Source organism: Camellia sinensis, chromosome 4 (assembly GCF_055761805.1).
Source record: "Camellia sinensis isolate YWXY chromosome 4, ASM5576180v1, whole genome shotgun sequence".
In the NCBI taxonomy this organism is placed as follows: Eukaryota; Viridiplantae; Streptophyta; class Magnoliopsida; order Ericales; family Theaceae; genus Camellia; species Camellia sinensis.
This window is the reverse complement of record NC_138964.1, coordinates 115839884-115911972: the sequence shown is the minus strand read 5'-3', so window position 1 is coordinate 115911972 and position 72089 is coordinate 115839884. Positions and strand designations below refer to the sequence as shown.

At 34.3% G+C, this 72089-nt stretch overlaps 2 protein-coding genes across 2 annotated transcripts; one reads left to right on the top strand and one right to left on the bottom strand.

Moving 5' to 3' along the window:
• Positions 1–19246: 19246 nt before the first annotated feature.
• On the top strand, positions 19247–30278 carry LOC114309197 (uncharacterized). Its single transcript, XM_082866025.1, has 10 exons — positions 19247–19714; positions 21219–21347; positions 23920–24004; positions 24208–24293; positions 24382–24600; positions 26836–27017; positions 28017–28175; positions 28313–28393; positions 28477–28531; positions 29852–30278. The coding sequence occupies exons 1-10, from the start codon at positions 19604–19606 to the stop codon at positions 30065–30067; spliced, it is 1323 nt and encodes a 440-aa protein (XP_082722151.1). The 5' UTR covers positions 19247–19603; the 3' UTR covers positions 30068–30278.
• Positions 30279–34649: 4371 nt separating this feature from the next.
• Positions 34650–39522, bottom strand: LOC114309182 (uncharacterized). The gene is made up of 4 exons (XM_028254874.2): positions 39451–39522; positions 39196–39364; positions 35794–35880; positions 34650–35190 (listed from the first exon to the last, which is right to left on the bottom strand). The coding sequence occupies exons 2-4, from the start codon at positions 39301–39303 to the stop codon at positions 34981–34983; spliced, it is 405 nt and encodes a 134-aa protein (XP_028110675.2). The 5' UTR covers positions 39304–39364; positions 39451–39522; the 3' UTR covers positions 34650–34980.
• Between the last annotated feature and the right edge of the window lie 32567 nt (positions 39523–72089).

The following is a 72089-nucleotide window of genomic DNA, read 5'->3' as shown; positions in this document are numbered from 1 at the left end:
TCACTTGTAACACGTATGTCTCCAACAACTATAGGTCGGTTCTCAACAGTGTTCTTGGTTAGATCAATTTGTTGATAGCCCACAAAAGGTCTTTCACGTAAGTTAAGTGCTCCAACGGATTCAAGTTGTGGGTCTATTAATTTTCCTGCCAAGAATAATCTGGCTATTTATTCATATATAATCCGTACTTCCCTTTAACAAGGTCAAATCAAATAGAGGGTCTCATTAAATTAATCCCGTCAAAGGTCTTGCCAAACCAAATCGAGCAAAGGTCCCATCAAATTATATCAAATGAGGGTTCTAACAGGTCCAATCAAACAAAAGTTCTATCAGATTGAATCAGATAAAAGTTTTCTCAATGGGGTATTTTTGGTTTTGTAAGGCACATTTCGTTGCTTAGGTACCTAGTTGATAGTTTTACGACTGTTCTAAGTTCGTCAGTTCTCAAAATCATATCGGAGTCATTTATCACAACTGTTCATGTCAAAGTATTTCAAATCATGTACAATATGGCACTATTCACATAAGTTTAGGTGTAGTTGCATATGCAGGCGTTCATATCAGGAGGCATATATCATAATCAGTATAGAAATTCTCAAATAGGTCTTATATGCAAGCATATGGTACACAGTAACACATTAAACAAAGTTCTTCGGTTACACATAATATAGGATTTGTCACGCAGAGGTTCCAAATCAGTCACAAAACATAGGTTGACGAGTCAAGCTTAATATAGTCACATAGTCCGGTCAATTTTCTACCAATCAGAATACATGATCTCGAAATTTATAGAGTTCATTATTTGGGGTGCTCAACCCGGTCACACAATCACAGAGTCATAATTCCAATGGTTCAGTCTTTGAAGACAGTAATGTAATAAATTACCCCGAGCATGGGTCCAGATGTACATGTGCATGTACAAAGTCAATCGATATCCCAATACATTCAATGAACACGGTCTCAATCTTGTGGGTCTAACCAATCTAGTTACACGTGTAGCAGATACGAAAAAAAAAAGATGCCAATCCGAATCAATTAATATCCCGAGCAAAGATGTGTACATGTACTAATTCAGAATCAATCATCACATAAGCATTAGTTTATAAACAGTATAGATACCTGGGATAACAGTCGCAGTATTCTGAGTGCTTTCTAGGATGAGTGCAATTACTCTATCCTGATTAGCAATTCCTACCATTGGTACGAATCTAGCTGAGGTAGAAGATTTATTCATATTTTGTCCAGTTCAGGGACAGTTCCTTACCATATGGTCCATTTTACCACACCTATAACGAGCCCAGAAGTCCGATAACAAACCCCTCGGCATTTCTTACACTGATGGTGGCAAAAGTTCTCACCGTAGTGGCAACTAACGTTGTTGTCTCAAAATCTCTGCCATTTCTTGTACTATTCTTTCCAGTCTATCAAGTCGGGCTATAGAAGAGTCTGCCAACTCGTATGCCCTTACTTTATCCGTGTTCTACACAAATTCTTATTAAGCCTTGCCAAATACCGGGATGCCCAATACAAGGATAAACATAGATACACATGCGTACATTCGCACATAGGCACATCATTATTTTCTCATTTTATGTATCGACAAGACACAATTAATCACATACGTAACAGATGATTGCATACTTATCAGATATCGCATGTTGAACATTTACTAAGTAGTTGTATACTCAAATGATGTTCATATTTCACATAGACACCCATTTGCAGAATCGAATGCACATAAACAACTTCTCATGACTCATGTGTTCATGTATGTGCATTATAACAAAACAAACTTGTTATACACATCAGTGTAACAATTCGTATCTCATATAATCACATGTTCTCACCACCTGGTTAAACTTGCATTATACTTTATACAGAAGATTCACAAGTATGCATATACTAAAGAGCATATGCAAGTAATTCACAAACTTATAGCACATAATCGTTCATATCAAAACAGTTAGGCATATTCTCGATGCTTTCAAATTCATACTTATCACATGAATGCATCCTAGATCTTTTCTAGACGCTTATTGCTTTTTTGGACAAGTGTGTGAGTTATTAACTCGTGCTCTGATACCACTCTATCACGACCCGAAACCGCCCCTATGGGTTAAGGCCATAACTGGCTAGTAATCACGAGATTACCTACGGCCTCAAACCAAATAAGACAAAACTCATCAGAGTAAAGGGGCCAAACGGAAGCAAATTTAAAACTTTGTCCATAGAGCCGTGCTTATATGCACATCATAACATTCTATACATATATATGTTAATAACTCACAACAGAAAGTATAGTAACATAAAGTTCTATACAGACAAGATCATTCAAATCTAAGTCAGCCAAAACAAAGCTATATACAGACATATACCGAAGTTCTCGCCAACATGACAAAATACACAGAAAGGCAAAAGGGCGAAGACGTGTCTCGTGCGTGAGACGCAAGGGCTGACTCTTCAAAACTTTGGTTGTTCCATACAGACTTCACTGAGGCTGGGTCTGGACCTCTCTTGGCTCACCTACAAACACATGAATGAGCATGAGCGAAAGCCCAGTGAATAATATCAAATAAAGAATATACATTGGAACAATATACATTAAACGGCCTTGGGCCCAGTTTATATTCCTACTAATACATACATACATAGATATATGTAAGTTAAGTAACTGTGGTTCCAAACATATCATACAGCCTCGGGCCCAATTCATTAGTATCATTCAGGTCAAACTGGCATTTAGCCCATTCATACTTTCGTTCTCGTCGAACTGGCCCTTGGCCCATTCAAATGACAAACTGGCCTTCGGTCCATCCTTTCCTTTATATCAAATTGGCCTCTGACCCATTCAAATGACAAACTATTATTTGTGTCAAATTGTTATTCGTGTCAAAACGGCCTTCGGCCCATTCATTCACGTCAAAACGGCCTTCGGCCCATTCATTCAGTATAACAAACATTGTCCACCAATCGAATCAATGAACTTATAAAACTTACATAGAAGTAAGCAATTTGGACAACAACATATTTCAGATATCTTTGTTAAGATATTACTCACAGTGATCGGTTGAATGATTTGCCCTGGAGCTTGACCCTACACGTCATATAACACATATGGGTCACAAACGATTCAATCTGTTCTTTAATTCACATATTCCTCTTTAGGCTTCATTCTTATCTCTTTAACTCAATTACAATGTTCAATGCATGCCTAAGAGTGCTTGCAAGTGAAAGAGAACGGAAAACGAAACACAGAACGATCACACAAAATTTTCAGAAATAGGGTCCCCGCTCGAGCGTGGACTTCCTCGCTCGAGCGAACCCTTGAGGCCTGCAAAAGTACTAGTTAGATCGAATTTACACTCGATCATCCACTTCGGCGCTCGAGCGGAATGCCTCTCTACATGGCTCCCCGCTCAAGTGTTAACTTCCCTGCTCGAGTGGACACCATGTCTGCAGAAAATACTGGGAGCTCGAAATCCCAGCTCAAGCGGCGGTTCCCCCGCTTGAGCGGACATCAAAAATTTTGGGTTTTCCAGAATGGTTCTTGAGCTCAAATCCGGCATTCAAACCAATCCAACTTACATTTTATGGCTCAAACTTCAAATATATTTATGCTAATATGATACAAACACCCACTTACATCAATATGGAGCTCAATTTCATAAATCAAACACATGCATGCCCCAATTAACACCAAACTCATTTTCAACATGCACATTCATGCATTCAAAGCTCCTATTCTTATAATTTGTACATGCATGTGATGTATTACCCTTATTCACACCCTAGATGATGCAAATGGTGTTCACTCTCATGAAACTCAACAAAAACATACTTGCATGTATGATTTAACACCCATTTTTCCATATTCAACTTAATACATGCTAGATTATGCAAATTCATGGTGATCTTATACATGCATGTGCATTTTAACTTCAAATTCATCAATTAAAGCACAACTCTTGTTCTTGATCACCAATCAAACTTGAATTCACAATTTACAACATTAAACTCATGAATTCACTTACCTAGAGGCTCAATTCTTCCAATCTATGGTCAAATCTAGAGAAATCTTCAAGATTTCCAAGCTTTTAAGATCAAACTCCAATTTTGAGCTCCCTCTCTCCCTATGGCCGACCCTCTCTCTCTCTTAGAGTTATAATCAGCCAATTTGAATAACAAAAGGAGTATTGAACATATATGGCCCCTTATAAGCCCCTACTTAACCCATTAGTTTATTATAAAACATTTGGGCACTTAATTCATTAATTTAATCTAATTAATTTGATCCAAATCAATTTCCAATTAAATTTCACCGTAGGCTCTAAAAATTACGCTAATCACAATGGCATAATCAATTTCGGTTTCTACGGCCGATAAGGCCTTCAATTTAATTTCCAAAGCGGATAATCAAACAAATATTCCTATGGTGAACAGATAGAAATTCAAAACCACATATATTCACATAATTGGTACACAAAATCATATTAGACACATAATCAAATTCATAATAAAGACCCATTAGCATAATACGGAACAGGGTTATCACATAACCACTGGTGGAATTAATTTTATAATTATCTGAAACCCAATTAGCATCACAAAATCCTTCTAATAAAATGGTGTATCCTGTATAGTGAAGACCTAGGTTCATAGTACCTCTTAAATATATTAATAGTTTAGTTAAGGTTGTCTAATGTTCACGGTTGGGATTGTGTGTGTATCTACTAAGTCTGCTCACAACATATGCAATGTCTAGACAAGTACAATTCATTAAATACATAATAGTACTAATGATTTTGGCATATTCAGATTGTGAAACGCTATCTCCCTTATTCTTTTTAAGATGATGGCTAGGATCATATGGGTTTTAACAGGGTCAATATCAAAATGATTAAATTTTTTGAGGAGTTTTTCAACATTATGTGATTGTGACAACACTAAGCCAGCTGATTCGCGGATCACTTTGATACCTAAGATAATGTCTACCTCTCCTAAGTCTTTCATGTCAAAATTCAAAGATAGGAAAGCCTTGGTTTCGTTTACAATGCATAAATCAGTACCCATAATCAACATATCATCTACATATAAGCATATAATCACACCAGAAGTACCAAAGCATTTGTTATAAACACAACTATCAGACTCATTTACTACAAATCCATTTGATATTAATGTTTTGTCAAAAATTTTATGCCATTATTTAGGAGTTTATTTTAAACCATACAAAGATTTCACAAGTCTACATGCATTTTGTTCTTGAATTACAAAATCCTCTGGTTGATTTATATAGATTTCTTATTCTAAATCTTTTTTTAAAATGAAAGGGGTAGTGTGGATAAGACTTTATTTGTGAAACATTCTAAGTCTCATATTCTTGTTGCTCAAATTTATGTTGATGACATGTGTTTGGATCCACTGCTGATCATCTTGTGAAATATTTTTCGGAATGCATGACACATGAGTTTGAGATGAGCATGATGTGAGAGTTGTCTTATCTTTTGGGTCTTCACATTAAACAGTCTCCTTTGGGCATATTTGTTTCTCAGACTAAGTATGCCAAAAATCTTGTGTCAAAGTTTGGTCTTGAGTCTGCCAAACATGCATGCACTCCCATGAGCACCAGTCTTCACCTTTCCAAAGATTCCTCTGGTATTGATGTTGATCCTACCATTTATAGGAGTATGATAGGGAGTCTTCTTTACCTCACAGCCAGTCGTCCTGATATTGCTTTCAGTGTAGGTGTTTGTGCTCGTTACCAAGCCAGTCCTAAAGAGTCTCATCTTCTTGCAGTTAAATGCATCATTAAATATGTTAATGGGACATTGGGGTATGGGGTTTGGTTTTCTACCAATACTACAGTTGAAATTACTGTTTTTTCTGATGCCAACTGGGCAGGGTGTGCTGATGATAGGAAGAGTACATTCGGGGGGTGTTTTTACCTTAGGAATAATTTGGTTTCCTAGCATAGTAAAAAGCAAAATGCTATCTCTCTTTCAACTGCTGAGACTGAGTACATTACTGCAGGGAGTTGTTGTGCACAAATGCTGTGGATGAAGCAAATGTTTCATGATTATGGGATAGATCAGAACACTCTCACTCTTTTCTGTGATAACACAAGTGCCATAAACATTTCAAAAAATCCTAACCAACACTCTCGCACCAAACATATTGACATTTGTCATCATTTTATTCGAGAGTTAGTGGAAGAAGGCCTTGTTGTTCTTGAACATGTACCTACTGAGCATCAAAAAGTTGATATTTTTACAAAACCCCTTGATCTTCTTCGGTTTGAGTTCCTTAGAAAGACCTTGGGTGTCGTGCTCAGTCACTAGGGTGTTACCTGTTACTTGAGGGGGAGTGAGTGATTGCTTTTATGTGTACTTGGGTGCTATAATCTCATTGTTATTGATTCCTGTCATCTTTGCATCTAAAGGGATATGAACACTGATCATACTGCTTACAAGATCTCATTCTTCTTTGTTCATAGCTCATTCTGAATGCCCATGCTCATTGACTTCATGATCTCATTCTGTACACATCCTTGAGATAAACTATTACAGGGGTTTCCACACAAGTGATCAAAATTCTCTATGGACCACTAACAGTGTTTCTTGTATTTTTTCAGAGGAATTGACCTATTCTAGTATATCATGGGTGATGTTGAGTCTCTTAACCATCTACCATCATTTTTCACTTCCACGGTTTCTTCCTCAGTTCATTGAAGTCCGGGCATTAGGAAAAAGCTACCTCAGAGGCATCAACCAGGCCATTTTTTTTTATTTCATTCTTCTCTAGTTTGGTCTCCATACTCTTGAGCGTGTATGCCACCAGTGAGTGCCCACAAGAAACAAAAGTTGAAAAAAGAAAAGAAAAAAAGAGGACTCATTGATTGAGGGGGAGCCTCTACATTTACTCAACAAATACCCGGTGATTCCTAGTGGTTTGACTTTTCTCTGTGATGTTTAGTTACTCTTGCCGGTGGTCCAGCCATCCGATCACTACGAGGATTAACTCTAGCTCTGTGGCCTCTCAAGGACTGCACACACACACATTCATTTTGTGAGCTCTCATGTTGGGTTTTGAGTTGTATATTCTCATGTAGCTTATGATCACTGATTATATTTTATCTGATTTGCTCATGATTATATGCTTCATATTGTCAAAATTGTAAGTTTGCGGGCTTCATGATTTGTAGATTATTTCATCTTAGTATCACCTTCATGCTCTTGTACTCACTTACTTTTGTTTCAGGTTTCACGTCATAGTGTGAGTATTTGATTTTTGCTCAAAAATTTTTTTTTTTATTATTTCTTTTGTTTCTTCTTCGCTCGAGCGAGGGAGTGTTCGCTCGAGCGTGCTTCTGCTGATGGCTTTGATCTGAAAGTGTGCTTTTTAGGCTTGAGCGATAAGATCTTGGCTCGAGCGACCCGGTGCGCATAAGTGTTTTAGCTTGAACGAAAGAGTCTACACTCGAGCGACCTGTTTAGGTTTAAATAGCACCGTTCGTCCTTTCAGTTTTTAGTTTTTTCCCTTTTTGCTTCGATTGTTGTCTCTATCACTCTCATTGGGCGATTTCACTTCCATTGTTGTTCATCCCTTGGGTTTCACTCGTTTTTGGGGGCATATCTCTTCATCTATCTAGCATTATCATTATTTTTTCTCTATTTTTTTCTTCTCGTCCTCAGTAATAGTGTTGTCTGCTTTGCTTCGTCTTTAGTACCTAGGGTTCCTAGTTGTTGGTTTTGGTTCTTTCATTATGCTTTTTATGCCTCTCGATTGCATCTTGGTTTAGTAATTTGGTACATTCTTTTGCTAGGGTTTAATGTAAGGGATTTGATTAGGATTTTTTTTTTTTTGTCTATGCTTGTCCTGTGTTTCATATACTAATATATGTGGTCTTAGTAAATTGAATTAATGTTCCTTCTCTTATTGGTACATTTGTGTCTGTTGGACTTTAACCTGGTTCTGTTTTTTATATGACATTGATATTCTACTAAAGTTTTGTGTTTAATTTTTCTAACAATATTGGACTAATGGTGTTTTAATGGTTACTTTTGTGGGGGGGGGGGGGTTCTCATATTGTCATTGGGTACCTTGTGTTATGGTTGGTTGTGTGGTTTCTTGTGGGTGTTAGGGGTGTACAAGGAATCGAATTACCCGACACACCTGACCTAACCCGTCCGATCCGAACATAGTGCAGACGGTTTCGACAGTTTCACGGTCAGCCACGGTTTGTTTTATGCAAATATTTTGAGATTTCGGTCGAATTTCAAATTTAATAATTAAAAACTCGTTTAAACCGAACCGACCGAATTATATATATAATATAATATAAACTTGTATCAGAACTTTTTACTTCCCAAGACAGCCTCGTCTATTTCCTAGATGATCTTGACCAAATATATTAGTTATATATTGTATAAATTTGATTCTTTTATCTCCCCAAGACAACCTCCTCTGTTTGTATTTTCATCTGTCTCACACTTTTAATTTGTCATCATTAGCTCGCATTCTAGTGAGAGAAAATAATTAAAAAAATCTGTCATCCTTTCTACTTCCACTTTCAAATCTGTGAGACTTTTTCCATCATTAACTCTCTCTCTCTCTCTCCCCTTTTCTCTCCAGTGAAAGAAAAATAATAAAAAAATCTCTCTCTCATCCTTTCATCTTCTCACTCTCACATATCTCTCTTCTCTCTCAACCTCTCGTCTCCACCTCCTCCCTTCTCTCTTTGAACCCCCTCAGTTCGAAAATTAACCTAAACATCTCTCTATCTTTGATATACTCATCAAATCCAAAATTCCTAATCTCAGCAAAGTGATGATGATGACGATTCGCAAAGTTCAGATCCCAAGCTTCAACTCTCTCTCTCTCAATTTCAGAAGCCCTAGCTTAATCTCTTAGATCAGATGTGAAAGAGTTGTGGTTGAATCACTGTGTGAGTTGTTTCTATATTTGATTTTGAGATTATATATACATATTAGGGTTCGGAAATTAATGTAAAGTTTGTGCTATTGCTACAAAATGGTTCTTTTTCATTTTTTCCCCCCTCTCTCCATTCTCTCATATATCTATGTATATAGATATATGTATATATAATATATAGATTAGGGTTCAAAGAAAGCGAAAAGGTTACCAGTTGTTCCCGACCGAAACTCGACCGAATAAATCGATTTCGAATAGCATGGTTTCGAACTACCATACGGTCGAAATCGGTTGAAAAAATGCCCAAACCGCTGTAGTCGGTTCGAGTGACGAATCGATGACAAATCCGATCCGATCCAATCCAACCCGTGAACAGCCCTAGTGGGTGTCATCACTTCTTCAGTGGTCAATTATGGGTGAGCCTTCAAAACGTCGTAAGACTACTGTTTCCTGTCCCAATTTCAACACTGAAAAGTTTGCATCCAAAGAAAAATCCAACCTGTTTAGGGAATCTTATGCCTCTAGAAAAGTCCATCTTGAAAGAAATGTCTTTCCTAGTGTAGTTGAATTACTACTTATTCGTCTGTTGTTTGATTCCTTAGGGAGTGATTAGGTGTTGATTTTCTCAGGGCCTCAAAATCTTAGTCTTATTCGTGAGTTTTATTTTAATATGCATTCTATCCATAAGGAACTTGCTCCTTCTTTTAGCACCTGGGTTAGGAAGAAAAACTTTGGTCATCACTGAAGTTGTTTTTCGGTTGTTTCTTGGTCTACCGGAAGTCCATGATTTTCATTATCCTTTTTTTACTCGCAGTGGTGTTAACTTTGATCGAGTTGCCACTGAATTTTGTGGCCTTCCCCGGACTTGGATTGCCAACGTGCTCATTTAACAAAATGAGCTTCTTCCTCGTTTTCGTCTTCTCAACCCCATTGTCTGTGCTAATATTCATGTGACCACTCATTCCTCTCACATTACCCAAGATCAGGGGTATGTGTTATATTACATTGATCACCGTTTATCCATAGACTTGCCCGCAATGATTGTCACCAAAATGATCTCTGTTTTTGAAGGACGTAAGTCCTTAGGTCTTCCTTATGGGTGTTTTCTCACTCGTTTTCTTACTTCTCTTGGAGCTCCTACCTATGATGATGATGAGTTTGCTTCTCCTGTTAAACTCATTACTAAGTTGACGGTCTCACAGAGTCAAGCTCATGTCCGAGGGGGTGTGTCGGGAGTTGGGGTGTCTGGAGTGTCTGTATAGGTGATGATCCCCTTGCTAAGGAAGCGGAGTTTGATGCAGCCCCGGCATTTATTTCGTGGCCAGGTGTAGCAGTTTGAGCAGTCAGTCACACACTGGCTTGATCAGTTGGATGCTCAAATGGATAAACTTGATGGTCGTCTAATGAACAGAGCACGATGCTTGCTCAGATTCTTTCCTTGCTCTAGATGCTGTAGCCACCTCCATTAGTCTCCTAGTTCTTGACAATATTTGGCCTATGTGGTTTTTGGACAGTTTTTTTTATTTACTTGGACAATTTTTTTTGGTCTGTATATAACTGTTTCTTTTGTCACTCTCGGACAAAAAGATGGAGTATTGGTTAATTTTTGGGGGGTATATATGGGGATATCTGATATGTGGGATATATGTTGTTTTTGCATACTCATGTGGCTTTTGCAAGCGGCATTGGACTAGTTTTGTATGGGATATTCTTTTGGAGTACTAGTTTATTATGTCTTGATGGTTTCTAATATTGAATATCAATTCTCTCTATTTTCAGTTTTGCAGATTTCCATCAAGATTGCTTTGGTAGTTGTTTTTCATTGAGTTGGTGTGTTTAGTTAGTACATTTGTTTTCTAGGAAATTGTGTTAGAAAGTTTTGTCCGGGAATTGACAAATGGAGAGATTGTTAGGTCCCTTAGTCTTGTCAATCCCACGAACAAACTTGAGTTATTGAGTTGTAAGTTTCCTTTCTGTTTTGTATTGCTCACTCGAGCGAAGGAGTCCTCGCTCGAACGAAGGCTGCGTCTGTAAAAAACCTGAGAATGATGAATGTACGCTCGAGCACAGGTAGCATGGCTCGAGCGAAACCATTTATGGAAAACACGCGAGATAAGTTCCTCGCTCGAGCGAGAGAGTCATCGCTCGAGCGAGCTTCGGTGTCCCAGATTTCTATAAGTACTAGTTTTAGTCCAAAACTAGGATTACGTTTTGAGATCTACTTTAAGGTTTTCTTTTGTAGTTTTTTATGAGTTTTCCTTGATGATTTGAGTGAGTATTAAACTCATGTATTGATAAGCTCATATCAAGGAGGTTGATTGATTATATTCAAGAGTATTCTTCTTCAGTGGATTCCGGAGATTCAAACGTAGAGTTTCAAAGGAGTTTGATACTGTGCGTAGTCGTTGATTCGACAAGTGAAGTTGTGGATTCAATTTCAGATTAATCAATTCCGAGACGAAGGTTGTGGTGAAAGATATACAGAAGATTTGAAGACAAATTGGAAGCGTTTGGGTAATTTATTTGTTATCTTTGTAATCTTTCTTTCTTCAGTAGTGGATTGATTAGTGGCGTTCCGCCCATGGTTTTTTTTATCACAATTGAAGGTGCTTCAATTTTGATTTTTTCACGTAAAAATCGTTTGTGTCGATTTATTGTTTTTCGAAAACAACAATCTAAATCACTTTCGTAAGTGCTTGATGATTTAGATTGTGTGTTTTGAATAATTGGGAGTTAGAATAATTAAATCTTGATCTAATCACGAATCACTTAGAATTTTCACTAATCACTACCACAAATGTCATAATTAAATCATTTTCAATCATAACTAAAGAAAAAAAAAAGAATGAATTATAACCAAACAACATAATGATAATCACAATGAGTCATAACTAATACCATAATGAGTGATAACCAAGTTATAACTAATAATATTACAATAGATCATAACCAAAGACTACAAATGTATAAAATTTCTTTTTAAAGAAAACTCAAACATATCTTAGTAGTTTCAATAGAGAGAATAAAAAAGAAAAAAGCATCAATTAACATTTGTCTTAAGTGTTTAGGGTAATTTTAATAGGCTATTTATATTGTGCTTGTTAAGTGTTTTATTTAGGTAAATCATAATTTCAATACGTTAGTAAACCAGGTAATACATTAGGTATTATGCCTTGTTTACAAGAGAGTTACCTACAATTAGGGAGTCAACCAAGGTTAGGAAAATGCTTTCTCTCTTTAAATGCTGACTAATTATAAAGAGCGTTATTAGAATATGTGGTGATGAAAAATTGAATCACTTTAACTGAGGCGGTGCTTTGGTGTGAACACCGTTAAATCTCACCTGAAACATTTAAGAATATGTGAAGAACTCGACTGGTAGGCATCCAGGGGACTCTTCAATGCTTAAATTAGTAAACTTCAAAGCTTTGGAGCAAAAAATATAATAGCAAAGCCCAAAGTGGTGGTAATTGACTGTCTACCATTTTCCTTACTTGGTATGGCTTTATATAGCCTTCAAAGTCACTGTTGAAGTTGGTTTCACTTCCCCTGCCACTCTTCATGTTTAGCCCACTTTTTGTAGGATCATGTTCCACTAGCGCAGATTTCTAGAAATGGCTCGCCCATAAAGTAAAAACCAACCAAGTCTGCCCCTTAGGGCTATGCCTTCTGGACTTGGCTTTCTAGGTCTAGTCCCCGGGACCTGGACCTGGCCCTCTAGTCTTAGATCCGCATGTTTGGACTTGTACCTCTGGTACTGGTCCCTTAGTTTTCTCTAATCGTGGACCTCTGGATCTAGTCCTTCTAGTCCTGAACTTGCATATCTAGACCTGGACCTCTGGTCCTAGTCCAGGTCTTGGTCCTAGTCCCCTAGTGTTATAGACCTACTATTCTGTTTGGCAAAGTGTATCTTGCTTGATTTAATGCTACTATATGCAAATCTTGCTTAGATTTTGCACATTTTCTGTGCGGAGTGAAACTATTTATTTTGCCTGCCACAATTGCCCCTAAACTCTGACTTTTCCGAGTCCAACTGTAAGGGCAAGTTGAAGTTCATCCAAGGCAAAACTATTTATGCTGGAGTGGAAAAATTTAGCTGTTGACTAGCAAACTTTCTTATACTCAACAATTTAAGTGAAATGATATAACTACAATTTGAGCTGGATTGTCTAACTTTCTTGTACTTAGGGAATTGCTATAAATTGCGCCCAAGTGAAAGAACGTGACTACAGTCCAGCTAAATTTTCTAACTTTCTTGTACTTGAGAAATTTCTAGAAATTACATGTAAGTGAAAGAACATAACTACAATCCCAGTTGGATTGACTTTCTTGTACTTAGGGAATTGCTGGAATTTGTGCCTAAGTGAATGAACATAACTACAATCCGAGTTGGATTGTCTAACTTTCTTATACTTGGGGAATTGCTAGAAATTATGCCTAAGTGAGAGAACATGACAACAATCCAGCTGGATTGTCTAACTTTCTTGTATTTAGGAAATTACTGGAAATTGCACCTAAGTGAAAGAACATAACTATAATTCGAGCTGGATTGTCCAACTTTCTTGTGCTTAGGGAATTGTTAGAAATTGCACCTAAGTGAAAGAATATAACCACAATCCGAGCTGGAATGTCCAACTTTCTTGTATTTAGGGAATCGCTAGAAATTGCACCTAAGTGAAATAATATAACTACAATCCGAGCTGGATTGTCTAACTCTCTTTCCTTTGAACCAACAGCTATTAAGAAATCTTTATGATCTTCTTCCAGCGTGTTGTACTGGTCAATCCTGATTAATAAATCAGTAACTCCTCTTGCCGGTTTCTTGGAAAGGGATTACCATAACTTATCTTTTGGTGACAGGCCATGCTTGAATATGGTGACTGCTACTTGGTTTGAACAGTCCTCCTTAACTTCATAAAAGGTCTCCTAATAAAGTTGAGAGTACTACTTGAGGGTCTAGTCAGGAGTTTTTTGGAGGGCGAGCTAAGCGTTCACCTTCTTAGCACACTTGACGCTGGTCACAAAGTGTTTTACATAACTCTCTGACAACTATTGCTAACTGTCAATAGACCCTTCATGAAGTTTGTCAAACGATTGGTTGGCTACTTTCCCTAGGCTATATAAGAAGACCTTTCACATGGCTTTTCATTCCTGTTCCAAAGAGACATTGCATGGTGATAGTAACGAAGATGGTCCAAGGGATTTGACCGACCATAGTAGAGCTCAAACTCTGGGATGTTGAAATTTTTTGGAGGCTCCATGTTGTTAATCCTCCCACTAAAATGAGAAGTGATTAGAGCAGGCCTCGGTTTTGTTTTCCAAACCACAATTCCTTCATATGCTCTTCGTACAGGTGCTGAACTCCACTATTCTATTTGGATAGGTGTTGGAGCATGCTATTCTATTTGAACAGGTATTGGAGCACGTCGTTCTACTTGGATAGGTGCAAGTAAGGATGTGCGCCGTGCGGTTCGGGCGGTTTTAGAGTGAAATTACAAACCAAATGGTGGATTGATGGATTGGCAAATTGCAGTTTGAGCAATTTTGGGTGGATTGGCGGATTGAAAAATATTCTAACCATTTATCAAGCCTTTGCATAATATATAACACTAATTTGCATAATATTTTCATATATATATAACACAAATTAATTTTACATAATATTTTTCATATATATAGCTACTAATTTGTAATAATTTTCACATATTAAATCTCCTTCACGCTCATTTTTACTTTGATATTTCAGTATAGATTAAAAATATATATGTATTAACTATAACAGAGCAGAGCGGTTTCGAAGGCGGATTACAAATTTTAAAATTTTAACCACAGTTAGCAGATAAAGCGGTACAGATTGATGCGGATTGGTGCGGTATTAGCAGATTAGGCGATATTTTGCACAACCCTAGGTGCATGAGCAGAATGTTCTGCTTGAATAGGTGTAGAAGTAGGATGTTTTGCTCGGATAGTTGAAAGAGCAAGATGTTCTGCTTGGATATGTGCAAGAGGCGAATGTTCTGCTTGGATAGGTATAAGAGCAGGATGTTTTGTTCGAACTAGTGCAAGAGCCTATTGTTCTGTTTGGATAACTGTAGGAGCAAGATGTTCTGCTCAAATAGGTGCAAGAGCATGATGTTCTAGTCGGATAGGTCTAGGAGCTGGATGTTCTGCTCAGAAATTGCTCGATTTGAGTTGACGCATGCTACTTATTCCGAGTTGATTCTGGTTGCTTGATCCATGCTGATTTTAGCTGCTCAGACCAAGCTAAATTCCAGTCCTAAGTTGCCCTTTATGTTGGCAAGAAGGCCTTCTTTTAGGGCAGCGTGTTGCGCTCCTAGTCTGTGATTGAAGTGGACTCTGCTTCAAAGTTCTGACCTGTTTGGATAATTCTTTGAGCCGTTTTTCCATTACATTGATGACTTTGTCTCTCTAAACTAACTCATGCAGCCAGATGCTGCATTCTACTTAGTTTTTCATGGGCTGGTCGTGAACTTCATGCTCACGCCGTTCATATAGAGCTTCTATGTCTAATGAGCCTCCTTTGAATCGGAAAGCTTAAAATGTCATGTTCTTCACCGGTTGGTAGGATGACATTTTTTGCTGCCATTGATGATTGAAAAATGAATGAACCTGAAACTAACAAAGAGTAGAAAAAAAGCTTTTTGTTTTAAGTTTTCCACAGCAATGTTTTCAAAACCGGACCGGTGAGTGAACCGGAAAAGGTATCGGGTGGATGGGTCACTGGTTCAACCGTCGGGTCAAAGCGGTCGAACCGTGACGTCATAATTAATATTATATAATTAAAAAATAAAAATAAATAAAAATATATATAAATACTCAAATAAAAATAAAAATTGTTGTATAATATTTATTAATAATATTTAATAAAGTCATAATTGATAAAAAGAAGTCACTTGTTTTAAAGAAATTAAATTTTTTAAACATTCCCTCCAAACAAATTGATTAAATGTTAGGTTTGATTTTGGAGGGAAATGAAATTTTCAACTCTCCCTCCAATCAATATGTTTCAAATAATTTGATTGAATCCCACATAGAATTTTGTAGGTTCTTTTTGAAAAATCTTTTCCTATAAATAGGAATAGGCTTTCATAATTTTCTCCAACTTCCAATGAGACTCTTCCTTATGAGAGGAGACTCTTGAAGTAATAATTTTTAGTCAAAATTTTAAAATATGTTTATAATATATATATATATATATATATAAGAAAGAAAGAGAAAAAAAAAAAAATCACCGGTCCAACCCGCCAAACCCGATCCGGGTCATTGGTTTTCCCGGTTCGACCGTCGGGTCCGGCGGTTTTTCATTTTCAGGCTGGTTTTGCTCTTAGTCCGGTTCTAGGGGGTTGACCGGACCGGAACAAGGCCCGGTTCCCGGTTCGACCGGTCGGTCCGGTCTGGGTTTCACAACATTGTTCCACAGATGGCGCCAAATTGTGGTAGCAAAATATTGAATCACCTTAACTGCGGCGGCGCTCCAGTGTAAACACAATTGAATCTCACTTGAAACAATCAAGAAAATATAAAGAACCAGGCTAATGGGCAGCCAGGGGATTCTCCGATGTTTAAGTTAGTAAATTTGAAAGTTATAGAGCAAGAAAATATAATAATGAAAGTAGCCCAAAGGGTGGTAATTGATTGTCTACCTTTTTCCTCACTTGGTATGGCTTTATATGGCTTTCAACGTGACTGTTAGAGTTGGTTGCACTTCCCCTACCACTTCTCACATTCAATCCACTTTTTGTGGGATCATGTTCTACTAGCATGGATTTCTAAGAGTGGTTAACCCATAAAATAAGGACCAAGTTTTAACCAAATATGCTTCTTAGGGTCACGCCTTCTGGACTTGGCTTTCTGGGCCTAGTCCCCTAGACCTCTAGTCTTGGTCCCCTGGTCTTCTCAGGTCATGGACCTCTAGATTTAGTCCTTTTAGTTTTGAACCTGCATATTTGGACCTGGATCTTTGGTCCTGGTCCCTGGTCTTATGGACCTACTATTATGCTCGTCAGAGTATATCTTGCTCAGTTTAATGCTATTATGTGCAAATCTCGCTCAGATTTTATGCATTTTTTTGCTCAAAATGAAGTTCTTTATTTTTGCCTCCTACACAATACATATTAAACTAAATAAAGTGATTAGGCAAAGTAAATTATATAATTTATTTAAAGTAAATGTGCGTAAATAATCTAATATGTCATGCACAATGTGCTTTTGCAATAGTGGAAAGATAAATGAATATTATCTCTTATATTTTTAAATTATTAAGTGAGCATAGATCACATTGTATACATAAGGATACAAATTTTATCAGATGATTTACCACAAAGGTGGGTAATCTACAATAGCTAATTTTTTGGATTAAAAAAAGAAAAAGAAAAAGTTGCAAATAAGTAGTATTTCCACCAAATATTTACAAATTTATAATATATAAAAAAAGCTTATAAGTTTAATTATTAAATTTATAGATCTTTTCACCTATTTGTAAATTTTTTTTGAAACTTGCACTGAAGTATAATTTCCAATAAAATAAAATAAAAAGACAAATATTATATTTGTTATTAGCTAAAAAAACTTAAATACCATATCAACTTTATTACTCACAAAAAATTAAATTCTAAACAATTTTTCAAACACATTAATTCAGATTAACTTTTAAAAAAAATTCAAAAACAATTAAAAAATCAAATCCCAAACATTCTTTTTGAAACTTTGAGCATAGGACGAAGGTGACCCAAGTATGGTTGATGGGGACTATAATTAGGAAAATGCCTGGTAGCTCGAAGCTACCAGGCTCGAAAATGGCTCGAGAGGAAGAGAGGGAGAGGGAGAGGGAGAGGGAGAGAAAGAGAGGGAGAGGAGAAATAGAAGGGAGGGAGAGGAAGAAGGTCGGCGTCGCAGCTCCCGCCGTCGTTGTAGCTCTCGCCGCCGCCTCTGCTTCCTCCTCCGTCGCAGCCCCGCCGATGTCGCAGCACCACCGTCGTCTGCCCAGCCTCCCCTCCTCCTCAAATTGGTTTTTATGGCCTCCTCCTCCTCCTCCTCCTCCTCCTCCTCCTCCCTTCTCTTCTTCTCCTTTCTTCTTCCTTCTTCTTCTTCTTCTTCTTTTTCTTCTTCTTCTTCGTTCTGCAAAACCAGGGAAGAAAGAAAAAAAAACAAAAAAAAACAAAAAAAAAACAAAATCGACACCAAAACGACGTCGTTTTGCTGTCGAGCCGCGTTTCGAGCCGCGACATTCGAGCTACGTAGCATGATCGCTATAATTATTTGATGGTTTTCTAGCAATGTTTTGTGCTATTTAGCTCATGACATTTATAGCCTTGGACATGGCCTTGTTTAGTTTGTGTTTCTCAAAAAATTTTGAAAAAAATTCTCTACAAATAAGTTTTTAAAAGTAATCAAACCAAACAAATTTTTCCAAATTTTTTTTTCAAAACTTGTTTGCTTTACAAATTTTCCAAACAAATCTCTCTCTCATACACATCAAATCAATCACTTTTTTCAAAATTCTCTCTCAAAATAATTTTTCAAAACATCTTTTGAAAAAAAACTAAACCAAACAAATTTTCGTACTTTTTATCTCAAAACATGTTTTTCAAATATAAACCAAACAATTGAATCCCGTTAGCAAATTGAAACGCCACATAATCTAGTCATAAGACTATCAAATAATTTTTCTATCACAAGGGAGGGATGGTATATAAAAGCATAATGTACATAAAATTTGTACAGAATAAGATGACAAATATATATCTATTAATTTCAAATCAAAATTTAAATAATTTACAAATTTTAAAATATCACTGTTATATTATTTTTATAGAATTTTTTGTATAATTTTTTTTGTTTTGTTTTTTTGTTTTTTGTTTTAGAGCATCCCTAACCCTTCATTAGTTTTTCATTTAATTTGATTTTAAATTTAAGTAAAAAAAAAATTAAATTTGATATGAACTAATCCAATCATTCTATCAAATTTTCACCAAAATCATTTTTAAAATGTTCTTTTATCTGAAATTTTTGTTTTCATCAAATTTGATTTTTATTTTTTTATTTTTTTTCATCCCCCAATGTTTCATCTTCTAAAAATTTTGATGAAAAATTTGACAAATTTTTCATTTGAATTTAAAAAATAATTCTCTCATAATTTAAAAAATATTTAATAAATGAATTAACAACAATGAATGAGATTCCTTTTTTTAAAACTCCCATAATCTTCTTTGGATCTCAACATTGATTAGATCTCAACATTGATGATGCTACACATAAATGAGTGAGTCTCATATATATATATATATGAATAGTTGAAATCTAACAGAAGTTGGAGAGATTTCAAAAAAAAAAAAAAAAAAAAAGGATCTCAAACATTTTTATCGATTAAACATCACGAGGTCATCAAAATGAAAGATGATTAGTGGTGTTGTATTAGAGCAAATTACTACTAACCACACTGTATCACATCACTAAAAGGCAAGCCTCTTCGTTCGATCGATCGATTGATCTCTCTCTCTCTCTCTTCTGGGTTTGTTTGGTTCTGCTCTCTAGAGAGAGCAAACAGTTGACATAGAGAGGGTTGGGACTTGTGTGAATTCGTAGATTGAGAAAGCTTTAGAGAGAGAGAGAGGGAGAGGGAGAGGGAGAGAGAGTTGTTTCTCATCCGAGGATGTCTCTAACGTGTGTGAAAATGTCGGAGGATGTTTGGTTAACATGTCTCACTCATGCGTTGTCTACTGAGACCGAGGAGATCATGGGGCTTCTTCTCGGTGACATTCAGGTCTCACTCTCTTCGATCCCTCGTTCATTTATTTACCAATTACTACTTTCTCTGCCTTTTTCTTTCTCCTCAATCTGCTATTATTGCTTTGTAAAGTCGAGAGCTTTATCATAGAGTGTAGATTTCAAGGGTTTTAGTTGTTTTCCCAATTGGGTTTTCAAATTATAGTACTTATCTTTCTCTATTTCGCACTCTCTTATATGTGGATTTGTATATGAATTGAACTATTGGGGATTGGTCCTTGACAAGGATCAGAGTAAAGGTGTTTCATTTGCATTTGTTTTGGCTCTGCTTTAATTTCTAGATGAATTTATGTTGAATTGGATTGTTGGGTATTGCTCATATTCAAGAATCAATTTATCAGGACTATGTTAACCCTCACCTCTGTGTTCCGAATTTGTGGATGAAAAATCTGAACTGGTTTTTTAAATTATAGTCTGCGTGAATGTTAATATAGATTCATATAGACATTGTTTTCAAATTATTGTTATTTACTCATTTACAGGAATTAGTTTTAAAATTTACCTTTTTTTGGTTTGAAGCAAACACATGAAAGAAGGTGATTTTTGGGCATGTGGCTTTATTTGACAACTTCAATAGGAATCAATTTAGAAAATTCTATACCTACTATGGTTGGATTGGATAGTTTTCTTTTGTTTCCAGTCAGATCTTGGGTTGTAGTTGTTTTATGGCCTTTTTGAGGTATGTGGCCTACATTTAGGGTTTCTTAAGAGGTCTGATGGAATCATGTTGAAAAATTTTACTCATTTACTGGGTTTGGATTGTTTTCCAAATTAGGTTTTTAAAATGGTAAATTATTTTTAGGCCAAGTTTGGCTAACCTAAAAAAGTGCACTTATTTCATCTTTTTATCTTTTTTGAGTCACATCAATCAACATCTCCTCTCTACTTTTTCTACACATAATAAAAAAAAAGTCAAAAAGTGCACTTATTTAGTCTTCCCAAACAAGCTTACGCTGAATTGAATCGATGTTATTTATTTCCTCATTAAATGTAGACAAATCCTTTGATTATATATGTTTTCGTTTCAATCACATTCAACTTGCATATTCCGTTCTCTCACTCTCTCCCAATCCGACTTCTTTTTCGGTGGGCTTGAACACGAGCATTATGGCTTTGGTTATTTTTGGGAGTTCACCAATTCCTTGGCATAACTTGAACGTGCAAATTCAAAGAATTCCTAATATGGATGTGATACAGAGTTGATTACATTACTTGATTTGTCTGAGTTTTGATGTACTTTAATAACTATTTTTTTAATTTGGTTTTTTGTTAGCTCAGCCAAAAATGATGGTCTTGTATGTCCCAGTGGATGAGTTGGTGACTATGGTTCATTAGATAGTTTTGGCACGAAAGATGTTGTACTTTTGGCTGTGGTCAATTTGGTTTATCAGTTATGTGGGGCTTGCTATATTTGGTCATTACTTTTGGCTATTGCACCAACACACACATAAATGATGCTTTGGTTCTGTTCATTATTTCAGCACTCCAAAAATGGCAGTGTGACTGCACTAATTTGGGGAGCATTGCCACAACCACGTTCTGATCGGCAGAAGGACCGAGTGGAGACTAATCCTGAACAGTTGACTGCTGCTTCTGTGCAGGCTGAGATATCCTTTCTCTGTTGCTTTTTATGTGCTAACTGTTCATTCATGTTGAAAAGTTTCTTGTTTCTACGCTCTTTAAATGTTTTCATGTGCAGCTTAAAAAAGAGAATCAGTATTGTGCAGGGTTGTAAATATTGTTTGTTACGTATCGTATTGGCCTTTGTGTACTGGGGTTTTGGCCTTACAATATCGTTATTCATTGATATATCAGCCGATATTGTTTGTTAGTCTCCGATATTGGCCTATATATGACCGTATCACCAATACCGTTACATATCCCAAAACCATGGTATTGTGCTTATTTTACAATGCTGACAAGATGCAATGGCTACTAAAAAGCACGGACACAGACACGCATTTCAAAAAATGCAGGATATAACACATAGGGGGCACTTACAAAAATATATAAATTTATATTTATATATTTATTATATGTCATATATTTGAATATTTCATCCAAAGATAATAAAATAATATAATATAACACTGACTAAAAGTGAATAACCACATATTATGTTGCATAACCATTACAATTACATATATCATCATATAACATTGAATAACTACAACTGCAACTACAAATACGATCACAATAGTATATCTTATAACATAGAAACAGCAGGTAAGAATTATCTATACTACTCCCTCCGTCCCAAAATAATGGTCCCTTTTGGGGAATCCAACTTTTTTTGGTAGTACAATTATTGCATTTGAAAAAAGTTGATTTTCCAAAATTATCCTTTTGATAGTACATTTTTTGAGAATATCAATGCATAATTGTACTTTTTATGTTGTTTATTAATTTAAAAGAAGGGTAAAATAGGAAATTTATATTATTTTTGTACTTGATTTTTGAAGAGGGACTAATATTTTGGGACAATGAAAAATGGAATAAGGGACTAATATTTTGGGACGGAGGGAGTATTATATATGTGAGCACAAGACTTGGTGTCTAATAGTGTGGTGGCTTCTCTATTTGCCACGTGCAATTTACCTATTCTAAAATAAAAAAAAAAAATATTATTTAAAGGCGTGAGCAAGATTTGAACCCAAGACCTTGGATTTCATTAATAACACTCTTACCATTTAGACAACATACATATTATGATATTCATTTCTTTATTATTTGTTTTTATGCTTACTTATTTGAATTGTATACGCATTACTAGTACATTCATATACATTCAATTAAAAGTCAAGTTTATTACCCTCGTGAAAAAAAAAAAAAAAAAAAAAACATAATTTTGACTTTAACCTCCACTTGAATTTTTTAAATTTCGGTTTAACTCTTGAGTGTATCTCCATAGTATCCATCTCAAGTTCCCAGTGCTTGTAGTGTGTCCCTAGCATGTCCTAGTGAAAATAAATAAATAACATCGGACACTCCAATTCGCATTTCCGACGTGTCCAGTCTGTGCTTCATTGTTCATAGAAAACATGGTTATCTCACCAAAAGGCTCTATATTAAATATTATATTTTGGAATATATATTTTTTATTTCCATATATATATATATATACATGCAATTTTGTGTTTGCTTTCATAATTAGCAGTAAATCTTATAGCTCATGATACAACTGAATTTGCCGTTTATTCCTGTTTTGTCAACTATATAAGCAAGCATCCATGTTTAGTTTTCTCAAGACTTGGTGTCTATTAGTGTGGTGACTTCTCTATTTGCCACGTGGCAAATTTTCTTATCCTAAAATAAAAAAAAAAATATTATTTAAAGGCGTGAGCAAGATTTGAATCCAAAACCTTGGATTTCATTAAGGAAAATGCTATAGGTCCCAAATTTTCTACCAAATGAATGACCAAACCTCTCACATGAGTGGACCCCACACCCATGTGAGAGGTTTGGTCATTCATTTGGTAAAATTTTTTGTATCTCTACCATTACTCTTTCATTAATGACACTCTTACCATTTAGACAACTTACATATTATGATATTTATTTCTTTATTATTTGTTTTTATGCTTGCTTATCTGAATTGTACACGCATTACCACTAGTACATTCATATACATTCAATTAAAAGTCAAGTATATTACCCTTGTGAAAAAAAAAAAAAAAAAAACATAATTTTGACTTTAACCTCCACTTGAATTTTTAAAATTTCGGTTTAACTCCTGAGCGTGTCTCCATAGTATCCATCTCAAATTCCCAGTGCCTGTAGTGTGTCCCTAGCATGTCCTAGTGAAAATAAATAAATAACATCGGACACTCCAATTCGCATTTCCGACGTGTCCAGTCCGTGCTTCATTATTCATAGAAAACATGGTTATCTCACCAAAAGGTTCTATATTATATATTATATTTTGGAATATATATTTTTTATTTCCATATATATATATACATGCAATTTTGTGTTTACTTTCATAATTAGCAGTAAATCTTACAGCTCATGATAGAACTGAATTTGCCGTTTATTCCTGTTTTGTCAACTATATAAGCAAGCATCCATGTTTAGTTTTCTCAATAATTAGCATGGAATAGTCTGCATTGCATGCTACAGTAATTGTCAGTACCATAATTGAGATTGTTCTGAGGCTTTGTGCGATTAACTGTATAGCACATAATGACTTCAGCAACAGGAAGAACAACTAGAGTAATTGGTTGGTACCATTCACATCCTCACATCACCGTTCTTCCTTCCCATGTTGGTGAGTGTCAATTAACAACGTAATGTTTTATGTGAATATCTAAATGTTTCTAAATATAAAATGTGTTGGTTGAACATTTCAATGCTTTCATTCATTCTTCATGTTTGGGGCTTGATTTGAAACCTTTTCTTTTTAATTTTCTGCCTGTAGTTCTATTATTGGTTACTTAAATAATATCTGCTAAATCTTTATGTCTTCTTCAGATGTGCGGACGCAAGCCATGTATCAACTTCTAGATTCTGGGTTCATTGGACTGATATTTTCATGTTTTAGTGAAGATGTGCATAAGGTTTGTTGTAGTTACTGACAAGTCAAAAGGAAATTTTATAAAAATACGTGGAAGCATGGTTATTTTTAAAACATTCTGGGATTTTCAGGTTGGAAGAATCCAAGTTATTGCTTTCCAGTCCTTGGATGGCAAGCAGAATCATATGTTGAGAGCACTTCCTCTCGCACCTGTAAAGAGAAGTGCAGTTATAGATCTTGAGTCATCATTGAGTTCCTCAGAAAATGCACTCACAAGGTCTGGCTCTACAAGGACAGAAAGTCTTGAACAAGATACTGGCGATTCGAGAGCAACTGCTGGGGCTTTTAAGGTATATTGCTTGATTCTTAAACTTTAATAAATAAAAAATAAAATTGCTTAATCTCACTAATGGACTTATAAAATTTTTGGAAAATAATGTTTCTATTAGATGCTGGAAGGTTAAAATTCTATTCCTGTATTGATCATGTTGCTGGTGTGTGTATATACTTCCATTGGAAGTGTTTTTTGGTTAAGAGTACTGTTGTAAGGAACCTTATTATATGTATATATATATATACTAATTTATAATTGTTTGTATATTTTAAATATTACTTGGATTGCTCTCATTGCCAAAATTTTCATTCAAAAGATACAGGCCTGAATGTTGAGTCAAGTGAATTTTCTGCCTTTGGGTTTAAGTGCTTGCTTCATGGTTCTATTTTGAACCTTCCCTGTTCAGTGATGTTTCTTGAATTCATGTTATGAAGGGTTGACATTTTTCTCCATTTGAATGGTTTTTTTGGAATTGATAGGTTTAAAGAACTTGGCTAATTTGTATTTTTTTTATTATAAAAAAAGGAAAAGAAATAATACAATTAAGGTTTTGAACAAATTTATGATGATAGTCGAAACACATCATCACCAGGATATGTTTTCATGAAATTAAGTACAAGAACTTTTAAAAAAGCCTAATGATTTTTTCTTTTTATCTTTTACTGTCATTTTCACTCTTCAAATTTGGGATTACAGTAGTTCTGCTTTTAAAGGGTGGTCTCAAAATCAAGGAAAATTAATTCTGTGAATAAACTTGCTGTGTATATATCATGTTTGATTTTTCTCAAGCTTCAATATCTCTAAGATACATGTAAGCTAGATGCAAAGTTTGCTGAAATGTTTTTGGGCTTCTTTCAGCAAGATACCTCCCATAAGCTCAGATACTGCTAAAATTTCATCAGGTTGGTAAAAAATCAGGGTAAAATGATAACTTCCATTCAATTACTTAAAAGTCAAAAATAAAACATAAAAGATAAAAAGGATAATTACTAGTAGGTCCTATTGAGTGGAGTTATTTACTCACAAATCCTGAGCCAATTTTTTATTTTTATTTTTAATACTTATTTTCCCCTTATTGTGATAATGAGAAAATTTTGAGACTTTTAGAAGTGTTTTGTGTTTGTTGAATGATTATTTGGTATTAGTAATTATATTGATAAATTTATCAAAGTGATAAATGATTGGGATATTTTGACTTTTGTTTATGAGTTTTGATTGATTTTTAGTTTATTTGTGTTGGTATTGAAATATGATTGTGGGAAGTGTAAGTAGTTGAATTTTAATTTTTTTTTAAAAAGATTTACAGTGATAAATTTATTGTTGAAAATTGGAGTAGGACTTTTTGATAAATAAGTCTGGTCCACAGGACCTGCTTGTAACTGCCCTAAAATAAAAATTCAGGGTATCATCCAGAATAGTTGGGTTCCAGTTAGCAAATTGCGTTTACGGAAAACTTGACTAGATGATTTAACTTACTTTACAGACTAACTGCTTTCCACCTTTTCATTGTGCCTCTGCTAGTAAACGGACTTTAGCATAATCAACAAGCTTGACTGATGCAGCACCACAAAGAATGGTAAAGAAGGAGATGAAGAATAAAACAAAGAGAAAAAGATAAGACAAGAAGGAAAGAGAAGTCTGCTGAGAGAAAGAAAGATACTCCAATAGCAGTGTATTCAATAATATGCCAATATCAAAATGTAGTAGTTCAGTACACTTCCATCTATATATAGGCTTACAAGCAGTATCTAACAACTTAACAAGGAAATAAAGAAGTGAGGAATGTACCAAAAAAGGGTAAGGAAACATAAAAATAGAACTAAAATTCTAATGAAATCAAATTCCTAAATAAACTAAAATTCTATTTCTATAGTCTTCATTTAATGTCTTGTCATTTCCCATAATTGACTTGAAGGCCTGACAGAGTTTGATCTATGGCATGTGTGATGAACTGATTTATCAGTAAATTATGGCCTGTATTTTGAAAATTTGTCTTGGTAAATTGATATCATGGATAGTGGAGGTACTACATGGAAAATAGATAGTGGCTCTAAATCATCTTCAGATATTAAAAATTCCAAATTTGAATTAGTGCCTGGACTTGCTGATGCCGCTTACTAGAGGAGCTGGATCTGTTAGGTCTTGTTAGTTGAGAATGACAATCTTTTTGTTTTTCTATTGTTTACTTGTTAGAATGCAGTACCCTCTTTGATCAGTTATCAATGTGGGTTGGTTATCTATGATTGGCTAGGGTGGTGGAAGATCGTCAGATTTGGGAGGTTTCTTTGCCAATGCTGATGCCAATTATCTAGGGGGACAGAGAGTGGGAGGAAACTACCTTGCTGACAACTTAGAAAACACCGTTGATATAGATCCAATGGATATGTCAGAAAGTATGCAAGAAGCAATGCATCGTTCGAATTTGGACATGAGGTATGCATGAGAGTGTAAATATATATATATATATATATATATGACCATTTGCTTTTGTTAACTGTTATTTTTGTCATATTTGTGATCGTATATTAGAACATTTTGTGTCCATTTGATTTGGGATGCCAGAAACCTCTGGTCTTCGGGTGCATAACTTCTCTCACTAGGGAAAAAATGATCGCCTTACATCTGTGGAGGGATATAAGTCCCATCTCCGTTAATTGCATTTTTTTATCTGATTTTTTACCTTGTGATAATGGAATATGTTAGATGCGGTTTTCTATTGATTATTATATTTGGTTATTTTTTCCTTGATCATGGTGCTCTTCGAGTTTGGCTTTCTTTGGCCACATTTTGAAGGCTTTTTGTATCATGCTAGTTCCTTTAATTGAATATTTCAATGGAAATATCAGCTAACTTGTCTGAACCCCAAAATGGCATCCTCTAAGAACCTAATGAGAATCAGTAGGAACTGGGGAGCATATAATTCCATCCTTTTGGTCTAATTCTGGTTTAATCTTGAAAGTATAGATTAAAGATTGAAGACTTTGGTTGTTGTCATTACTTTGCATTGGAGTTTCCTAGCGGTTGAACTGGTTTGAACTGGAGGTAGTATTAGTATATCTCCGCCTGCCCTCATGCGTCCTGCTGCTGTATTAAGAAACATGATCTTGTATGTAAGCTCTCTTTTTCCATAGGGGAACTATTTTTTTTGATAAATATTCGTGGATGGTTTGAATATTTGGTAGATTGCCCATTATTAAGAGGCTTATTGTTGATATTTTGTTCATCCAGTCATTTTATTGTTTTTTAATTCCATTTCCATGTTGAGTTCTATTTCCTTTTCTTCCAGTCATTTTACTGTTTCTAATTTTCTTTACTTGTTGAGATCTATTCCTTATGCATCCATATCAATCAAATGACAATGTCTTATGCTACTTGAAGTTGGCAAAAATAAGTTCTTAACATTGATTTCAAATGATTTTTGTTTGCCGGCAGTGGTGCAGAGTTTGTCAGGAAGGAAATCCCTCTTTATGTCTTGCCAACCTTTTCTCTTCTCAAGCTCGATTGCCCTTTGGCGTCATTTACAGATTTGCAACGTGTACTATATGAAGAGGAGCGGACAGCATATAACCAGGCCATCTTACAGAATATGAGGTAATCAGTGTGCTGTCAATATTTATAACTGAGTAACCATGCTTATATTTTATTTACTTATTGTTTTCTCATTCTTTCTTTCTTTCTTTCTTTTTATTTTTTATTTTTATATATTTTTTATTCTGCATTTTATTTAGGGATGGGAATGTGCACCCGCTTACTTTCATCCATCACACATCAACCTATCAGGCTTCCATGTGCAAGTTAATGGAGTATTGGTTAGAAACAAATGCCAACTTGTCTTTCAATAATTTGTGCTCAGCATTTGGTTTGTTCTTATTACCTTTCTTCTGACTTGCAGTTTAAGTCCTGCCATAAATGCTCTCCGGGATCGTTTGAAAGAAAATGAAATTCGGGTATTCAGTAGTTGCAACTTTTTCATTTGAATATTTGATTATAGAAGATAGTTTATTGTTTCACTCGAAATTTCATTGAAATATGGGTCAGTATGTCTTCTGATTTTGGGTTTTGAGTAATTTTGAAATTAGATTTTTTTCCTTGGCTCCTTTACTTTTTGGGATACTTGTATGGAGTTCTTTTCTGGAAAAACATAGGAATTCATGTTTAGGATAAATTTTTTTTTTTCCCAAAACTGATTAAAATGACTTGATTAAGTTCCCCAAAACTTCAACTTTAACACATATTTATCATGGTTAATGTACGAACTTCTAATTTTACTTGGAAATTTTTTCCAAATGGAGAATGTACAAAACATTCACAAACGGATAGGTGTCGTTAGTAAAATTTATAGTTTACTATTTTTAGTTTACATAAAACAGTAAACATGTTTATGTTTAATTTTGATAAAAATAAAAATAAAAGACATGTTTCGTACACAAGTGTTTTAAAAAGTTATTTTGGAAATAAGTGAAAGAGGTGGCCCGTGGAAGTTGGTTGTCGATGGTTAAAGTTGGTGGTCGGAAGTGGATATGCACTGAAAAGCTGAAGACCTTGCCTTATACTTGTATGTTTGGTGTATACTCAAGGGGGATTACCCCGTAGTTGCCAGGAAACCTACGTTTAGGAGGGAAATCCACTTTATTGGTACCACATTTTCAGTAGTAGGGTTAAAATTTTATGAAATGTCGAGGAGAGCCCCTTTGGCAAGTGGAAGCTTTTGGGAAAGATGGGAGTACTTATAAAAAAATTTCTCAACTCTTGGGCTAAACTTGGAAATACGTGTGGAATTTGTGTGGAACTTGCCAGGAACATGTTCTTAGAAGTTTTTCTTACTTCTTACTTATCAAACCATTTTCCTATCTAGTCTAAAAATATTTATAATGTTTCCTAAAAGATTCACATTTTGGTTTCCTGTGTTACTTCCTGGCATTCATTAACTTGACTAGGATTCACATATGCCATTTAAGGTTCTTGTGTACTTTTTCTGTCGGTTTGTCATTCAATTCTCAATCATTTCACCCATTCACATTTATCATTTGTATTTTTTGGATCACAATTTATTACTTCTCTTTCCCTTGTAATGTCCCACTTTTGAGCCTAATAAATTTATTGATGTCGGAGCCTCTTTTTGCTGTAAAAGTTGACTTGATAACACAACATATGGTGGGTGTGACCCCCCACTTATTCTTTGTAGGCTGATACATCTGATACTGTTTGATCATCCTTGCGGTCTCTGGCTAAAATGTTAATATTTAAGGGTTTTTTTTTTTTCCCAGCTAGTGATGCTGACTGATGAAGCCAAGATTCTGGAGACCGAGGCCTTTAAAGGAACCGAATCAAGTTTGGGTTCCCCTCGTAATGTGCCATCTCATGGACTCCGTGGAAGTGCTTCATTTGGTCACAGGGACAGGGACAGGGACTTGTATAGTCCTGAATCCCCCAATACGAGAAATGTTTCTGGTCCTGGTAGCCGTAGCAGAAAGGGGTCGTAGTCTGATCCCCCAGTAAAACCCTCCCAAAGCATTTTGTAAGCCCCTTCTGTCCTTTTCTGTCCCCCACCCCTTAACTACCTTGCAGATCAGATGTTGGTGCCATTTTGAGATTGTATGATCAGAATAATATGCCTTTTCTGGTGATTGTAAATGATGATGGAAGTTCAGTTTTTATAGAGATTATTATGAATCAAGATTCGTGTTTCAGATACATACCTTCTACATCATGGATTCCCTCATTATTGAATTTGTATTGACATTGCAATCACTACGGGAAATAACACATTTGGCGACTAAAAAAAATTAAGTCGCCAAAGGTACACGCATTAGCTACTAAAAAAAATTTGGTTGGCAAATGTATACACTTTAGCTACTAAAAAATATCTGGTCAGCAAAGGTATGGTACTAACTACTAAAAATAATTTAGTCGGCATTTGTTGTCTTTTGGCGACTAATTACATTTTGGTCGTTAAAAAGTGGATTTTGGGCGACTAAAAAAATAATTTGTTCACCAAAATGCAATCTTTTATTTCATTTTTGGGGACTAATGGTGTTAAGTCGTTGAAAATAGGATTTTAGGCGACAAACAAAATTTAGTCCCTGATTGTACATTCTTTCATTTCACTTTTGGCGACTGAAAATGGGTTTTGGTGACCAAAAATGGGGCTTTTGGTGACTAATATTTTAGTCGCCAAATGTGTAGTGAATACCAGTATGAATAGTATTATACCATTTATGTAGTGTAAATGTGAAATAATTTGGATAAAAAGGAAAATGTAAATGGAAGACATATATTTAGCAAATGATTGCATGAAACATTCAAATATCACTTAAACATTAACTCATTTTTCCAGGTCATGGAGTTCTAGAGGGTGGAATGCAGGAGAATTTCCTTGTTTACCCTGATCATGGGCTGTCTGGAAGGAGATTTGTGGTGAGGAACTGGAGGATTTTGATGAATTCTCGTTGAATTTTTTTGTTTTTTTTAAGAAAATAAAATTGGATCCAAGACCTGGTTTATATGTTAATGTTGTTATCATGCCTGGTTCAGATTGGTTCAATTAAGAAAAAACATTATACTATTACTAGAAGTTCTGCAGACACTACATGTGTGAATCAACTAGATCTAATCATCTAACAGTTATCCATCAAAATAGTTAAATACGATTAGCAACTGCTCCAGGTCATTATCAATTTTTGGTAACTATTCTAGGCAATTCGAACGTGAGCGCACTTCAATCCATACAAACTCCAGCCTTCACTTTATAATAGTAAAGATGATTTTGTCTTAGAAGGTTTAAACTGAAAATGGAGAAAAATGAGAAAGAAGTGTGTAGTTGATAACTGTATATGCATTAATTATTACATCATGCATGAATCTAGAACAACAGACACCTTATATTAAAAATATGTTTTGAATAGACCACTTTATTTGGTATGTTTGCTACTTGACCTCATTTTGCTATTGAATTGTTTGGTCATTTGCATTTTTGAAGTTTTTGGAGAAAAAAAAAAAAAAATTGGTAGAAGTACAGTTAGAAAAACATCTATCATTTTCATATTGTTTTTAGCTTGACACAATTTTGAAAAATTTACAAAACGACACCTTAAAGTGTTTCCTAAAATGGGGAAATTTTAAGATTTTTTCTTCTTCTTCTTCTTCCGAAAATAGTTCTTGGGATCAGTTTGTGGAACAAGTTTCTTTTTGTGTCATTTTTTATTTGGATTAGAGAAAAGGAAAACGATACGAAACACACTTTGTTTGACAATGAAATGTGTCAAAATATGGCCTCTGCCATGCTATATACATAACTGGAGGTTTTCATAGCAGCATTCTGATGTGAATCTAGGAATGGAAATGCTTGAAAATTTTGCATTTCAATCTTTTTGGAGAACTTTGAACAAGTCAAAGACACTTGTCAAAATTTTGGTGAGTTGGGAAATAATCAGAAGTAATAAATTGTTGAGAGTTGTTACATGCCTCTTTGATGGGTGTCATATATTTACATCATTATTTGTCTTTGTTGATAATTATTGTATGCAACACATGAATGGCACTATCCCCCCTCTAGAAAAACCTCAGTATTGGTAGAGAGTTAGAAAAATGTTTAGAATGCAGCGTGACAGCTAACTCAACATTTTGTACACTTTTTTGCAATTTTTTTAGGTCTTTATTAATTTCCAAAACACCTCGAGGTGAAGAAATTGATAGGTCCTCAATAAAGATATCATGAGAAAATATAGAGTAATCCATATGAAATTGATATAAGATTTTGTATGTTCGTTGAATTGTAAGTTATTCAAATTTGATTTGAAAACTTAACTAGTTTCAAAATATGTTTGAGGGTGGCTTGTTTACCTTTCTAGTTGAACTCAAATGAGCTTTGATCAAGCTAATGACAAGCTAAGCTTGAGTAAATTTTTTTTTTATTTATTTTTGTAATGTATACAAGTTTATGGAGCCGAGTAGTAGCTTATTCAAGTTTGTTTGGAAAATTTAAAGCGTTTTAAAATGTGTTTTATTTATATTACGATTTATCTTAAATGAATTTTTAATCAGTCGAACATGAGTTGAGTTTAAATAATTTAATTTAGTTTACACTCTACAATAACCATAAAAAGAATTTAGGTTTAGTAGATGTTAAAAGTGGTGAAGGTAAGAGTCATACAAAAGAACTGTCAAAGGTTAAAAAAAGGATGATGCACATTCTTCTTGTGAAAAATTTGTTAGAAAATGGCTTTAGAAATTCCTTATTTTTTGTTAACTTTGAGCATTAATTAAGGTGGGACCCAAGCGTTATTTTTAACGTTTCTAATTGGGTTCATGTTTAATGCCGCATAGTGAATAAATTCGTGTATTTTGTTGCTCAAAACCATTTCTGGATAAATGAGAATTCAACGCACGTTTTCAGGTTTGCGGAACTAGTTTTGGTAGGTTTCCTACACATTTGTGAAATGTGTTTGTCCCACATTGGAAAGGCTTGAGGTTTTGAATGGATTTATATACCTTAGCTTGGGATACTTGGGATAGGCCCCAAGGAGTATCCAAGTTTGTGGAAGGGTGAGGTTATGGTTGAAGTGGGCTAGACTCGTTGAACCCAAAATTAAAACCACGCCGCTATCGGCTAGGCGCAGGTATGAGGTTGGGTTGGACTTGTCCAACACAATACTTATTTTTTGGGGCCAAAAACTTTTGTATTTTATTTTTTAATTTTGAATTCAAAATAAATTGGTCCAAAATTTTTCTTCACCCAAATAGGTCCCTAACAGGTTTAACCCATCCGAACAGTTCAAAGGGATCAACACAAGTTCAGATCTGTTGAATTCAATCTGTTGGTGCCTGTTCAATTTGTTCGAAGAGGTTTTGTTCCTGTTCGAACAGCCACCAATCTGCCTGTATAAAGTCTGCTCTAGCAATTCATTTTTAATCCAAAAAATTTTCAGACTTCTTCATTTTCTTCTTCCGTTCGTCCTCTATTGCTCTTGCATTTGTTTCTGCATTTATTTTTAGGGAAATAAAGAAAAAGAGTTATAGCATTGTTTGGTTCGCCAGACTTGATTTTATAGTGCTATAAAATCAAGTGTTAGTCGTTGCATTCTGTGAAGTGGACGCCGGTAAAACTCGAAGCACCGGAGCGCGGGCGAAATCTACTTTAAGGAGATTGTGTCCAACACAAGCCTCGACATTATTTTCTGTAAGCATTTAATTTGAAAAATAATTTATATAATTATTTTTCTGAATTATTTTATTTTATTATTTATTTATTTAATTTATACATTTAATTTATACATTTAATTTACCCACACACACTGATGATACAGCGTGTTCCAGATGGAACGGATCGGATTGATCCGCACTTCTCTAACTGGTGCCCGAGGTACCAAGCCCACTGGAAGATCTGCACAAGAGTTCAACGGGGAACGGGGAGTCCCCCAGCGAACCCTCCGACGAGCAAGTTAGAAGGAGAGATGGAATGTAGAGATAGATTAGAGATAAAAAGCTTAACCTTCTTCGTGTCTTCGACGTCTGCTTATATCCTCTGGTAATTATTTCGTTGTCCCTTCCGACCTGTCATCTTGGCCGAAAGTCTATGCTCTAGCTTGCCTTGTTCATGGTGAGGCTGTTCTGTCTCGACGGGGAGGGGTTATCGCAATAAATGCTGTAAGGGACTTCATTAATGGCTAATGTGCAGTGCAATAACTTTGCAAGATCTTTGTCTGCTTATATGGCTTGTCCTTCTCTTGCCATGTGTTTAGATGTCATTGGTTCTTAATGCCATGTTGAGTTCTAGCAACGTTAGGCCTTGGTATTTGAATTATGTATTGGGCCCTAAGTGGTGGGTTATAACCTTTATGGGCTTACCCATGTCACACACCTTTGTGGGTATAAAAATTTTTTAAATGGCACTTCAGTTTGTAATGGATAAGCATAGTAGGCATGGAAGTGAAAATGTGATGCAAATTAGCTTTGTGCTAGACAGAGTTATGTAAGATGGTATTACCATTACACTTAATATTTGATTTTGATAGACATAGATAGGAGTTACATAATGATATTCTTTGACAAAAACATCAATGGAAGTCATTTTACTATATCATGTATATCATATCCAAAATTAGTACTTTGAAATTTCATTTCATGTATGAAAGTGAATAGCCAAAAAAAATTCATATTTCATAAGCGAGAAAAGAAGCCTTGAAAGACTATCATAATAATGCCTCTCAAATAGCCCCTCATAGAACAACAAAAAATAGGGAATTCCAACAGATCATCAAAGTAAACATATGACAATGGTAGTAGCAATTACTTCTCAAAGAACAAGAAATAATAATAGAAACACCTTCACAAGAAGGGGGTTTTTATGCATCAACACAAAAGGGATATATATATATATAGCACCAAACAAAGCACTTCAAATCCTTGTATTTGGTTTGCTTGGGTTATTGGTGTTGGACGTGTTGTCAGGGTTCACTCCCAGAGTGTTTTTCATCGCTGAAGCGGCCCCTTGTGCAACGTTTGCCGCTCCCATCGCTGCTCCCTGTGCTATGTTTGCTGCTCCTTGTACCGCTCCTTGTGCTATGGTAGCAGCTCCGTGTGCCATGCTCATCACATTTTCTCCCGTCTGCAATCAGGCATTGCATTAATTTTTAGCAATATTACGTGTACAAAAATATTCACAAAATCACATTTTTATCGTTGTGTTTGTGAAAATACAGAATTTAGAAGCGACTAATTGGTTCAACAACCATATTACAAAAATGCATGTTTGGTTTGAGCAGAAATAATGACTTGAGCCAGGTTTCTCAATTATTTTTTTTTTAAAAAAAAAAAAAAAATACAACAATATTAGAGACAAGTACTATTTTGGCCCTTGGTGCCTCATAAGGTATTAGGAACAACAGGTTTCGTTGTTTTTTGTAATTAGTTTGTGGTTGATTTTGTATTCATATCCAGTTTGATTGAGTTTTCAAGACTTGTTTTTTTTTTTTTTTTTTTAAACAAAAAAATAAATTAAAAACTAGTTTGCTTAAAAATAAATTAAAAAAAAAATCAAATATACTCATCACTTCATATAATTTCTCTTTTTTTGGGAGACAATAATTTTAAAAATTATTATTATTATTTTTTAGTATTTATTTGCTTTCAAATTAGTTCTTATTAATAAAAAAAAGAAAAGAAAATAGATTATGAAAATTTAACCACACATGGATTAAGTTAGTGTTACCTGTTGAATGAAGTTAGTGCCTTGGACACCCTGGGCACCTTGGGCAGGGTTTTTGGATCCTTGGTTCAGTACTTGATCATGCCTCATCTGCCAAAAAAAAAAAAAAAAAACACAGGCACATGAGATAAGTAATGGGAAAATATATGGTGTTGAGAATGTAATAAATACAGAAAATATATGGTGTTGAGAATGTAATAAAAAGAAGAAGAAGAAGAAGAAGAAAATACATGGTGTTGATAAGGTAATAAATACAGAAAAAACACAGGCACATGGGATAACTTATGGGAAAATTAACCTTTCGTGGTAACTGTAAAAAATTATTACTGAAAAATATATATTATTTTAATTATTAATATTATAAATTTTATCATTTTTTTTTGTAATTAATTTTTCACACACCCATTGCATTGTTATTTGCCCATAAATTATCCCATAATGAGTTACTTTAAGGAGAAATTAAAACTCTGTGGTGGTTTTACAAAATAATTACAAACCAACGAAAAAAATTTACAACTTTAATTATTAATGTATGCAAATTTTATTATTGGTCTAAAATTATTTTTTAAAATTTACACTGAATGGTAATTGTCCCTTATTTTTATACTAGAAATTTAAGCACAAAAAAATGGTGGTAAGTTGATCGGTGTACTATCCAATGATTGATTTGTCTTGGTTATAAAGACATTGTTAATGAAATATATTGATAAAAAGTATAAATTATTATTTTAAAAGACTTTTTCTTTATCTTTTTATTTTTTCTCTCTCTACATTCTCACTATATTATCCCACTCTACTGTTAATGCCTCACTGTAGACAAGTGGACATATAAATAGATACATAGACAAATAAGTAATATTAATATCGTCTTTCAAATTATTGTTATATTTTTGGACAAAGACAACTTAAACATTTAAGACTATTATCTCAAAAATTTCAAATTTGAATTTATGGTCTGGTTGCCTTTTTAATTTTTTTTTTCAACAAATTTCTTAATCGGGAATAAGTTGTCTTGTCTTGAGACAAAAGTATTTTATATGAGATGTAGGCTCAAATAATTATTTCAACTAACAAAATATGAATTAAATGTAAAATAATTTTATTTCAAAATAAAATAATCCTGAAATCAAACATATAAGTCAAGTGTATTGAGGAGCCGCTCTCCTCAAAACTCCATCATTTTCATATCCCTTAGGAATTTATTATCGTTCATTTCATAAGTCTCGAAGAGAAGAATATATATGCAAAATATTAGGTTGATCGAACATTGATAGATAAATCCACCAATCATATTTATTTTACGAAATTGATGGTAAATATGATTTTAAACTAAAATCATTTATTTTAAAAAAACAAAATATAATAAGTCAGTATGTCTATTAATATCCGATCAAACTAATTTTTTTTTATATATATGCTCTTCTCTTTGAAGCTTGTAAGATGAATGATCTTATCACCGTTGTGGGTCTCATAAGACCCCCACATAATGGATTCTTGTGGGGATATGGAGAGGATAACACTATGGCAAATTAAGGTTTTAGAGATAAAAATTTAGGGGTAAAATTAAATTTCAAAGATGAAATATGTAAGTTGCTAAAAGTATCATTATTGTATTTTTAGCAACAAAATTGGACATTTAATAATGAATTACGAGGTTGGATTCCCTTCAGTTCTGATCTGGACTAAAGGGTGCCCATCTAGGCCAGTGGGGCTCATTTCATCATTGGTCCTATTTTAATGATCTAAACTGTTCGTTTTGTAGAGCCTTTCATGTAAATTACTTACACAAAAAATTAGATTGATCCAACAAATGTAACATGTTCAATTTATTGTGTTTCTTACCCAAAAAAAAAAAAAAGATGATCTATTTTAAAAAATATACTTACCATCAATATTTTTTTGGAGACAAATGCAAGAAATTGAATAGGTTACAATTATCGGATCAATCTAAATTTTTGTGTAGATAATATATGTGAAGGGCCCTACAAAATAAACAATTCAGATCATTGAAACGAGATCCATGATGGACCGCACAAGCCTGGACAAACTCTCTAATCTAGATTTTAGATTGGAGGGCAGGCCAACCTATGAATCACTATCCTTTGGGGACCAAAATTTTTGGGTTAATTATACTTTTAATGCTTATAGTTTGACCCAAATTTTATTGTAGTCCCTATAATTTCAATTTGAATAATTTAGTCCCTATACGTTAAATCTAATTTCAATTTTGTCATTCTGTTTAATTTTTTGTTAATTTTGCCTACGAGTACAAAAATTGACATAGGTCTCAAAATTATTAAATTTAACCTCCAATTTAGACAGAAGAACCAAATTGAAACCTTAGAAAATTGATAAGTGTTCCAAAATTGTTAATTTTAACCTCCAATTTAGACGGACTGACCAAATTAAAACTAGACTTAAAGTATATGGACTAATTTGTTTAAATTGAAACTACAGGTATTAAAGTGAAATTTGGGTCAAATTATAAGGGTGAAAGTGTAATTTTTTTGTCTCAATAATTATCCACCAAATAGATACAGATATAAATATGCAACGATAATAGCATCTCCAATCCTTCATCAAATTTGATTAAAAATTTGATCTGATATGATTCACTCCAATGGTAAATAATACATTTTCATCAAATCATTCGGTCATCTTGCGTAGAGTAAATTTTCATCAAATCTTTTTACAAAATTCCCAATATATCCCAAAACCCGGCTGACCAGCTAGTTGTCTAGCTAATTGTCCACCAACATTCACCTACAAAATTTGATAAAAGGATAAAAATTCACTTGGTCTGATATAAAATATACCTCTGCCGTCATTTCATATCAGTTTGATGAAACGGGTGGAGTACTGTTTAATCTAAGATTTCATCAAGTTTAATTTTGATGAAACATTTGAAGAAAGATTAAAAATGGCCTAAGTGCATATATGTACATATTGTTGGGGTAGTATGAATCTTGATAAATACATAATACTAACCGCATCTGAATTTTAAAATAAGAGCATTTATGATATTTGTGCTCTTCTGGCATGTTTTTCTAATTTTTTTTTATTAATTTATAGTTGATGAGAGACTGTTTTCAAAAAAAAAAAAACAAAAAAAACAAAAAAAACAGTTTTTTTTTTTTACCAATGGGAAGCCTCCATTCATGACCCTCAGTGACCCCCACTGGGGGTCTTAGGCATTTTTGGAAATAGAAAAGCAATAACTTTAAAATAAATATGTTCTTGTTTCAAAAGTTTGTAAAAATAATTCACCAATTAAAAGATCTTTTTAAGTACTTTCATTAATTTGTGAAAGCTTTTCTTGAAAATTTTAATACAAAAATAAATTATTTTTAAGTTTTGGGTTTTCATGTCAGATAAACAATTTAAGACGGAGGTAGTATACGATACCTGAGTTTGCCCAGACATATCATCAGCAGGGTGACTCATACTCCGATGATCTTGGCCTCCCATTTCAGCAGAGTTGTAACTCATATCCCTTCCTCCTTGCTTTTCCATTTCTCTCTATTTCTTTCCTTCCTTCCTTTTAACTTGGTGTTCTTAATTTCTTGATGAAGCTCTGCAGATTGGAGAAAGAGTTGCATGAAAAAATATTGAGAGATTACAAGTGAAATTTATAGTGTCTATCTTGCTAACAATGTGCACCTCAACCCATGGATTTGATGACACATGTCAATGTAATGGTTGGTTCCTTTAATGGAAGCTTTGGATATATAGTGTTAGTGTGTTAGCTTAGTGTGTTAGCTTTATGTTAGTGGTTTATACTTTATGTATAGTGCAATGTTAGTGCTTTAGATTTTCATCATTACAATTTGTAAATCGTCTCCTATATAAGGAGCCCCTAACCATATGAATACATACAATCTATTCTACCTCTCTATACATTATTCAAACATGGTATCAGAGCAATAGGTTAGCTCTTGGTGAGCTTCACCTTCCGGCGGGCGGCAACCTTGCCTTCACCGCCCGCCGGACCCTAACCTGTTACATAATCAAATCTCAAACAGACCTGATTAAACAGCCGTGGCCTCCTCTCCGCAGCCGTGGCCTCCTGCTCCCTCGCCCGAGCCTGCTCTGCCTGCGCCTCCGCGCTCAGCTGCGCCGCCCTCGCAGATAGATCGGCGTTGCGCCGCACCGCCTCTCCATCAGTCTACTCAGCCACCTCCACCTGGGACTGGGGGAACTAAAAGGGAAAATAATCAATCTGTGAACTCAGACGATCCAACCTCCAAGGCAGCACTTAAGGCATCTACTATGCTCCCTCCACCCCCTCCACCACCTGGGTTGCCATTGCATTTGTCAAGTAATCAGTCTGAAGGTGCACCATCTGAATCCGAGCCCAAACGTTCTTCAGGGACCAATGATCTTTCTAAAATGATTCCTCCGCCACCTCCTCCAAGGCAACAACCTGCAGTACCCAGGCCTGGTCCGGTTACATCCTTACAGCCTGGTGTATTATTACCACCAGGAATTTCACAGTTCCAACCCATCTTTCTTTTTTTTGTTTTTTTTTAATCAAATATCCCATCTTTATATCCACTTTATCTCTTTTCTATACAACTCCACCCACCCATGCCTTCTTTTATTAATACCATACATCTTGCTTTTTTTATTTTAATAGTCCTACCGAGTGAGAGTTCCACCTTCCTCCCCATCAACACCTTTCTTTTTTTTTTTATTTGTTTTTTTTTTTTTTTTTTTTTCAATGGACTGACATATCAACCCATGTGCATTTATTTTTTGTTTTTTGACATAACAACCCATGTGCACTTTTTTCCCACCGCCCACTCCATGCTCCATTTTTTTATTATTATTATTATTATTATTATTAAAAAAAAAAAAAAAAAAAAAAAAAAAAAAATTAATAAAAAAAAAAAAAACAAAAAAAACAAATACCAAACTCCATTGCAACCATTTTCCCAATTTGCTCAACAACCCATATTTTATTCATCTCAGGGATCCATCCCGATCACCCTTTTACACGAACAACAACAAAAAAAAAAAAAAAAAAAAAAAAAAAAAAAAAAACAATAAACAAAAAAAAAAAAAAAAAAAAAAAAAATACCACAACAACATTTTTGTTTTCTTTTCTGCAGACGGCCACACACCCTCAGTGAGATTTCCCTTCTCTACTCTGCCGCCGGTCTCTTCTTTTTGCCTCCGTCCTGGGCGGTCCTTGACGGTGTTGCCTCCGTGTTTCCCACTCCACTGGGCACGATCACTACCCCCTGCTCCTCCACTGCAGCATATGGCGGCCCTCCAAATCGGAACATCACAGTGGCCTTCCGCTTCAGCTCCTTGTTTTCTGCCCTTAGCACGCTCATCTCTGCTCGCGCATCCTTATACATGCGTTGGAGCAGAGCCAGCTGGGAGTTTAACTGCTGCACCTCATTTGTCCTACTCTGTAGCCGGTGCGACAGATTTGTGACCGCCGTCATGGACTCCACACATGCCTTCAACGTATATTGATTGGCCTCCACATCCGACTGCACCGCCATTTTTTGCTCCACAGACCGCATCGGAAAGTTCAGCGGAGCAAACCCAGCAGTGTTTGGTTGAGGTTCACTGGCCACCGCACCAGTTTTCTCTCTTGTTGACTCGTTGAGGTCTGGAAAGAGAGTGAGCAGCCCACGGGACGACGAAGCCATTTTTTTCTGGGCACCAGAGTGTTATAGAGAGTGTTACAGATTATCTTCTCAGCAAAACCTTCTCAGCAAACCAAAGAGTTTTTCAGAGGATTTTCGCCAATTGTTTGTCTTCGCCTCTGCCTCAGCTCTGTCTTGGTTAAATAGCCGAGGCAGCCACGCGCATCGCGCGCCTCTTCTCGCCGACAAACTGGCACGCCTTTTCATGGCACGCCTTTTGATGCATTCGGGCACGCCTTTTGATGGCACGCCTTTTGAGGGTGCGGGCACACCTTTTGAGGGCACGACTTTTGAGGGCTCGATATCTACATCCATGTATATCTTTTGGGCAGCCTATATACACACTCATACAGTGTCTTCTACACCGGTCAGCTTTATCAATCCCTTTGTTTCAACCTCAAATAGGTTTCTATCTTCACACCTATTTGAGTTTGAGGGGGGGTTATACACAGTATCATGTTCAAGTCACCTCATGGCGCACTCCCTAAGTCGCCCCCTTGGTGCACCACCACACTCTTCTACAACGGTCTGACACGACCACACAGTGTCTGTTACATCGGTCCGACATGACCCCGTAAACTGTCCTGCTACATCGGTCCGACATGACCCCGTAAACTGTCTTCTACAACGGTCCGACATGACCCCGTAAACTGTCTGCTACATCGGTCCGACATGACCCCGTAAACTGTCCTGCTACATCGGTCCGACATGACCCCGTAAACTGTCTTCTACAACGGTCCGACATGACCCCGTAAACTGTCCTTCTACATCGGTCCGACATGACCCCATAAACTGTCTTCTACATCGGTCTGACACGACCACACAGTGTCTGCTACAACGGTCCGACATGACCCCGTAAACTGTCTGCTTCAACGGTCCGACATGACCCCGTAAACTGTCTGCTACAACGGTCTGACACGACCATACCGTGTCTCCTATCCTGTTTTTATTTATCAGTTTACTTTCCTGTTTTGTTACTCTCTTCAAACTCAAGTTGGTTAGTTCCTATCCTCCTTGAGTTTGAGGGGGGCTGTTAGTGTGTTAGCTTAGTGTGTTAGCTTTATGTTAGTGGTTTATACTTTATGTATAGTGCAATGTTAGTGCTTTAGATTTTCATCATTACAATTTGTAAATCGTCTCCTATATAAGGAGCCCCTAACCATATGAATACATACAATCTATTCTACCTCTCTATACATTATTCAAACATATAGAATGTTTCAAAGGGGGTTTGTTGCTCACTCTAAGGGAATGTGTGTGTGTGTGTGTGTGTGTGTGTGTGTGTGAGAGAGAGAATGCTAATCTGTACCTTATCATCTTGCTAGCCCAAAACAAATAAATAAATAAATAGAGCTCTACTAATGTGTCAACTCACTCAAAATAAATAACAAATAAATAAAGATTGAGAGTTCTAATTTTAGAGCTCTAAAGAGAGTTCTAGTGATGTCATAAGGAGTGAGACTCACATGTGATGTGATGTGTGTACCTATGTTTTTATGTTTTCTTTTTCTTTTTATTTTGCCACGTCACTAGAAGTCTTTTTAGAATTTCAAAATTAGAGCCCTCTATCATTATTGTTTTTTTTTTTTTTTTTTTTTTGTGTTTTTGTTTTTTTTTTGAAAAATACTTCAGACCACTAATTCAATACCACTAATACACCACTGATGAAGTGGCATCATTTGAACCCCATCACTGATGTGATAGTTTGGCCTTTGTGTGTGTGTGTGGTTTTTTTTTTTTTTGCATTGCCAGCTCATTAAAGCTGGGATTAGTGCTACCATTTTAGTGCTACAAATAAAAATAAAAATTTAATATTCAAATGGTCAAATGACGGTTAACTTCCAATGGCAAACTTTTTTTTGAGTTACTTACCCAAAAGTCCTATTTACAAATGTTACGGTAGCTCAGGTTCTATTTAAGATTTTTTAAACGAATAAGTTCTATTTAGTAAAATTGAGAATATTATCAATTTTTCTCAATTTTTAAAATTAAGAGCATTATCAATTTTACATAGTAATATTCTAAATAATTGTTCCACTAACTGATGAAAAAAAAAAACAGAGCATGAGATTAAACATTTTTGCCCTTCTACTTATTGGTTTGATTCAACTATCTAATAAAATCAAAAACATCATCAGTTTTTCCCAATTTTAAAACTGAGAGCATTATCAATTTTTTTTCATTTAAATTTTTTTTTTTTAGTTTTGCCCATCAATGACGCAAAATTTTTAGTTTTGCATAAAAAAATATTTCAGTTTTTTCAAAATATATATATATATATATATTAGACATAATTTTTTTTTATTTTTTCAATTTCAAAGTTGATGTCTTAAAGTCTTGAAAATCAAAATAAATGTCAAATCATCATGTTCTTTTATAGATAATCATAACTAATGAACAACCATTATTTGAAGGGCAATTCTAACTATTAAAAATTTAATGGGACTTGAAGGTCCAAAAAATCTTAGTTAGGATTTAATGGAGTATAAGTTCATAAATTATGACTTCTGTGTAAATATCCTTTTTTTATTTTACAAATTTACCCGTCTCCTCCCAAACTCCTATAAATATCACCCATTTCCCATTTTATTTCTCACTCTCAAACTCTCAATTTTGAAATCGCATCCTAAGTGGCAATTACAATTGTGAAAGAAAAAACTTTTATTAGAACAAACTAATATTTGTATCGCATTCGCAAGCCGATAACATTAATTAGTTGAATTAAATTTATTAGTTACTCATTTTCTTACATTAATTATTTCTTAACATTTATTAGTTGGTATTGTTTACTCATTATTTAAATTAATTGCTAGTTTTTATATATTATTTTACTTACTTATTATGGATCATAATATTCTTAATGTTATGTCGATATTGATACATATCTTGCACAACATGAATCTGTTGATTCTCCTTCTAATGTACCTAATATCCCTTTTCAATAGTTGGATTATCATCTAAGGACACAACAAGTAGTGTTTGGGATCATTTCAAAAAAAGATATATGTAAATAATCCTAACGGTACAATTACATTTAGAGCAAAATATAAATACTATATACATTTATTTAGTGCTACATCTGCAGGGGATACTAGTCATCTAAAAAACATGTTAATAAATATTTACAAAGTCAACAACCTAATATCATAAGTCAAATGCAATTAGACATCAATTGGTCATTTGCAAACATTTGCATATAATTCTATACGTGCACAAAATTCTGTAGTTGATTATATTATTAAAAAAGAACAACTTTTTATTATTAGTGAATGTCTCAATTTTGAACAAATGATTCACAAAAGTTTTACACCGCAATATCAAAGTTTTTCAAGAAATACTACTAGAAATATGATTTTAAAGAAATTTGAGGATATTAAAAGTAAATTATTTGACATATCAAAAATTTTAATTGAAGAGTTTGTTTAACATCTGATCTGTGGTCAAATAATAGTTTAGAATATCAATGTATCATAACGGATTCGGGGTACTGCTGCGAGGGGCTCACAACAGTAACTGCTGTGGGCCGAAATGACGTCGTTTCATCAAGTATGCACATTCAATTAAAAAAAAATAATAATTTTGGCCGTTGCGGGGCTTGAACCCAGACAAGTTGTGTGAGGAAGAGAGTCTTCCACTATTGTGCTACTTGGTCTACTCGGTAGTATTTTGGACATATATTATATTTATTACAATTTGTATTCTAGCAAAAAAAAAAAATTACAACTTGCTTTTACGGCAATCTGTATTCCAGCATCAAAAAAAAAAAAAATTTACAGTCTGCTATTACTCCAATCTGTATTCCAACATAAAAAAATATTTACAATCTGCTATTACTACACTCTGTATTCCTGCATAAAAAAAAATTTACAATCTGTAGCCACAATAAAGCTTATAAAATATTTTTAAAAAAATCATTTCCATCTTCAAAAAAAAATTCCAATCTTCACAATTTGATGCTCTGTTATGATTGTGAAGATTGAAATTTTTTTTGAAGATGTAAATGATTTTTTAAAAAATATTTTATAAGCTTTATTGTGGCTACAGATTGTAAATTTTTTTTTATGCAGGAATACAGAGTGTAGTAATAGCAGATTGTAAATATTTTTTTATGTTGGAATACAGATTGGAGTAATAGTAGATTGTAATTTTTTTTTTTTGATGTTGGAATACAGATTGTAGTAAAAGAAGATTGTATTTTTTATTTTTTTTGGCTAGAATACAGATTGTAATAAATATAATATATGTCCAAATTACTATTGAGGAGACCAAGTAGCACAGTGGTGGAAGACTCTCTTCCTCACCCAGCTTGTCTGGGTTCAAGCCCTGCAACGACCAAAAAAATTTTTTTTTTTAATTGAATGTGCATACTTGATGAAACGACGTCGTTTCGGCTTACAACAGTTACTGCTGTGAGCCTCACAGCAGTACCCCCGAATCCTATCATAACACATTTTATTAATAATGATTGGAAAGTAAATAAAAGAATTATTTCATTTAAATTAGTTGAACTTCCATAGACTAGTCATTCGCTTGGTGTAGAAATAAGAAATCTATTATATGAGTGGGTTTTGCGAAATAAAATATTTATCATTAGTTTAGATAATGCAACATATTATAATTAAACTGTAACTCATTTGAAATCAACTTTACAATTACTTGTTAATAATGATTTATTTCATGTTCGTTGTTGTGCCTATATTTTAAACTTGATTGTTAAAGAAACTATACATGTATATGAGATTTCTATACTAATAATAAAAAATGCGGTTATTACTATTATGTCTTCTGCTAATCGAATTTCGAAATACATGAAAATTTGTCAACAAGAAGGTATGTCATTTAAAAAAAATAATTTAGATATACACAGCAGGTGGAATTCAACGTATAATATGTTTTAAAAAAACTTCTAAACAAAGAAAAACAATAGATTTATTTTTTGCAACAACATCAATAGGAGGAATATTGACTCCTATAGAACTTAATTGGCGCCAAGTAGCCTTATATAAAGATTTAAAAAAAAAAAAATTTTGATACTGCAACAAAATTTTTTCTTATATATATATATTACTATTTCACCATTTGTTTTACATATGTTAGCAGAAATAATGGAAGTTTTCATAAAATATATAAGTAATGAATATTATGTAACAATTATTACTACAATGAAAGAAAAAAATTGATAAATATTTTGTTTCGTTGCCTCATCTTTTAGGTTTAACTACAATAATTGATCATATATATATATATATATATATATTACTATTTCACCATTTGTTTTTGTTGGTGAAAATATCAGAAAAAATTATATTTTATTGATAAATGATGCAAAGAAAATGAGATACAAATAGATCAAGCTGAGGCACGGATATCTCGTTTTCTTTAAGGAGATCAAGCCCACTACGGTAGGAAGAACCCCAATACCGATGCAGCAGTCACAAAACTATGACTTGTCCCCTCCAAGATACAACAGCCCGACCACTTGTCGTATGGTTCAAGCCAACTCTGCACAAGATGGTGAACCCAAAGCTCCACCAGTAAAACACCCTTCTTTGCTAGTAATCTCTCTTGTATAGAAAATAGTTGTTGTGTTAGTGGTGTAGAAAAGAGTAGATGAGAGGAACTATTTATAGGCCACTAGGACCTTACAGTTACACCAAAAAATAATGACCATTAAATAAGAGAAAATGGTTACACCAAAATAATGACCATTAACCAAGTTCATAAATTCTATTTAACCTCCATTAATGACCAAGAGGTTACCAAAGTAATGAAATCCCATTTATGAAAAAGATAAATCAATAAATAAATATAAGATATTAAAATGGTCCAACAATCCCCCACTCATTTTAATATCAAAAAATAAAAATAAAAATAAGAGAGATTACCAAACAAAAGTAGACTAGTATGCATCATGAAGGTGTGCTCTGCATTGAACCTTCATTAGTGAAACAGTAACCTCTACTCTAGAGTCAGTAGTGGTCTCAGACTTGAACTATGACTGCTTAGGGGAAATAAAGTATTACTGCTCACACATAATAGTCCAGGTGTTGACATGAGCTTTAATAGCCAGAACATTATGGCCTTGTGCTAATCCCAGTTTTCATGAGCATATTTGAGAATAAGCCTTGTTCTCATAGAAAGCGGCCCCACTTTCATGCTCACATAGGTAAAATCTATCAAGGATGTTCCTGTAATTTACACACCCCACTCAACCAGAGCTACAAAATTTCATTAAGAGTATAAAAACTCAACCCTCCAACATTACAGGACAAATGCACTTACATCATAGGGATGGATAACAAAATATTAAAGAGTGCATTTTTTACAACCACCATATGATTCGTTTTTCCCATTGAACCTAGTTACAGGATCTCTGGTCCCTAGGTTGGGTATCCTCATACATGGTTTATGATTTTATAGGCTTCAAACCCATCCTCCTCGATGTATTCCAGACCCTATCTCTCGCCAAGGCCTTGGTTAACGAATCCGCAAGATTATCACAAGATCTTACATAATTCACAGCTATGATGCCATTACTCAAATAGGATCTCACATTATTGTGTTTCCTTCGAATAGGTCTGGATTTTCCATTATAAAAATGATTGTTCACTCTACCAATAGCAGCAGTGCTACCACAACGAATTAACACAGGAGGAATTGGTTTTTCCCAAAAAGGAATTTCATGTAACAAATCTCTCAACCAATTCGCTTCCTCACATGCTGAAGCTAACGCTATATGCTTAGCTTCCATTGTAGAATTAGCAATTATCGTCTGTTTTTTAGACTTCCAACATATAGCACCACCACCTAAGGTAAAAATAAAACCCGAGGTAGAGAGAGAATCACCTGACAAAGTGTTCCAATTGGCATCACTATATCCCTCAAGTACCGCAGGATACTTGTTATAAAACAAACCATAATGTTTTGTTCCAGATAAATATCTCATAATTCTTCCCATGGCTAGCCAATGATCTCGACTTGGCTTGCTTGTAAACCTAATAAGTACTCTAACAGCATATGCAATGTCAGGTCTAGTGCAGTCAGTAGCATATCTCAAACTATCAATCATGCTAGCATATTCCTTTTGATTAATCACTTCTTTTTCATTTGTTACAACAGATAAATGTATGCTTGCATCAAAAGGAATAACAACATGTTTACAGTCTAGAAAGTTATATTTCTTTAACATTTTCTCAACATAGTGCGACTAATCAAGAAAAATATCATCATTAGTCTTGGAAATTTTAATTCCCAAAATAAAATTGGCTTCACCAAGATCTTTCATATCAAAGTGGCTATTAAGCATATTTTTAGTCTCATTTATAATATGCAAATTAGAGCCAAAGATAAGTAGATCATCCACAGGCTAATAATCACATGTGCATTCTCACAAGTTTTATAATATATGCACTTATCACATTCATTCGTCTTATAGCCATTCTCAAGCACGCAGGAATCAAATTTTTCATGCCACTGTTTAGGAGCTTGTTTTAAACCATAAAGGGATTTAGTTAGCTTACACACCTTGCTTTCTTGGCTAGGCTCCACAAAGCCTTCGGGTTGGTCCATGTAAATCTCCTCATCTAGATCTCCATTTAAAAATGCTGTTTTTACATCCATTTGATGAATTTTTAAATCATGAATTGCAGCCACTGCAATCAACAGTCTAATGGATGTAACTCTAGTAACCGGAGAAAAAGTATCAAAGAAATCAAGATCAACTTGTTACTTAAAACCTTTAGCGACAAGCCTCACTTTATATTTATCTATAGTTCCATTCGGTTTAAGTTTTTTACGAAGGACCCATTTACACCCAGTAGTTTTACAACCTGGAGGTAAATCCACTAGCTTCCATGTTTTATTTGAAAGTAGTGAGTCTATCTCATCATTTACAGCCTCTCTCCAGAAAATAGCATCAAGTGATGATAAAGCTTCTTGCACCGTAAGAGGAATTTCTTCCACATTGTAAAGATAATAGTCAGGGCCAAAATCTTTTTCAACTCTAGCTCGTTTACTTCTTCTTGGTTGAATTTGAAAATTTTCTTTTTCTTGAAAAACTTGAGAAGGAGTAAAAGAGCTAGGCATAGATAAAATATTTTCAGAAATTATTTGACCCCCACTATTTCTAGATTTGAAAGGAAATTTATTTTCATGAAAAATAGCATCACCTGATTCAAAAATAATATTATTTTTCATATCAAAAAATCTATAAGCTGTACTATGCAATGCATACCCAAGAAAAGCACAGGTGGTAGCTCGTTCACCCAATTTAGGTCATTTAGGATCTGCAAGCCTCACAAAAGCTAAACAACCCCAAACCCTCAAATAACCCAGATTTAGTTTATGCCCCCGCCACAACTCATAAGGTATAATTTTAGTCTTTTTGTGTGGCACTCTATTTATCACATGGCAAGCTGTCAAAATACCCTCGCCCCAAAGATTTGAGGGAGCACCTGAATCAATAGGCATAGCATTCGTCAAGTCAATTAACGTTCTATTTTTTCTTTCAGCTATGCCATTAGATGAAAGTGAATATGGTGGAGTAGTCTCATGAATAATTCCCAAAGACTGAACAAAAGAGTTGAATCCAAGAGATTCATACTCTCGGCCTCTATCACTTCTAATTCTTTTAATCTTTTTACCGAATTGATTTTCCACTTCAAGAAGGAATTCTTTAAATTTCTCAAAAGCATCACTTTTATTTTTTAATAAATATACGCTTGTGTATTTTGAAAAATCATCAATAAAAGTGATAAAATATCGGTTACCACCCCGAGTTAAAATTCTTTCAAACTCACACAAATCAATATGAAATAATTCTAGCAATTCGGTATTTTTTTCAACACTTTTATGAGACCTCTTGGTAATTTTTGCTTTACTGCAAACTTTACATTTCTCAAAAAATTTTGTCACTTTAGGAATTAACTCTAAACTACTCATGATTCCCACATATTTACTATTTATATGACACAAGCGAGCATGCAAAAAATTAATAGAAGACAAAGTGTAAGTGGCGTCATAGTAATAATAAAATTGATCAGCAATGCAATTTAAAAGATAAAAGCGACATTTGTACTCATCTGTATTATAGGAAGCCACTTTTGCTTCATGTGCCTCATAGTCTTCATCATTCATCTCCTCGGTTGGGATTTTGTTTTGATTCTTTTCAGTAAGAACATATACAACTTTCAAAAGGCTAAGGTAAAAAAGAACTTTTCCTTTCCACCTCTTAAAATGAACTCCCTTGAACTTGAAAGGCTTATTGAGATCTCCAATTCCATCATTGGTTTTTTCTGGTACTTGTTCCATGTTTGATCTCCTTAAAATTGTTGGTGAAAATACTAGAAAAAATTATATTTTATTGATAAATGATGCAAAGAAAATGAGATACAAATAGATCAGGCTGAGGCACGGATATCTCGTTTTCTTTAAGGAGATCAAGCCCACTGCGGTAGGAAGAACTCCAATACCGATGCAGCAGTCACAAAACTATGACTTGTCCCCTCCAAGATACAACAGCCTGACCACTTGTCGTATGGTTCAGGCTAACTCTACACAAGATGGTGAACCCAAAGCTCTACCAATAAAACACCCTTCTTTGCTAGTAATCTCTCTTGTATAGAAAATAGTTGATGTGTTAGTGGTGTAGAAAAGAGTATATGAGAGGAACTATTTATAGGCCACTAGGACCTTACAGTTACACCAAAAAATAATGACCATTAAATAAGAGAAAATGGTTACACCAAAATAATGACCATTAACCAAGTTCATGAATTCTATTTAACCTCCATTTATGACCAAGAGGTTACCAAAGTAATGAAATCCCATTTATGAAAAAGATAAATCAATAAATAAATATAAGATATTAAAATGGTCCAACAGTTTTACATATGTTAGCAGAAATAATGGAAGTTTTCATAAAATATATAAGTAATGAATATTATGTAACAATTATTACTACAATGAAAGAAAAAAATTGACAAATATTTTGATTCGGTGTCTCATCTTTTAGGTTTAAATATAATAATTGATCCTAGGTGTAAAGAAATTGGTTTACAAGAATTTTTAACACGTATTTTTGCTGATCAAAAATAATTTGCTCCTATTATACAAACATGCAAAACATTGTTTGAAAAATACAAGGCAACTATATCTGCGAATACACCTATACACACTACACTAGTAGCCTCATCTCGAGGTAGAAGATTAAGTGTTTTTTTAGCAATAAAAAGAAGAAGAATATCTCAACATACAAGCGTAAGTAATTTTGAACTACAACGTTATTTGAAAAGCCCATCAGTGAATGATTTTGAAAATTTTGACATCTTGGATTGGTGGAAACAAAATGAAACTATATGGCATGTGCTTTCATAGATGGCCCGTGATATATTAATTGTTCAATTTCTACAGTTGCTTCAGAAACAGCTTTTAGTGCAAGTGGACAGATGCTAAGCGATTACCGTAGCAGGCTTTTGCCCCAAATGGTTGAGGCACTGATGATATCCAGAGATCATATATATGTGCTTACGAGAAGACAAAATACTAGTGAAAAAAAAAAGAGAATTCAAAGCAATTTGGATGACATATCCTCGGGCAACGCGAGTGAATGGTCTGTCTCATCGAATGATTGATCAATAATTTGTTTTTCACTATTTCATTTCATAATTTTTTTGTATTAGATTATTAAGGTGGAGCATAATGCAAATAATTGGTAGGCTAGTAGGTGCCAACCTAGTTAGGATGTATTTGACTTATTGTGATGTCATTGCTCTACCATCATCAATAATCTATATCTATTTTATTTAATGATATAAATTGTAACGCCCTCAAAATATTACATAAATCCATCACTTAACATTTCCACAAATGTGGTAAGTAAGTCACATTTCCATTCATCAGAGTTAATATTACAAAAGGGTATGTCATATAAGTTTCAAATGTTTACAAAAACGATAAAATGCCTAGCGGGCTTACATCTTTCCAAGTTGTTACTTGGTTACACAAAAGAAGAGTTCTAACTCTTTACAAGTAAAGCCCTTGGCTTGAATATACATGTAGCATTTAAAACAAAAGTCAAAAGGAAGTCTTCAACTCTTAAACCTCCCAAGCTAAGACCTTGAAAGCGACATGTCCCTAGTACCTGAAAAATGGTGTCCCAAGTAAGGTGAGCCAAAGTCCAATAGAGATATGCTAAACAGAATATGAGAATTAATTAAAACATTAGCATTTGATAAATATTCAACACTTATAAGCCAACTTACATTCTTTCCATAATCAATCAACATTTACAAACCGCTTCTTTTCATTTATCCAAATCAATCCGCTTACATTACTCAATGTCATTAAAGCAATTTAAAATGAGACTACAACTCATATATCAACACGTCAATAATCAACAACATTCAACACTTCCATTTTCTTGCTATTTTACAGAACTACGTTCGAGGGAACCGACACCCAAATATAAAAGATTTCGGGACTTTCACCCTGGACACTCCGGCCAACTTAGTTATCAATAGAGTCCATCCCCTATCTCCTCCCAAACAAATGGAGTACATCCTCTATCTCCTCCTACACAACATACATATACAATGTATTTAAACACATAGTCATATACAATGACCCAACGATTCACATATTCAATATGTTTATTCCACCGTCACATTCAATGACATAATCCAATTGATTAGTTTCAATTTTCCTAATCATCATGCATTGTCTACAACAATCAAGACTATCTTCTATCGATAACCTAAAACAGTTATCTCTAAACAGATAAATAAATCTATCAACAGATAATTTATTGCATATTCCATTGGTGAGTGATTTATCAATCCAACAACACCAATTAGTCCCAATTCCATCCAATTTCATGGTTTTCAAATCAATTTCATTTTCCCCACAATTACCAAATTAATTATACAAATTAATTGTTTAAATTCAATTAGGGCATTTTTCCCATTTTCTTAAACATTGATCCTAAGACCAAATTTCACTAATTAATCCCACAAATCCCCATTTTCAAGACCCCATATACACATTGAGCTTAAAAACACAAAACCCCTCTTTTAAATATTACAAATCTCAAACCCTAACTTCCTAAATTACCAACTCTCACCATTTATGCAAAATAACTAATGTCTATGATAAAGCTCATAAAAATGAGTAGATTATCCCTACCTCAAATGAAAAAGCTCAAAGGGGGAGAAGAGTTAAACTCAAGATGCTCCAAATCTACAAATTTTCAGATCAATGGGAAGCCCAAGCCAAGCTCTAACTTTCTTACAAAGGGACTAGGGTAGAAAACTCTTAGGACATGGAGTATTTGTAGAGAGAGAGTGTGTTTAGAGAGAGAGGCTGCCGGATCTAGGGTTTTTTGTGAAAAGAAGATCAAAAAGTAAAGAAGAAGACCCCTGCTGCGAACTGATATATATATAGGGTACGCTTGGGCGAAGGAGTGGTCGCTCGAGCGACCAGACACAAAAGAACCTCGCTCGAGCACAAGAAGTGTCGCTCGAGCGAACAATGCGAAGCATCAGGTCTGCAACCCAAACGCACGCTCAAGTGCAAGAGTCCTCGCTCGAGCGAAGAAACACAAAACATAGAGCTCGCTCGCTCGAGCGCAAGAAAGCTTACTTGAGCGAAGAATACCAACCTTCAGGTCTAAAAGAGACGCAGACACACGCTCGAGCGCAAGACCGCTGGCTCGAGCGAAGAGACACAAGACACAAGGCTCGCTCGAGCGCACAAACCCTCGCTCAAGTGAAGAAGCAAATACCCAAGGCTCGCTCGAGCGCAAAAAGCCTCGCTCGAGCGAAGAAGCCAAATTCTAGGCAGCAACTGATTGTTCTAACTCACAATCAACCTGTTCCAAACTCACCCAACACATCCCAAAACTCAATTACAAAGAATCAACGGATGGAAGCGAGATACAAACAACAACATACAACCACGGACTCGAGTCCAAAATATAGTAAAAGATAGGGGAAAACCGGAATCGCTATAACTTTTTATAATATCTTATTTCATTTTGAAATAAAAATTATTCATTCAATAAATGTTATCTATTTAATTTAATGACTGTAATATCGAAAGTTTCATTTTGATATATATACAATTATTCATTTCAAAAGAAGAAAATTATATAATTTCATACTTTTTTAGTCATAAGTTCATAATCAAAAAAAATATAAATCATACATAATTAAATTTAAATACCATCACACATGAAACATAACCAAGTATCTCATTAATCTTAACTAAAATACTCTGGTATAATTTTTCTTTTATTTTTTTTATCTCTCATAAATAATCTATATACATAATATATTTATCGTTTATTTTTCTGAAAAGAAAAAAAACCCTAGGCCCTAATTTGAGTGGGCCTAGACTACGGCTGCAGACGAACCGAGTTGAGCCAAACTCAAACTCTCATTTACTTATTGAGCTCAAGCTTGGCTCGATAAGAAACTGAGCTCGAGCTCAGCTTTTCTCGTTAACAATAACAGAACTCGAGCTTGACTCGGCTCAGCTCGATAATTTTTTTAATATTATTTAATATATAAATAATGTATTTATACTATTACTTATATATATTTATATATTATTTAATATATAAATAATAAATTTATTATATAATTTAAATAAAGATAAACGAGTTGAGCTTGACGAACCTAATATTCGAGTTCGAACTCGACTCATTTACTAAACGAACTGACCTGAGTTGAGCCAAGCCGAGCCCTTAACAAGCCAAGCTTGTTCATAAACAATTCAGTTCATTTGCAGCCTTAGCCTGGACCACACTTTTCGGCTAGCAGCCCGACCCAGCCTGAACCGAAAAAAGCAGGAGCCCGCACAGCCCATCATGGGCTGGCTGGGCGATATTTACACCACTACATACAGCCTTTGAAGATGCACTGTATACATCCTTGTTATATATATTTTTGGTATACGTAATGTATTTTTACGGTAAATGTTACTTAATTTTTTAATAAAGTTATGACAATTTGTGATTCAAAAATAAAATTACTTATTTTGCAATAATGTTATATATTTTTTTCATTAAAATATTTTTTAACCATAAAATATGTAATATTACCACAAAAGTACATAACTTTATTTTTGAATTACAAATTATCATAACTCTACTAAAAAACTACGTGATATTTATAAAATAAATAAATAAATAAATAACATGTACCAAAAAAATTAGTTAATAAGGGTGCATATACCTAAGGGTGTAATTTTGGCCCAGCCCACAAGCCAGAAAACTAGGCCTAGGCTAGGGGTATTCGGGCTTTGGGCGGGCCTAAATAATTTTTAATTTTTTTTTAAATTTTTTCCACCAAAATTTTATTATTTTTCATTAAAAAAAAAACTGGGCATCGGGTAGGCCGAGTGGGCCGAGCCTCGGGGCGGGCTTTTGGGCAGGCCAACAACCCAGGCCAAGCGGGTCGGGCCGAGCTTCAAAACAATGGCCTAGGCCCTAGCCCAAGGTATCGGGCTGGGCTTGCGCTTGGGCCTTAACGGGAGGGGCCCACCTCGGGCCGCGGGCGGGCTTTGGGCTGCGCGTGGGCCGCGGGCCAAAATTACACCCCTATATATACCCAAGGGATTCCCTAAGGTCATGTTTGTTTGACTCTTTAGGAAGGGGGATTGGACTAATAGTCTGTGAGACCTACTCAAAGAGTGTTTGGTTGGAAAAATGAGTGAGGGAATTGTCCCCTTCGACTAGTAATCCCCCCGTGTAGTAGGATTAACAAAGTTATGGGAGGATTGGGATTAGAAATTAAGTGAGAGAATTAGCAAAATTTTAAATGATTTTTAAGCAAAAATTATATTTTTTAGAATAAAAAATTAATTATAATATTAAAAAATACTAAAACTTAAAAAATATTAATTTTATATATTAATACTATCTATAATATTTCTAATCCGGTAGTGTACAAACAAACACTCTTTATCTTATATCTCCAATCTAATACCACTACACTAATAATCTCCCCACTCAATTCCAGCGTATTATTAATCCCCTTCATCTTATGGAGCCAAACAAATATGGCCTAAATGTAATGATGCGAACAAACTTTCTCTAGTAATACATGTTATGATAAATTATACTAACCTCTCTTGAAATTTATTAAAAATATAAAAATTTCATATTATTTTACAAAATTATATATTTTTTTTAAAGATTTTTATTCACATAATATTTAGACTTTTTTTAATCAATAATTTGTTAATTGTATAAATGAAAAGATAATGTTACCATTTCTTTTCTACTCAAATATATATTTACCTTTAGAGCAAATTACACTAATTGTCCCTATAGTTTAGAACTTACTTTAGTTTCTAACTTTTCAATTGTGATACATTTTAACTCTGAATTTTGAGTTTTATTTCAAATAAGGACAATTAAAAATATTTCATTTGCAAACGATTCATTTTAAGGAAAAAGTCGTTATACATTTATTTTATGTTTGTTAACTTGCATTGTTTGAAAAGTGATTCTACTTACATCAAAAAATTATCTTCTTACACCCTTAAAATATTAAAATTTCATTTTATTTTTTTACAATTTTCATAATACCAATTTTACCCTCATCGCTACCATTAACTCTTATCCTTACACCCAAACCTTTCAAACCCTAATTTCTTCACCTCTACCGACCCCACCGTCGGCACTCTGCTCAGTCACAGACACATTTTTTAACACTAGCTCTATTGAAACTTCAGTCAAGAAACTTCAATAGTGTCTATTCATGGCAAAAAGATGCGAGGGAACATACAACGCTATTAAGAAAAAAATGGTAACAGAATTTTCCGTAATTTTGAAAAAAAAATTAAAGTAATTTCCTTTTTTCATAAGGTGCAACCTCAAGTCCAAAACTCTTCATATAGAAAATCAATATGCAACAAGGCTTTACAATTTCTTCAAGGGCAAATAACATGATAGTGGGAGTAAAAAAAACTATTACAAAAAAGTGATAAATATTAATAATTATAATTATAATTTTTTTTATTTGACAGCATTGTCAAGTAATCGTCCCTTTCTTCAATCATTGACCAATGTTTTTTTTTTTTCTTTTCCTTTTTTTATCAGAATCATTGACCAATGTTTAAGTCGTAAAAATTATCATATTTCTTAAATTGTGTTGATTAGTTTTTCATTTTATTAGTTTTTAAATTTATTATAAATAAAGGTAGTAAGATTTACAGTAATCACGATAGGTCATAATTAAAAATACAAATATCGTAATTAAAGATGCATATAGAATTTTCTATATATATATATATATATATCTTGTCGTGAATTTCACAATTTTTTCTGGAGAAATTAACCCCCCCCAAAAAAATCACAGATTTTGACTTTTGTACAAAATAAATCGTGAATTTTTAATTTTGTCAATTTAATTCTTATACTTTTGATTTGTTTTCAATTTAAACTATCTATCTATTTCCATTAAGTAAAACCAATGAAAAAAATATATTTTAATTATTAAACTTAATAAAAAAAATTATATTTTAATTATTTTATGTATATCTATATTGAGTTTAATGACTAAGACTGTCTCCAACCGTTCACCAAATCCATTATCAAATTCAAATTTGGTGAAAAAAAGGTACTTTTTGTGCTCCAACGGTTTCACCAAAATGGTATCAAATTGAGAACGCTCCAAACTTTTCACCAAACTGAAGATGTGTTTCACCTTTCAGCAATTTACTGTGTAATCGTTGAGTGTAGACCCACAGGACGATCGGCCGGACGTTTGGCCGGATGACCACCTCAAACAAAATTTTGTGAAAATTTTACACTGAGAGGTTGACCCCCGGTCACCCAACTGCTACACTCCCAAATCATCCTCAATGGTCTCTATCGTTCACTTCTCTTCGGTTCCAAGCTCTCTAACTCCTACATCCAATTGGGTTTTCTCCAATTCGCTACCAAAGCTTTCGATTTCATTACTATCAAGAACTCATATTCACATAACACCATCGCCTCTAGATTTTTCAAGAACAAACGTTTCTCCGCTGTTCTATGGTTTTTCAAACAGATGCGAACCGAAGGTTGTTCCATTGATAGTTTCAACTTGGCATTCGCAATCAAATCTTGTATTGGGTTGTCGATTTTGCAAGATGGGAAGTTGGTTCATTGTTTGGCAATCAAATCGGGACTCGATAGAGATCCTTATCTTGTCACTGCTCTCATAGATGTGTACTCTGATTTGGGTTCTTTGAAAGTTACCCAGAAATTGTTTGAAGGAATTCCTGAGTGGAATATAGTTATTTGGGGTTCTATGATGAAAGTGTTAGAAATTGTTGGGAAAATTATGGGTAAAACCAAAATTTTTTCCTAAGTTTGGTCTATTTTTTAGGTGCGCTCCGTGTGTCGATTTTCATGGGTCAAAGTGGTAACACGTTCTATGCCGTGTTGTGATTCACGTGGTATATTTGGTTGCTCAAAACCATTATCGCGTGAATGGAAAATTGAAGCCAAAGTGTGCTCCATGGAAATAGAGTTTTGGTGGAAATTCCTTAATGTTGAAAAATGGTTTGTCCCACATTGATTTGGTGGGAAGTTTTGAATGGGTTATAAGGCATGGGATTGGAACTTGGGGTGTGCCCCAAGGGGTACCCAAGTTTTGTAGAGAGGGAGGTTATGAGCAAAATGGGCTTGACCCATTGGACCCAAAAATCACTACGCGCCCCGCCGTTGTCGTCGGGCAGGCAGGCTGGGCTTGGGCGCGGGTGTGTGGTTGGGTTGGGCTTGTTCGGCTCAATACTACTCTTTTTGGGCCAAAAACATTTAGATTTAATTTTATTTTTTGAAATAAAATTTGTCTGACTGTCTAGAATTCAAATTAATTCCAGAATTAATCTGTTCCGATTTTTCTCTACACCCAAATAGGTCCCTTCTGGTTTTATTTGTTTGAATTTTGAACCCAAGAGATTTAAATCTGTTTAATTCAAAACCAAATAGGTTTCATACCTGTTCAAAACAAGTTAGCACCTGTTTAATTCAAAATCAATAGCCACCACTATATCTATAAATAGGCAGCCCTCATTTGATGTTTTAAATTCAGAAATTCCGTACTTCTCCTCTGCAAATTTAGTCTTCTTTTTGCTGCATTTAATTTTTGTAAGAAATAGTGTAAACACTTAGTGTGTTCGTTGAACAAATAAATTGTAGTGCTGCATTTATTTGTAGTTGATCATTTTATCCTGGGAGATAGACGTCTATATTCTGAAAGCACCGTGGAGAGGACGAATCTGTCTTAAGGAGACAGTGTCGAACACTGGACTTGATCAGAATAACATTCAAGATATTAATCAAGTAAGTTATTTATTTATTTTCTGTTTTATTATTTATTTAAATCAAATTTTAATTTTGTTTTTGTAACAAAATAAAATCTGTTTTTATTTATTTAATTTTATTTCTACTTTGATTTTTGTAATCAAACTTTCTCTCTCCTTTCCTATTGTTCTTTTATATTCTGTTTGTCGTTTAGTACCCAAACAAAATTAATTAATTTAATTACAATGAAGATTATCCAACAATCTTAAGACAGATTCTTTTTGGTGTCTTCATTGTATTTAATTTTCTGTGTTTTCAAAGTGATATTCTAGTTAGAAAATACAAATAGTAGTATAAACTATTTGACAGATAGTATTAATATACTGTCTATTTTCTTTGACAACTAATAGTAATATACTGGTATTATTAACAATTGCAGAATATTATTTGGTATTATAGAAAATTTGTGTGGTATTTTATTTTTCTAGTTTTAGTAACAAGGAAAATAAAATTATTTTGAGTTATAATTTATTTTCTGATTGTAGTAACTAGAAAATTAATTTGTGTTTTAATTTTTTCTTATTTTTGTAATCAGAGATTATGGCTACTGCTACTGAAACTGCAACTGGAAGCGGTACTCCAATTGTTACATCAACACCGGTCCCTATCCAGAACTATGTTCAAGTACCAATAAATCATGGAGAAAAACGGGAAAAATTTAACGGTATTGAGTTTAAGAGATGGCAGTAGAAAATGCTGTTTTATCTGACAACTCTTAATTTGGCCCAGTTTCTCCATGAAGAGGCTCCAGCACTTAAAGAGGGTGAAAGTGATCGGCAAGTTGTTGCCGTTGTAGATGCTTGGAAACATTCAGATTTCTTGTGCAGAAACTACATCCTCAATGGCCTTGACAACATGCTGTATAATGTTTACAGTCCTTTGAAGTCAGCAAAAGAATTGTAGGATTCTTTGGAGAAGAAATACAAAATAGTGGATGCCGGCATAAAGAAATTTGTTGTCGGTAAATTTCTGGACTTTGTTTTGGTAGACTTCCAAACGGTAATTTCTCAAGTTGAAAATTTTCAAATAATTTTGCATGATATTCATTCAGAAGGTATGTCTCTTAGCGAGTCTTTCCAAGTCGCTGCTTCAATGGAAAAGTTATCACCGGTTTGGAAAGATTTCAAAAATTATTTAAAACATAAACGTAAAGAGATGACCATGGACGAATTGATTGTAAGATTAAGAATTGAGGAAGATAACCAAAAGGCTGAAAAGATGAATGGGAAAAATCCCATTGAGTCCAAGGCTAATGTGGTTGAACAAATTCATAAACCACATAACAAAAAGAGGAAGTTTACTGGAGATGATCCTAAATAAGGCGATAACAACAAGAAGTTCAAAGGAAAATGCTATAACTCTGGCAAGACTGGACATCGAGCTTCTGACTACCGCCGCCCTAAGTAGGATCATGCAAGTACAAGCAAGAAGACTACCAATCAGGCCAATGTAACTGAACTAGATTACATCTCTGACGGAGTGAATGACATCAACCTCTCTGCTATGGTGTCTGAGGCTAACTTGGTTAGAAATCCCAAAGAGTGGTGGGTTGACACAGGAGCAACTCGTCACATATGTGCGGGCAAGAAGATGTTCACTACCTACAATGAGGCTGCAAATTGTGAACAACTTTTCATGGGAAATTCTTCTACTTCTACTGTGGCTGGACAAGAAAAAGTGATCTTGAAGATGACATCAGGGAAATAACTGACCCTCAACAACGTACTACATGTACCTAACATTCGGAAGAATTTAGTTTCTGATTCTTTGTTAAGTAAAAATGGTTTTAGGCTTGTCTTTGAGTCTGATAAATTTGTATTAACAAAGAGTGGCATGTATGTTGGTAAGGGATACATGAGTGATGGTCTCTTCAAACTAAATGTAATGACAGTTGTATCAAAAGTTGCTAGTAATAAGAATAACACATCTATTGCTTATATTTTTGAGTCGAATTTATGACATGGTAGACTAGGACATGTAAATTATGATGCTTTGCGTAGATTAATTGGTTTGGATTATATACCAAAGTTTGAAATTAATCCTAATCATAAATGTGAAGTTTGTGTAGAAGCGAAACTAACTAAGGCTCCATTTAAATCGGTTGAAAGGAAAATCGAACCTCTAGAATTAATTCATACAAATGTATGTGATCTTAAATTTGTTCAAACTAGAGGAGGCAAAAAGTATTTCATAGCGTTCATCGATGATTGCACAAGATATTGTTATGTTTATTTACTTAGAAGTAAAGATGAAGCCTTAGAAATGTTTAAACTCTACAAAATACAAGTTCAAAATCAACTTGGTAAAACCATTAAAATGGTTAGAAGTGATAGGAGTGGGGAATATGATGCACCATTAAATGAATTTTGTGCACAACATGGTATTATTCACCAAACTACAGCACCATATTCTCCTCAGCAAAATGGAATTGCTGAAAAAAAGAATAGAACTCTAAAAGAAATGATGAATGTCATGTTACTAAGTTCAGGCTTACCACAGAACTTGTGGGGGGAAGCAATATTGTCTGCTAATTATATTATTAACAGAATATCCCACAAGAAAACCAACAACACTCCTTATGAATCGTGGAAAGGTCGACTGCCTTCCTACAAATACTTAAAAGTGTGGGGGTGTTTAGCAAAAGTTGAAGTTCCTGTTCCTAAAAAGACTAAGATTGGACCAAAAACAGTAGATTGTGTGTTTATTGGTTATGTTCATAATAGTAGTGCATATCGGTTTCTGACTTATAAATTACAAATACCTGATATAAATGTGAACACTATTATAGAGTCAAGGAATGCTGTGTTTTTTGAACATGTTTTTCCTTACAAGAAAGGACGGGAATTAAGTTCACAGAAAAGAACTTATGATTGTACACAAAGTCAAGAGACTAATGACAATCAAGCACAAGAGACTAGTAATAGTCTCGACCAACAGGATTTAACTGATGATGAACCAAGACGAAGTAAGAGAGCGAGAACATCAAAATCCTTTGGTCCATATTTTCTGACATACTTGTTAGAAAATGAACCTCAAAGCTTTAAGGAAGCAATGATAGGTCCTGAAGCACCTTTGTGGAAAGAGGCTGTTCATAATGAAATTGAGTCCATTATGCAAAATCATACTTGGGGATTGGTGGATCTTCCACTATGTTCTAAACCTCTTGGATATAAATGGATATTCAAGAGAAAAATGAAAGCAGATGGTTCAATTGACAAGTATAAAGCAAGACTTGTAGTTAAAGGTTACAGACAAAAGGAAGGTCTTGACTATTTTGACACATATTCCCCTGTGACAAGAATAACATCCATTCGCATTGTGACAACCCTCACCTCCGATTAGAGCTAATCTGTGATTAAGCATGATAAGTGATTGATCTGACTGAAATTCTGAACTGAACGCATGAGTGTGTTGCTTGATTGCATTTTCTATCTGTTTGTCATAAATTGATCTGTTCATGTTTTTAGTTTCGAATTGCAAATTGAAGGCCTTATCGGCGGCCGATTCAGAAATTGATTGGTGTTATGTGTTAATTAAAATTTATGTGATTTTATGGTAGATTTAATTAAAATTTGATTTGGAATGATTAAATCAGATTAAATAATGCTAAATCACATTAGTTTGAGTATTTACATGTTTGCCACTTAGTGGGCCACCTTTACAAACTTGTGTGGGACTTAATTCACACCCTTAAGGCATCATTTCTTCATCCATATCTCAGACCAAACCGTGAGAGTGAGAGAAGAGTAGGAGAAAATTGATTCAACAAGAATTTTGTTTGATCTTTGGAGATTTGAAAGAAACTTGGAAGATTTGAGCTTCTACACTTAGAATTCAAGACCTAAGGTAGAGATTTCACATTCTCCATTGTGAATTTGAGTTGTATCTTACAAGGTTCATGGTAATTTAGAGTTTAAAGTAAAGGATTAATTTAAAGAGTTGAATTATGAGCTAATTCATGCATGCATGTTCATATTCTTGTATTTTGAGGTTGTTTTGCATGAATTCCTTGCATGCATGTGTATATTGTGAATGTAGTCCATGAATTCACCAAGTTCTTAAGCTTAATCTTGCATTTGGCCAAGTTTTAGAGCACTTGATTCATAAGAGTTCTTACATGTTATTATTTTACATAGTTTATGAGAGTTTCTTTGAAATTGTGTTCAATTGACTCACCCTTGGGCTTTGATTTTATAAATTGATCTTCAAAACATGTTATATTATGGGTTTAAAGTGTTTTCCCAGAAAATGGGCCCAAGAGGTTGAGTTTTGAGGTGTTGAATGCTTGGTTTGAGCTTTGAAGTCAAATATGAAAATTCCAGAATTTGGCTTCCTCGCTCGAGCGAAGGATTCCACGCTCGAGCGACCATCGTTTGTTCAGAGCTCCACTCAAGCAAAGGAATGATGGCTCGAGCGTAAATTTCAAGCTCTCAAGTTTTTGGTGCACGCAGACGCACGCTCGAGCGAGGACTGTGTCTCACGCTCGAGCGAGTGTCGAGCGGATGTCGAGCTGAAATTTTTAACATCCAACACTTTTTGCATTTTTACAGACCGCTTGAGCGAGGAAGTCCACACTCGAGCGACCCCACTGTTTTGACAAGCTCGCTCGAGCGAAGAAAACCACGTTCAAGCGAGACCCCTGTTTTCCGAAAACTTTGAAAACTGTTTTAAAGTACATCTTTGCATCCTCATCTCATCATAGGCATTCCTAGGCCTCGTTTAAGGCATCTTAATGAGGATATTGATGTAGGACTACACCGAGTCAAGTTAAGGGGCTAGTTTGTCTATCCCAAGTGTGTAACTTAGTGTGTGTTCATTCTATAACTGTGTAGGGTTGGCATCCGAGGACGCTCATTAGCTGCTTATAGCCTAGTGCTCTGTGAGTAACAATGTTGTAAAGATATGTTCAATTATGAATATTTTCTGAATGATCAACTGTTCTGTTTACTGAAACGTTATTGTTTAATGAATGAATGTTTGTCCTATTTGTAAATTGTATTCGTGGCATCCATAGCAATTTACTGTTACTGTACTGTTACTGCTACTGTTACAGAGATCTCTGTCGGTTCCCATGTTTGGAACCATTACTGTTTACTGTTATGATGGCCATCAACTGACTGTTCGGTCTGTTAAGACCTACTGTATTGTTTTGCTGTTGGATGTACCACATATAACTGCTATGGTTTCTAAATGACTGATATGACTGTTTAATGACTGAAAGGACATTCATTCTTAACCTCTTTACACAGTTGTTATTCACCGAGCTTTAGCTCACTGTTTATATTTATATGTAGGTGTTCAGGCACCGGATCGATGCTAGGAGCGTCGGGTTAACTCCCTTTTTGCCAAGCCAACCATTGTGCTTCACTTCGAGGTTCCAAGTGCTGCCAAGTCAAGGCTGTTTTGGGGTGTTTTAGATTTTCCCTTTTGCCTCTGTTTTGTAATAAATGTTAAGACTTGCACTGTACTGTTATGGTAGGGATTTGGTCCCTAACTTGAATGTTTGTATATATGACGTATGTATATACTGTTTTGGTTTTGAATGTGAATATGTTCAGGAAAGTCTTTTTGCATTCAGAATGTCATAGCTCATTGGACACCTTTCATTTACTGTTTTGGCTTCCGCCAGCCCCTGTACTTTGTATTACTGTCTTGACTGTTAAGCAGGCCTTCGGTAATTACGGATTACTGGCCGGTTACGGTGCTAAACCCATAGGGGTGGGTTTGGGTCGTGACACGCATGCTTATTGCTATAGCAGTGTTGTTTAATTTAGAAATACATCAAATAGATGTTAAGACAGCTTTCTTAAACAGTGATCTAAATAAAGAGATCTATATGGAGCAACCTAAAGGGTTTGTAATGCCAGGGCAAGAAAATAAAGTTTGTCGGTTTGCAAAATCTCTTTATGGATTAAAACAAGCACCTAAGCAATGGCATGAAAAATTTGATCATGCAATGCTTACTAATGGGTTTAAAATAAATGAATATGACAAATGCGTCTATGTTAAAAACGCTGACCAAGGATATGTCATAGTTTGTCTTTATGTGGATGACATGCTTATCATTGGAAGCAGTCAAAACATGATCAAATCAACTAAGCAAATGCTTACTAGAAGATTTGATATGAAAGATATGGGGGTCGCAGATGTTATATTAGGAATGAAAATTACTAAAATATCTGACGGATATGCGTTATCTCAATCTCATTATATTAAGAAAATTCTTGATAAATTTATCAAGGATGATTTGAATGTAGCTAGAACACCTGTAGACATCAGTCTTTATTTATCGAAAAATAAATGTGATGTAGTGTCTCAGTTAAAATACTCCCAAATCATTGGAAGCCTAATGTACGTAATGAATTGTACTCGTCCTAATATAGCTTATGCTATCAGTAAATTAAGTAGGTACATTAGCAATCCCGGAGAAGACCATTGGAAAGCGATCATTCGGGTTCTTAGATATCTAAGATTTACTCGTGATCATGGTTTGAACTTTATTCGATATCCAGCAGTACTTGAAGGTTATTATGATGCAAATTGGATATCGGATACTAAAGATTCAAAATCCACAAGTGGATATATCTTTACTCTAGGAGGCGCTACTGTTTTTTAGAAATTCACGAAACAAACTTGCATCGCACGATCCACAATAGAATCCGAGTTCATTGCTTTAGACAAAGCAGGAAAAGAAGCAGAATGGCTTCGTCACTTCTTAGAAGACATTCCAATGTGACCAAAACCTGTGCCAGCTATTTGCATTCATTGTGATAGTCAATCTGCAATAGACAGGACACAGAATCATATGTATAACAGTAAGTCATGACATATTCGTCGTCGACATAATACCATAAGGCAATTGTTGTCAAATGGAATAATCTCAATAGATTATATAAAATCTAAAGAGAATATTGCGGATCCGTTAACAAAAGGTTTAACAAAAGAGTTAGTGTATAGTTCATCGAAGGGGATGAGATTAAAGCCTTTACATAAGAGTCATCATAGTGGTAACCCTACTTATATGACTGGAGATCCCAAGAACTAAGTTCAAAGGGACAACTAAGTTATGTGTGGCTCATCAGAAATCACCAAGGGATTAAAATTCCCTACCCATTCCTATGGTGAGAGTGATATCTGCAACATGTGTTGTCTGTAGGGGTATAAGGATAAGCATTGCTTTTAATGATTACTTATATCTTGATTTAGGCATAAAATCAAGACGAGTATAAGGAGATACTCACAATAAGAATTACCTATATGAGTGTTGAACTGGGGCCGGTTCTATGAGAATGAAGAGGCTACATTCTCTAGAAGCACTCATGAAAATCAGGAGCGTTTAACGCCAAAATGAACACAACAGTGAGAACCACGATGTATTAGAAGATATTTTGTGTGAAATCTATTGTCTTGGCTTACACAAACGACTGAAAAATTCAAGGCATCGCGTCCATTGGTTAGCTAGTAAGTCTGATAGGTTATCACTAGGGAAGGTTCAAGGCCAAAAGCTACCTATCCTGATGCAAGATATTTTTGACTTATACTCTTTCGATAAAGTTTGCATATTGTTACATTTCCGTTGTCATCAAATTTCATTCATGTGGGGGATTGTTAGAAATGGTTGGGAAAATTATAGGTAAAACCAGAATTTTTTCCTAAGTTTGGTCTATTTTTTAGGTGGGCCTTGTGCATCAATTTTCGCGGGTCAAAGTGGTAACGCGTTCTATGCCGCATTGTGATTCACGTGGTATATTTGGTTGCTCAAAACCATTATCGAGCGAATGAAAAATTGAAGCCAAAGTGTGCTCCATGGAAATGGAGTTTTGGTGGAAATTCCTTAAGGTTGAAAAATGGCTTCTCCTACATTGATTTGGTGGGAAGTTTTGAATGGGTTTATAAGGCATGTGATTGGAACTTGGGGTGTGCCCCAAGGGGTATCCAAGTTTTGTAGAGAGAGAGGTTATGGGCAAAATGGGCTTGACCCATTGGACCCAAAAATCACCACACGCGCCGCCGTTGCCGTCGGGTGGGCGAGCGGGCTGGGCTTGGGCGCCGGTGTGTGGTTGGGTTGGGCTTGTTCGGCACAATACTAATCTTTTTGGGCCAGAAACATTTGGATTTAATTTTATTTTTTGAAATAAAATCTGTCCAACTGTCCAGAATTCAAATTAATTCCGGAATTAATCTGTTCTGGTTTTTCTCTACACCTAAATAGGTCCCTTCCGATTTTATCTGTTTGAATTTTGAACCCAACGGATTTAAATCTGTTTAATTCAAAACCAAACAGATTTCATACATGTTCAAAACAGGTTAGCACTTGTTTAATTCAAAATCAATAGCCACCACTACATCTATAAATAGACAGCCCTCATTTAGGGGTACAACTCGGGCGGGTTCGGTCGGGTTGGGGGTCTGCCCAAGCCCGACCCGAATTGTATTTGGCAATGCCCAAGCCCGCCCAAGCCCGACCATGAACCCGAGCATTGCTACCCAAGCCCGACCCAAGCTTTGTATTTTGAACTCGGGTTAGCCCGAATTGCCGGAGTCCAGAAACCTGTAGGTAGATCTAAGGGTAGACATAAAAGATGCTAATCTAATGGTAGAAGACTAACCAAAAAATAAATAAAAATAAAAATTAAGACTAACTCTTTTACTTAATAGAAGACTAACAAAAAAAAAAATAAATAAATAAAAATTATGACTAACTCTTTTACTTAATTTATATATATTATATAATTTATTAAATTATATATATATATTATATATTATATAATTTATATAATATATTAAATTCAATTCGGGTACGGGTTGCTCGGGTTGGCCATTGGTTCTGCCCAAGCCCGGCCCGAATTGCAATTCAGGCATCAAAAATCTGCCCATGTCCGTCCAGATTACAAGATATAGTTGCTCAAGCCCTAAAAAAACTCGGGCTGGGCTCGGGTTGCTCGAGTTGAGCCCGCCCGAGTTGCACCCCTACCCTCATTTGATGTTTTAAATTCAGAAATTTCATACTTTTCCTCTGTAAATTTATTCTTCATTTTGCTGCATTTAATTTTTGTGAGAAAGAGTGTAAACACTTAGTGTGTCCGTTGAACAAATAAATTGTAGTGCTGCATTTATTTGTAGTTGATCATTTTATCCTGGGAGATAGACGTCCATATTCTGAAAGCACCATGGAGAGGACGAATCTGTCTTAAGGAGACAGTGTCGAACACTGGACTTGATCAGAATAATATTCAAGATATTAATCAAGTAAATTATTTATTTATTTTCTGTTTTATTATTTATTTAAATCAGATTTTAATTTTTTTTTTGTAATAAAATAAAATCTATTTTTATTTATTTAATTCTATTTCTAGTTTGATTTTTGTAATCAAACTTTCTCTCTTCTTTTCTATTTTTCTTTTATATTTTGTTTGTCGTTTAGTACCCAAACAGAATTAATTAATTTAATTACAGTGAAGATTGTCCAACAGAAACGCTATCTCAAGTCTTCGAAGCAAACCAAAGTTTTTGAGCTGTTTTTGGAGATGAGAACAGCTTTTGAATTGGAGCCATTTACATTTGAATGTTTGGTTCGGGCTTGTGGAAATGTTTCTGCTGGCAAAGAAGGTAAATCCGTTCATGGCTTCTATATAAAGCACAATTTTATGAATTCCAACTACATACATCGCTTGTAAATATGTACTCAAATTGTGGGTTGCTTGATTTTGGTCTCAGATTATTCAAAGAGGTATCTAATAAAGATGTAGTTTTATGGACTCCAATAGTCTCAGAAGCAGGATTTTCATTTTTTGTATTGACTGGTTGACCGGCCGGTTGTCCGCGCCGGTCGTCCGTCCGGTCAACCTTTGGTTTGATGAAAACTCAAATTCCTTCATTGGAGCAAGAAATATCAAATAGAAAAATTCCTCTTTTTTTTTTTGGCTCAGATTTGATAAAAATTCTGATGAACCATTAGAGATGCTTTAATATATCATTTTTCTGTCAATTTTACTGAAAAAAATAAGTTATTGGCTTAGATTAAAAAAATCAAAATATTAAAATTTAAATTAATAAAATTAAAAAATTAAAATTTATTTTGTTATTAGAGTCAAACTCTGAAATTTAAGAATCAACCTAACAAGCCTCCTATGTACATTTTTTTTTTTGTACTTATCGCATCCCTCACGATTTTTTTTATAGATATAATGAATTTTATAAATATATTTAGAATAAATTATAAATACATTCCTTTAGTTTTTATTAAAATACAGATTAATTTTTATAGTTTTAAAAATTACATTCCAATTTTTTAAGTTTTTAATTGTATAACAAATTAATATTTTTATTAATAAATTATCAAGTCAATTAATATATTTTAATAATATCATAAATATATTTCAATTAAAAATTAATTTTATTTTATTGTTGTATAGAAGAGTTGTTAAATTTTTTATATTTTCTGTTAAATAAATTTTTTTGATAATGAAGCATTTACAATTTCTAAAATTATAGGGGACAGTTTGTATTTTAAACAATTTTCAAGATTTCAAAATTTGTGTTTGTAATTATCCCTATATTTAGGCATCGTTTAGTAATTTTTTGATTTTTTTATTAAAATATGAGATAAAAAATTAATATGTTTGGGATAACTTTTTGAATTTTTATGAAAAGATGTGTAAAAAGTAGAGAGAAAAAGAAATCTTTGATTTTTTGATATAGGCTGTTGAGTTTTTAAATTTTTTAATAACTTTTTAACTTTTAGACTAAAAAATTGAGTTTTCAAATGAGAACTTAATATACATATAATTTTAAAATTTTATTTTACAAAACAAATTAAAGGGTGACCAGACTCGGAGGTGGATGAGGACATACCGGAGATAGTGGCTCGACATGGCCTCGTTTAGGAACAAACTATTTTAATAATTTTTTAATTTTTTTACTAAAATATGAGGTAAAAATAATTAGGGGTTGTTTGCGATGTACTGTATAAGTGCACTTTTTGACTTTTTAATAAAAAAAGTAGAGGAAAAAAAGATGTATGTTTGAGATAATTTTTTGACTTTTTACGAAAAAATGTGTATTAAAATATTATAGCAAATAGCAAAATTACATTTCTTACCCTTGAGTTGACCTCCGACAAAGTTGCATTGCCTGGCCGCTTTTGCATTTCAAAATTTTTTATATTTTTTATTATTTACATACTGCTACAAATTTTGCGTGGCCCAACGTGTGCCACGTGTGCATAGATAGGGCGATGTGATGCCATAGCTGGAAGGGGGAAAACTGTCTTTTTGCCGTCTAAATTTTCAGACATACATTCCCATCCAAAAAGATAAAAAGATGAACTTTTTGAATTTTTAAGTAACTTTTTGAATTTTTATCTTTTTTAGAGTATATTTGATATGACTTTTTGATTTTTTACAAAAAAAATGTGCAAAAAATATAGAAAAAAGAAAATCTTTGATTTTTTATTTTTTATTTTTATTTTTATTTTTTTTGTATAGTTTGTTGGCTTTTTGGGAAACATGATATTTTAATAACTTTTTTTGCTTTTTACAAAAAAAATATTTAGAAAAGTAGAAAGAGTGTTGTGACAACTTATAGTGACTTTATGACTTTTTAACTAAAATACATTGTTGACAAACGAGATTTTAATCAGTGTGTTTGGTTTGAGTTTTCTGGATTAAATTTTTTGAAAATTGAGTTTTTTGGTTTTCGTATTTTTTTTTTATTTTTAGTGAATATTTTCAAAATTTTAAACATTTTTTTTTACTTTTTTAGATGCACCTTACTTAGATATATCTAAAAAGTAAAAAAATTGTGAAAAAATATTTTAAAAAATTAATAAATACATAAAAATACATAAAATGTACTGAATTCTTGTATTTTTTTTTTTGTATTTAGTGAATTTTTAAAAGATTTTTTTTTACAATTTTTTTTTCTTTTTAGGTGTATTTATGTTAGGTGTGTCTAAAAAGTAAAAAAAAAATTGCTTAAAATATTAAAAAAATTCAGTAAAAACAAAAAAAATCAGGAAAATAAGAAAGTAAAATTTTCTAAAAAGTGTTTTTGAAAAAATGGATCCAAGCAAGCTGACTTTTTAACTTTTCGACTAAAAACTAATGTTTCCAAATGAGGCCTAAGGGTGGTGATCGGACTGAAGGTGAAGGTAGATGAGAACAAATTTGAGATAACCGGCAGCCGAGTGCGGTGGCTAAGGTAGAGGCTGGGGCGATAACTGTGGCAAGTTAAAGTTTGTTTATTTTTTGAAAATTAAAAAAGAAAAAATTTATTTAGTATGG

What these genes read in the sequence shown, in the direction of transcription:
- LOC114309197 (XM_082866025.1), top strand. Translation starts at nt 19,604, where the DNA reads ATGTCTCTAACGTGTGTGAAAATGTCGGAGGATGTTTGGTTAACATGT. An exon ending in TTCTTCTCGGTGACATTCAG is followed by an intron (nt 19,715 to 21,218) that starts GTCTCACTCTCT and finishes TCATTATTTCAG; the next exon opens with CACTCCAAAAATGGCAGTGT. An exon ending in GCCATCTTACAGAATATGAG is followed by an intron (nt 28,176 to 28,312) that starts GTAATCAGTGTG and finishes CATTTTATTTAG; the next exon opens with GGATGGGAATGTGCACCCGC.
- LOC114309182 (XM_028254874.2), bottom strand. Translation starts at nt 39,303, where the DNA reads ATGGAAAAGCAAGGAGGAAGGGATATGAGTTACAACTCTGCTGAAATG. An exon ending in ATATGTCTGGGCAAACTCAG is followed by an intron (nt 35,881 to 39,195) that starts GTATCGTATACT and finishes TTTTTTTGGCAG; the next exon opens with ATGAGGCATGATCAAGTACT. An exon ending in GCACTAACTTCATTCAACAG is followed by an intron (nt 35,191 to 35,793) that starts GTAACACTAACT and finishes GCCTGATTGCAG; the next exon opens with ACGGGAGAAAATGTGATGAG.